This window comes from Rhamphochromis longiceps, linkage group LG6 (genome assembly GCF_057381845.1).
Source record: "Rhamphochromis longiceps isolate RC_006_pf linkage group LG6, R_longiceps_female_GT1.1, whole genome shotgun sequence".
Taxonomy (NCBI): domain Eukaryota; kingdom Metazoa; phylum Chordata; class Actinopteri; order Cichliformes; family Cichlidae; genus Rhamphochromis; species Rhamphochromis longiceps.
This window is the reverse complement of record NC_140562.1, coordinates 29293878-29356563: the sequence shown is the minus strand read 5'-3', so window position 1 is coordinate 29356563 and position 62686 is coordinate 29293878. Positions and strand designations below refer to the sequence as shown.

Sequence of the window (62686 nt, the reverse complement as noted above, 5' to 3'; positions counted from 1 at the left end):
GTGTCTCCCTGTGAGTTCTTAGTTTATGGTTTCCCAGTTTAGTCTAGTTTGTATGTTTGTTCTACCAGCAAATAAAGCTGTGTTTTGAGTTCACCTCCCCGAGTCTGTGAGTCCTGCATTTTGGGTCCAACTCCTGCCTGCCGCACAGCGATTCATGACAGTATCAGCAACCCGTCATCTGAGATAAACAGCTTTTTCCACTTGTGTAGTAGCTGTTTTCCTTTAGGGGTTTTGAGCGCTGATGTCTTGTCAAAACTCGCACCAGTACTCTTTAAGTTGAGAACATAAGCTATGGCAGGGTCCTGCTTTTGAGCTTGCAATAGCTCCTGCGTTGTGATCCTCACATCTGGCGGATTTTCTGTAAGTATTTTGTTTACTTCTGGATTGCATGTTATGGCTGATATCCAATCCAGTTGTTTGTCTTCCTGTGTTTCAATGGCATTCAGTACTGCGCTTAACACTTCAGGCGAACACAGCTCAGTACATTCTGACATGTATGAATCCATACTAGAAGGTGTTCTGGACAAAAAGTCTGCATCAACGTTACTTTTTCCGGGTCGGTATTTCAGTGTTATGTTAAAATCAGCCAGCTCGGAAACCCATCTGTGTCCTGTTGCATTCAGTTTAGCTGTGCCTAAAACATAGGTTAAAGGGTTGTTATCACTGTACACTGTCACTGAGGGAGCATAGAACAAATAGTCTCTAAAGCGCTCAGTCACAGCCCATTTTAGTGCCAAAAACTCAAGTTTCCCTGAGTGCCACCTGTAATTCCTCTCAGCTTGTGTTAATGTTCTTGACCCATATCCAATGACTCTTAATTTACTGTCCTGCCTCTGATACAAGACTGCACCAAGGCCTTCTTCTGAAGCATCGATGTGCAGAATGAAGGGTTCCTCAAACTTAGGATAAGCCATCACAGGTGGATTAGTCAAAACATCCACCAAATAGTCTAGAGTCTAGTGCTTTTTGGTGGCTGTCACTCCATATGATTTTTTGGGTGGGTGCAGCATGCCCCGCCTTGGCTGACCGCGTTGGTGTTTGCGTGTGGTCAACTGAGAGTAAATCATATAGGCACTTTGCATGTCTTGAAAAATCTTGTACATAGCTTCGGTAGTATCCTAAAAATCCTAAAAGCTTTCTCAGCTCTTTAATGTTTGTTGGTGGGTTGTCCTTCAAAGCTCGTACTGCTTGTACCTCTTTCTCATCCATTTTGTAGCCGTCTGCTGAAATGATTTTGCCCACATAGCGGACCTCATTTTTAAACAAGTCACATTTATCAGGTCTTAGTTTTACTCCCCAAGCCCGCTGACGTTTGAGAACTGATCTCAAATCTTCAATATGCTGTTCAAATGTTTGACTGTACACCAAAACATCATCTAAATATGGAGTGCATATTTTGTCCCTCAAGCCTTCCAAACTTTCCTCCATGCTCCGCTGGAAAGCTGCAGGTGCATTGGTGAGTCCAAATGGGATCCTATTCCATTCGTACAGCCCCCAGGGTGTTGTGAAGGCGGTATATTTTTTCGAGTCTTCGCTGATTTCACCTTGATAGTACGCTTTGCCTTGGTCATGCACACTAAACCACCTATTGCCGCCAAGTCCATCAAGGATTTCCTGTATTCGTGGAATAGGGTGTCTGTCTGGAATGGTCTTTTTATTGAGGCCCCTATAATCGACACACAGTCTCAGGCCTCCATCCTGCCTTCTCACACACACTATTGGAGAGGCATATGGTGAGGTTGATTTGTGAATAAAGTCTTTTTTTAACAAGTCCTGAATGTGACTTTTTACTTCATCGTAGAGAGCACGTAGGACCGCATTATAGGATTTGGCTACAGGAATCTGATCAGTGAGTTTGATATCCATTTTTAGATTTCTTATGTAACCAACTTCCTCTTTGTGTTTAGCAAATGCGCCTGACTCCTCCCTTAACATTTCCATGACGACCGCCTGTTGTTCTGTGTTAAGGTGGCCCAAATTGACAGGTGGTTCCCAAGGCTCTTCTGCCAAGCTAGGTGAGTTCTGATTGTCTTTTTCTACAATCGAGCCTATCTGAGCTTCTTTGAGATTTACAGGATAACTATGTGTTACCCTCTCTATGTTACCTAGAAGGGTTTTAGGTGGCAACACAATGTCATGTTTGGTAGCATTAGTAACATAGATATTGACTTTGCGGGTGCTGTCTGATATAGACAGCAACTGGCAGTTAGATTTCAGACCCTCATCTAAAGACAAGTTTTCATCTGGCTCGAAAAGCATTTCACTTTTTACCTTTAGGTCTGTTTTGATGGAACAACTAACGCCGTACATTTGCCCACCCGGTACGACAATAGCTTTGCGTCCTGATCTGATAGGATAAGTAACTATCTCGTTACTGGTGGTGTGGATAAGGTTCAACAGTGCTTCTGCTTTGCTTGATCCTACTCTTAGAGAGTTTCTGAGTAGAGACAAGCTTTCACTGGACTGAGTAGTGTCTTTTTTGATCAGTTCCTCAATAGCATTAAACCCTATTATTGGTTTTTGCATCACATCCTGACTTACTAGGATTGGAACCCGAACCTCATTCTGAGCTGCAGCTTTTCCTCTCGAATCACAAAGGCTAAGGCTAACTTCTACCCAACCCTGGAAAGGGACTTCAGATCCATTTACAGCTCTCAAGTCTAAAAGTTCATCCTTACTTAGTAAATCGCTGATGGGGTGAACTTCTAAGTGAGGTAAATTGTCTGATTTCCAGCATGCACTCATTATTGAAACTTGGGCTCCCGTGTCCCACAGTGCCTGTGTTTTGCAGTTATTCATTCTACACCATACTAGACACTTTCTGCCCACAAGCTGTGCTACTTTTCTTTTTTTGGTACTTAAATAGAACACGTTTGGGGGTTGGTTCCTTTTTTAGGATTTCCTGAGTCAGTTGGTGGTGCAAGGGATAAGCTTTGGGCCTTGGGAATGTTATCACATTGGGACATTGGTGCTGAAGCTGTGGCTTGTCCCACAGTCACAGCCCCGCCCAGTTTTCCTGCTTCTGAGCTCCCCTTACTTTACATCCCTTTGCCCAGTGAGAGTCACTGCCACATTTGAAACAATGGTCACAGTCCCTGTTTTCTTGTTGACATGCAGAGCATTGCCTTTTTGGTCTCTGAGCTGCCTTTCTGTATGCCCTGACTTGTCTATCACCATCACCACTTCTATGTCGTTGGACAGTTTGCACTAGTGAAGCTACCTGTCCTGTGAGTTCCCTGATTGCTGAGTTACTTTCCTCAATTTTTGCAAATAAGGAGTTATCTTTGAGGGTTTTAGCCGGTTTTGTGTCAGGCTGGCTTGTGCGGGGATCAGTAAGCGCTACATTCTGCTCAACTACATTTAGTCCTGTTCTAAATGACCTGTGGGCTTTTGCCTTTAACGCTCTCTCGCTTTCATTGTACTGGGCTGTTTGCATTTTCATTAATAAGAGTTCATCGCTACAGTTTTCATCCTGCAAATATGCTCTCATTTCTGCTCTGACATTGTCATTTAGAAGACCCGTTCTAATGGACTGAAAACATTGACTTTGAACAAGTTCTTTGTTATACTTTAGGCTAGACTGGGTGCGCTCAGATGCGAAAAGGATTTTTTGACGCAAATCCAGCACTCTAATCAGGAACTCAAGTGGTGTTTCATTTGCCCCCTGTGTAGCTTTGGTTAATTGCTGGTACAGTACTGTTGCATCCGTTTCTGCATAATGGGCTTTTAGAACTTGTCTCAGGCTGGTCAATGTGAGATCTTCTTTCCCTTCCGAATAGCTCCTTAGTTTTAACCCAGGAATGATGGCACGTATGACAGCCTCCACAATCTCAGCTTCAGAGTAGCCCGTTTTTAAGCCGCTTTCCATCTGGTGCTCTAAGCTACTGAAACTCAGCGTGTCTTTAGCTGTCGACTCACCCACATGTCCACTTATACTGAAGTCTTTTCTGAATCCACCTGATGAAACATTACAGCAGCTGTTGCCAATACAGTCTCTCCCCCTGCGCTGTGTTTCGCCGTCCAGCGACGTCCTCATGGCCACCTGCTGCTCCGCTGATGTCCCTTGAGCCGCCTGATGCTCCAGCGATGTCATCGGCCCTGTCCGCCGCTCCGGAGGTGCCTGCGCCGCTGCCAGTTGCTCCTCGTGCACAGCCTCCACCGTCATCTCCGCTCTGTCTGAAGATGAAGACCGGACCACCGCTCCTGCGCCGACAGCCGCTGACCGCGCCTCCACCAGCAAAACCAGCACATCATTTAGCTCCAGAAGCACCGACATGCCTTCATCCTCTCGCTGTAAAAACTCTTCTCGTTCACAAAACTGGCTAATAAGCTTAACGAGAGCTCTGCGGGATTTGCTTTGTATTTCTTCGCTGCCCTTTTCTGTAATATTACATAGTTCACATACTCTGAGCAGTTCTTCCAAAGAAAATCCACATAACTTCTGCTCCAATTCCAACAAAAAATCTTCACGGTTCACAGACATGCTTGAAAGATAACTAAGACGAATAAAACTCTCTCAGTGTATCCGACCGGAGAAAAAACAGTTTGCATGGCATTAGCTAGACTGTCGCAATCCGTTAGCATTAGCTCCTTTACCGTGTTCCTCTGTGTGAAGTAGTCCCAAAACTATCTCGGTGGAACCTCCAAAATGTTACACCACTCCAGGACAACTTGGTGTAAACAGCAGAACCGAGTTTATTTGGGGTACTTCAGAATTGTGGCTTTCACATACAGAGCCCAAGAATACACTCTTCTCTCTTTTCTTTTTTCTTTTTTTTTTTTTTTACATAGTTTTTCTTTTTCCGTGACTGCCCCCTACTGGTGGAAAAACATGTAGCAGCCAAAAATCCAAACATATAGTTGAATAACACAAATACCAACAGATTCGTGCAATGTTTTGGACATATTTTAGCTTTACACTTTACCAAGTGCTACATTCCTCCCCTGCTAAATAAATGTTGTCCCAACATTGAGAAAACATGACAATAAGAAACAGAAATAAATAAATATACTTCTCTCTTCCTTGTGACAATGTAGAGATGGCGTAAGTCGGCATAGGGTTTAGCAGTGCTCTAAGATCACTTTCACGATGCACTATTGGACCTCAGGTGACAGAATCACATGTTACTCTCTTACCAGATAAGCATCGGCTTACAACAGTGCTGAGTTGTTTCCGACAGTCCACATGCAAATTGAATAACACAAATACCAACAGATTCGTGGAATGTTTTGGACATATTTTAGCTTAACACTTTACCAAGTGCTACACTTGTCTGTGTTTATTGTGTTATGGTGTGTTGATACCTGTGCATTCCTGTATTATCCTTTTGTGTTGCACATTTCGATGTTTTTTTTCCTCGCTACCTAGCCTGACCTGTCTCCCCAATGTGATGTTTGTGTATTGTATGTACGGTTGGCAAGGTCTGTCATCTCAGTTGTGGGTAAAAGACCTGCAACTGACAAATAAAGGCTATCTCATCATCATGCACATCAGTAATTCCACCTCATAATGGCTTAAGAGTACGAAAGTGAGGACTGGAGCAGCCTCATCAATGTCCTGGTCTGAATCTGATTAACATGCTGTGGAATGACCTTAAAAAGGTGGTTCATGGTTGAAAACCTTCAACGTGGCTGAATTGCAACAATTATGCAATGATGAGTGGGCCAAAAAATCCTCCTCAGCACTGTGAAAGACTCATTGTTAATTATCAATAAAGTTTGATTGCAGTTGTTGCTGCTAAGGGTGGCCCAGGTTTAGAGGGCAATCACTTTTTTACACACAGCCATGTAGTTTGGATTTCTTTTCCCTTTATAATAAATACATTCATCCAGAGAATACATTTTATCTATATTTGTGTTATCTTTTTTTAATATTTAAATTTGTTTGATCAGAAACATTTAAGTGTGACAAATATGGAAATCAGGAAGGGGGCAAACATTGTTTTTTATACCGCTGTATGTACAAAATAATAAAATTCAGACATAACAGCTATTAAAGGTTTTCATTCTGGTTGTTTTCCTGACATGCATGATGAAAGACGGGTTTTGCCTATTTAATTTGTTAAGGGAATGAGGGGTGGAGTTCAATGAAATGTGAATCATTTCCTCAGAAATGACCATCGATCTGTGATAAAAACAAAGATCCCTCCCTCATCCACACTCTCTAAAAGCCAGCCTATAAAAGTCAAAGCAACATCAAATTCTAGGACCGCAGAGATAAACCCAGCAAGGCTTCTTTATAATTTAATATCCATTTTATACACAAGGAAAGCAAACATGGGCTGTGGATGTTCAACAACAGCTCAGCTGCAGAAACAACCTGTCTTTGAATCTAAGGAAGCTGCTCAATGTGTTTACAGGATCCCTGCTCTTCTGTATGAGGAAAAAAGTAAAACTTTACTTGCCTTTGCAGAGCAGAGGAAGACTTCAGATGATGCCAGCGGAGAAAAGCTGGTTATGAGAACAGGAAAGATCAAGCAGAAATGCTGTCAGAGGACGACTGAGGTAATAGTGATAATCAGCCATTTCAGTTCTAAATTACTTGTTAATTACAGTCCTGTTTTGAACTGTTCTGTTTTATTTACTCCTGAACAATCTCTCTTTTAGTGGTTAGAACTCAAAGAGGTGGAAAAGGCACTTATTGATGGACACCGTCCAATGAACCCCTGCCCGGTGTATGACAAGGTCAACAACAAACTTTTCCTGTTTTTCATCTGTGTTGAAGACGGCATCACTGAGCTTCACCAAATAAAAAAATGTGACAACCGGACCCGTCTCTGCTTCATCACAAGTGAGGATCTCGGAGAAACCTGGAGCGACGTGACCAATTTGACGGACGAACTGAGTGAAATAAAAAACTGGGCCACATTTGCTGTTGGGCCAGGCCATGGTATTCAAACAGAGAGTGGTAGACTGATTATCCCAGTTTATGCTTATACTGCGATCAAACCAAGTAAACTATGCAATCTCACTGTATAGTGATAGTCATGGTGAAAACTGGAAATTTGGGGATTTCATACGGAAATTTAATGAGGAATCAGTGGTATCAGTTGAGTGTGAAATGGCTGAACTTTCCAAAGACCACATCTACTGCAACGCCCGTAATGTGGGCGGCCATCGAGTGGAAGCAGTCAGTGATGATAATGGACTTAGCTTTACCATTCCTCAACCTGAAAACAAGCTTGTGGAAACAGGTTCAGGCTGTCACGGAAGCGTGATCTCCTTCCCAGCTCAACAAGAAAGTGAAAACACAGAAAGTGACCCAAGCCAGAACCTTGAAAAGTGGCTGCTGTTCACGCACCCAACCAGTCCGAAACACAGGGTCAAGTTAGGTGTGTATCTGAACAAATCCCCACGTGATCCAAAGGCATGGAGCGAACCCTGCATCATTAATGATGGACCCAGTGGTTACTCAGACCTGGCTTACATTGATGATGGCTGCTTTGCATGTCTGTTTGAGTGTGGGCAGCAGGAAATACATGAGCAGATAGCCTCTGTTGTCTTTAGCTATAAGGACATCACCAAGAAATAAACTGAAGAAAAGAAAAGAAAAATATAAAAAGAATAATTTTTATTCAGGTGTGTAGATGAAAAGATTCATATGTATATGTGCACGACTTAAAGCAGTAAGTGTTGCTTTGTATGTAAAAATCTTTATTTGCTTGTTGCATGAAAAATGAATAAGAAAACTGAGAAGCTTGTAGGATTAACACTTTAAAAAATACTTTAATAAATTGAAGGAAACAAAACAGTTTCTCCTGTTTTCAGTGAGTATTAAACATGGATGCTCAGTTTAAACAAAAGTTTTAATCTAGTTATTCACTCCTTGAAGAAAACATACCTAATGTTGCAAATATCATATTAATGGTTGTGAATGCATTTGATTTTATTGCAGAAAATAATAAAAATAGTTAACATATGCTGTTTTATTGTAAAACTATCTGTTCTTTTGCTCATTTATTTCCCACCAACTCCAAACTGTGAGTTCAACATCCACAATGAATATTTTAATAAACAAATAACTGTAGTGAATTTAAGGTTAAAACAATATAAAACAAGCAAAAGGTTTAAACGTGCTTTGCATAACACATTAAAGTAGATCACAGATAATAATATTATTGATATTATTTGTTGTTACAGTAACAACAACAACCTGGACACTGCAAATAAAATAAAACTGTGAATAATGAAAAAAAAATATAGGAGTCAATAAAGAAATTTATAAAAGAAAATCAGGGTTCACAGGATTCCCGCTCTAATCTGTGAAAAAGTCGGAGAGACTCCTGTAGCCTTTGCAGAGCCGAGCAGTAAACCCGATCATGGAGTACAGACCTGCAGGTTACGAAAGAGGGATTATGAAGGAGCGTCCACCGGGAGAATCAGATATTTTGTTACTGAAGTACTTAGGAATGTAGCTCACAGTCTTGCTTTTAAAAATCAAAGCTGTTTTATAACATGACCATAAATGCAAATTTTATATGCAAAAGTCTGAAATTGCTTGACATATGAGAAATGAACAGTGGAGAAGAAGAGAACCGGCTCATGAAAGATACTGCCGTATCTGTAAAACAAAGTGGAGCCACTACATGGTATGATCATATATGACTGAGTAATAGTAGCATTGTTTAATAATGTAACTGCTTATAGAAGTAGCAGGGTAAATTCTCAAATTTCCAGTGATATACCCTCTGCTTAGATTCAGTTAATGCTGGAAAACTGATTGGCAGGTGCTTCAGAGTGCTACTGTGCAGCTATATAGTTTTTCCCATTATCTCTGAACCTCTGAAAATGGAGGACTGCTTAGAAAAGGGTCAGAAGATTACTGCTACGAGAGAGAAACTCGTACAATTTTCGCAGTGCAAAGGAGTAATCCAGATCATACTAGTACAAAACGGTTATAAATAAGGAATGTTGAGGGAGGGAGCCTCCACTGGGAAAATCAGCTATTTTGTTACTCAAGTACTTGGGAATGTAGCAAAAAATATGTACAGTGGGGCAAAAAAGTATTTAGTCAGCCACCGATTGTGCAAGTTCCCCCACCTAAAATGATGACAGAGGTCAGTAATTTGCACCAGAGGTACACTTCAACTGTGAGAGACAGAATGTGAAAAAAAAAATCCATGAATCCACATGGTAGGATTTGTAAAGAACTTATTCGTAAATCAGGGTGGAAAATAAGTATTTGGTCAATAACAAAAATACAACTCAATACTTTGTAACATAACCTTTGTTGGCAATAACAGAGGTCAAACATTTACTATAGGTCTTTACCAGGTTTGCACACACAGTAGCTGGTATTTTGGCCCATTCCTCCATGCAGATCTTCTCGAGAGCAGTGATGTTTTGGGGCTGTCGCCGAGCAACACGGACTTTCAACTCCCGCCACAGATTTTCTATGGGGTTGAGGTCTGGAGACTGGCTAGGCCACTCCAGGACTTTCAAATGCTTCTTACGGAGCCACTCCTTTTGTTGCCCGGGCGGTGTGTTTTGGATCATTGTCATGTTGGAAGACCCAGCCTCGTTTCATCTTCAAAGTTCTCACTGATGGAAGGAGGTTTTGGCTCAAAATCTCACGATACATGGCCCCATTCATCCTGTCCTTAACATGGATCAGTCGTCCTGTCCCCTTGGCAGAAAAACAGCCCCATAGCATGATGTTTCCACCCCCATGCTTCACAGTAGGTATGGTGTTCTTGGGATGCAACTCAGTATTCTTCTTCCTCCAAACACGACGAGTTGAGTTTATACCAAAAAGTTCTACTTTGGTTTCATCTGACCACATGACATTCTCCCAATCCTCTGCTGTATCATCCATGTGCTCTCTGGCAAACTTCAGACGGGCCTGGACATGCACTGGCTTCAGCAGCGGAACACGTCTGGCACTGCGGGATTTGATTCCCTGCCGTTGTAGTGTGTTACTGATGGTGAGCTTTGTTACTTTGGTCCCAGCTCTCTGCAGGTCATTCACCAGGTCCCCCCGTGTGGTTCTGGGATCTTTGCTCACCGTTCTCATGATCATTTTGACCCCACGGGATGAGATCTTGCGTGGAGCCCCAGATCGAGGGAGATTATCAGTGGTCTTGTATGTCTTCCATTTTCTGATGATTGCTCCCACAGTTGATTTTTTCACACCAAGCTGCTTGCCTATTGTAGATTCACTCTTCCCAGTCTGGTGCAGGTCTACAATACTTTTCCTGGTGTCCTTCGAAAGCTCTTTGGTCTTGGCCATGGCGGAGTTTGGAGTCTGACTGTTTGAGGCTGTGGACAGGTGTCTTTTATACAGATGATGAGTTCAAACAGGTGCCATTCATACAGGTAACGAGTGGGGGACAGAAAAGCTTCTTACAGAAGACGTTACAGGTCTGTGAGAGCCAGAGATTTTCCTTGTTTGAGGTGACCAAATACTTATTTTCCACCCTAATTTACGAATAAATTCTTTACAAATCCTACCATGTGAATTCATGGATTTTTTTTTCACATTCTGTCTCTCACAGTTGAAGTGTACCTCTGGTGCAAATTACTGACCTCTGTCATCATTTTAAGTGGGGGAACTTGCACAATCGGTGGCTGACTAAATACTTTTTTGCCCCACTGTAATTATACACACATCCTAATCAGCTGACTTGTATTGTTGACTCATGACAAATGATAAATTTATGAGTGTGATCCATTGTGATCATATCTTAGATTACCATGACCTGGATGACTGAGAACCACACAGATGCTTGGCAATGATGATTTCCAGTTGAAAAACTGGGAAGGTGTAGTGGAGAGAATTAGTGCCTGACTGTCTTGATGGACATGAATCCAGCCACAGCTCTGCTATAGGAGGAGATACCTGGTTGAGAATAATCTGGTTACCTCGATGCTCTGGCATCATTTTCTGGTTGTTGAGTCTCCACATCCACTGGTGCAGGAAATACAGAAGAAACTGGTTAATTTTTTGGGTGGAGGATACCATCGGCTCAAATTTAAGACTGTTTAAAGGCAGACAGGGACTGACTGACCTACAGAGTCGCATTACAGCATTTCATATTCAGACTGCTCAGCATTTCTTATACTGCATTTACACTCAACAAAAATATAAACGCAACACTTTTGTTTTTGCTCCCATTCCCCATGGGATGGACGTAGAGACCTAAAATTCATTCCAGATACACAATATAACCATCCCTCCCAAACAGTGGTCACAAATCAGTCCAATTGTGTGGTAGTGGGCACATCTGCTATATTGAGATAATCCATCCCACCTCACAGGTGTGCCACATCAGGATGCTGATCTGACATCATGAGTAGTGCACAGGTGTACCTCAGACTGCCCACAACAAAAGGCCACCCTGGAATGTGCAGTTTTTTGCGCTATTGGGGGTCTGGGGACCCAGAACCGGTCAGTATCTGGTGTGACCACCATTTGCCTCATGCAGTGCAACACATCGTCGCATGGAGTCTATCAGATTGTCAATTGTGGCCTGTGGAATGTTGGTCCACTCCACTTCAATGGCTGTGCGAGGTTGTTGGATATTCGTGGGAACTGGTACACGCTGTTGTATACGCCGGTCAAGCACATCCCGAACATGCTCAATGGGTGACATGTCCGGTGAGTATGCTGGCCATGCAAGAACTGGGACATTCTCAGCTGCCATCTGCCCTGAACAATGTGAACCATGATTCATCCGTGAAGCGCACACCTCTCCAACGTGCCAGACGCCATCGAATGTGAGCATTTGCCCACACAAGTCTGTCACGGCGACGAGCTGGAGTCAGGTCAAGACCCCGATGAGGACGACGGGCATGCAGTTGAGCGTCCCTGAGACGGTTTCTGACAGTTTGTGCAGAAATTGTTTGGTTGTGCAAACCAATTGTTCCAGCAGCTGTCTGGGTGGCTGGTCTCAGACGATCTTGGAGGTGAACCTGCTGGATGTGGAGGTCCTGGGCTGGTGTGGTTACACGAGGTCTGCGGTTGTGAGGCCAGTTGGATGTGCTGCCATATTCTCTGAAACGCCTGTGGAGACGGCTTATGGTTGAGAAATGAACATTCAATGCACGGGCGACAGATCTGGTTGACATTCCTGTTGTCAGCATGCCAATTGCACGCTCCCTCATTGCTTGTGGCATCTGTGGCATTTTGCTGTGAGACAAAACTGCACATTCCAGGGTGGCCTTTTGTTGTGGGCAGTCTGAGGTACACCTGTGCACTACTCATGATGTCAGATCAGCATCCTGATGTGGCACACCTGTGAGGTGGGATGGATTATCTCAATATAGCAGATGTGCCCACTACCACACATTTGGACTGATTTGTGACCACTGTTTGGGAGGGATGGTTATATTGTGTATCTGGAATGAATTTTAGGTCTCTACGTCCATCCCATGGGGAATGGGAGCAGTAACAAAGGTGTTGCGTTTATATTTTTGTTGAGTGTATAAGAAATGATTTTTTTATTTTTCTGTCTGACAGAAACTTCCAGTTCTGTTCTTGAAAACTATAAAAAATGTACAATATGGTGCTAATCTTTTTTTGCCTGTGTTTGTGCCAAAAACAAACAAAGCAATGGTCCTGGCTCAGCTTCGGCGCCTAATAAGCTCATCACTGGACCCACTTCAGTTTGCCTACCAGCCTGGCATTGGAGCGGATGATGCCGTCATTCACCTCCTACATCGTTCCCTCGCTCACCTGGAGACCGCTGGAAGCACTGTGAGAATCATGTTCTTTGATTTCTCCAGTGCCTTCAACACCATTCTTCCCTCGGTTCTAAAGGACAAGCTGGTGAACTCTGGAGTGGACCATCACCTCACTACCTGGATCCTGGACTACCTCACCGACCGACCACAGTATGTGAGGACTCAGGGCTGTGTGTCGGACAGGGTCGTCTGCAGTACGGGGGCCCCACAGGGAACGGTTCTGGCTCCGTTCCTCTTCACCATCTACACTGCAGACTTCTCCCACAATTCCACCCAGTGCTTCCTGCAGAAGTTCTCTGATGACTCTGCAATAGTCGGCCTCATCACTGATGGGGACGACAAGGAGTACAGAGGTCTGACCCAAGACTTTGTGGACTGGTGCCAGCTGAACTACCTCCAGATCAACGCCAGTAAAACCAAGGAACTGGTGGTAGACTTCCGCAGGCACAAGCATTCTCCACTGCAACCACTGAACATCCAAGGTATGGACATTGAGGCTGTGGACAGCTACAGGTACCTTGGTGTTCATCTGAACAATAGACTGGACTGGACTCATAACTCAGACGCCCTCTACAGGAAAGGGCAGAGCAGGCTGTACCTGCTGCGGAGACTCAGGTCGTTTGGAGTGGAGGGCCCACTCCTGAAGACCTTCTATGACTCTGTTGTGGCTTCTGCTATCTTTTATGGTGTGGTCTGCTGGGGCGGCAGCATCTCTGCTGGGGACAGGAAGAGACTGAACAGGGTGATCCGAAGGGCCAGCTCTGTTCTAGGATGCCCTCTGGACCCAGTGGAGGTGGTGAGTGACAGGAGAACGGCGGCTAAGCTGTCATCCCTGATGGACAACGTCTCCCACCCCATGCAGCAGACTGTGACAGCACTGAGCAGCTCCTTCAGTGGGAGACTGCGGCACCCACGGTGTGGGACGGAGAGATTTCGCAGGTCTTTCCTCCCCACTGCTGTCAGACTCCACAACAAAGACTTTAACTGAACAAACACACACATCCATACATATGCAATAATACTAAGTGCAATAATCCTTTCTGTCATCGTTGTATTTTTACTCAGTTGTATATAGTATTTGTATTTGTATTCTATTTTTATCTTATTGTATATTTATTTTATTTTATTCTACTGTATATAGTATTTTATTTTATTCTGTACAGCTGTGTACTGTATTTATTCTTATTGTATTCTAATTTTTGCCTCATAACTTTTGCACTGTCCACTTCCTGCTGTGACAAAACAAATTTCCCACGTGTGGGACTAATAAAGGTTATCTTATCTTATCTTAAAAAAACAACCAAACTTGGATTCAGAGATGTTTAGTCTGAACTTACTTTTGGGATATTTCTCCTGCATGGTGATTTAATTTCTGTTTCTCAGGAACAGGGAATGGTAAATGGACCTTTTCTTATTTAGCACTTTTCTACTCTGTCTGAGCACGCTTAACACAACCTGCCTCATTCACCCATTCACTGAAGCACATTTTGCTATGCTTTTTCTATGTAAGTGCATTACTAGAGCCACCCCTATAACAGGGGGGAAGGTTAGTTTACTGAGAAGGAAATGACTTTATCAGAAATGAACAATGACGTCTGGCTTCCAATGAAACCTGAAGACCAGCCAAGAGTCACATTCTCTAGCTCTCACTGTCATTAATCCCGCCCAGTTACCCATTAGATAAGATAAGATAAGATAACTCTTTATTGTCATTGCACAGTCATACATAGTACAGTAGTACAATGAAATTGGAAAAACTGTCCTACGTCGGCACTACATATAACACAACACGACACGATATGACACATCACAACGTAACAAACAACACAGTATATTAACTTAGTATAAAAAGAAGAATAAGTGTATGTGTATTGCACACTGTTATTATTGCACATTAATTATTATTGCACCTTGTTATAAATATAAATATTATTGTTATTGTTTTAAACATTGTTACCTCCCCCTAAAAAGTCCAGGGAGGTATCCAGTCAGGTCAGCTATTTACATTGATCAGGGCTATTGCCCTGTTGTAAAAGCTGTCCTTGAGTCTATTTGTTCGGGACCTCAGCAGCCTGAACCTCCTGCCAGACGGCAGCAGCTTAAACACCCGGTGTCCTGGGTGTGTGCAGTCCCGTAGGATGCTGCGTGCCCTCTTGAGACAGCGAGTGCTGTACAGGTCCTTCAGGGAGGGAAGAGGATGTCCAATGATTTTTTGGGCCATGTTGATGACCCTCTGGAGTGCCTTTCTGTGTGCTGTGGTGCAGCTGGAGAACCACACACCGATTTGTGAGAATTGTGAGAATACAGGATCACATCCATGAAAAACAACTTTAAATGCCTCCTTCTCCAGAACACATCTGCAGAATCCCTGATAAGGAAAGAGACTCCATCTTCAAGCTCCCTTAAATGCAAAGTGTGCACAGCTCTAATTTATTTATTTATTCTATTGGTATTATATTTTATAGGTGATTTATTTTTGGGGGTAAAAGACACCAAAGAGGTACTGCTTTAGTATTTAAATATTTACTACTTTGGTATCATAACTTAAGTAACTGAGGACTTTTCTGAGTTAGTGCACTTAGTGGTCTCTTCTCATTGGATTCCAGCTCAGTCTGAAGTCTGACCATCATTTTGACCTTCTATTAAATCTTCTATGCTTGATTTCTCTTTTCTATTCATCAAGACTTCAAAAACCATATAATATCAGGATTACTTTTTAATGTTTTGTGTTTGTGTTATGATGTTTTTTACTTCCTAAATCATGATTTTTATTGTAAATTTTCTGTGATATATGTTCTTCTTCTCCCATGCATGATGAAAGACGGATTTTGCCTATTTATTTTGTTAAGGGAACGGGGGTTGGAGCTCAGGGAAATGTGAATCATTTCCTCAGAAATGACCATCGATCTGTGATAAAAACAAAGATCCCTCCCTCATCCACACTCTCTAACAGCCAGCCTATAAAAGTCAAAGCAACATCAAATTCTAGGACCGCAGAGATAAACCCAGCAAGGCTTCTTTATAATTTAATATCCATTTTATACACAAGGACAGCAAACATGGGCTGTGGATGTTCAACAACAGCTCAGCTGCAGAAACAACCTGTCTTTGAATCTAAGGAAGCTGCTCAATGTGTTTACAGGATCCCTGCTCTTCTGTATGAGGAAAAAAGTAAAACTTTACTTGCCTTTGCAGAGCAGAGGAAGACTTCAGATGATGCCAGCGGAGAAAAGCTGGTTATGAGAACAGGAAAGATGAAGGAGGATTCTGAGAAGACGGTTGAGGTAATAGTGATAATCAGCCATTTCAGTTCTAAATTACTTGTTAGTTACAGTCCTGTTTTGAACTGTTCTGTTTTATTTACTCCTGAACAATCTCTCTTTTAGTGGTTAGAACTCAAAGAGGTGGAAAAGGCACTTATTGATGGACACCGTCCAATGAACCCCTGCCCGGTGTATGACAAGGTCAACAACAAACTTTTCCTGTTTTTCATCTGTGTTGAAGACGGCATCACTGAGCATGACCAAATAGAATACTATGACAACAGGACCCGTCTCTGCTACATCACAAGTGAGGATCTCGGAGAAACCTGGAGCGATGTGACCGATTTGACGGACAAACTGAGTGAAATAAAAAACTGGTCCACATTTGCTGTTGGGCCAGGCCATGGTATTCAAACAGAGAGTGGTAGACTGATTATCCCAGTTTATGCTTATTGCAGAAGTACTTGCCTCATGAATTGCTGTTGTAAACCAGTTGCATGTTCGTTCAGTTGCTGTTGTAAATCATATGCACTCTCACTGTATAGTGATGATCCTGATAAAAGTTGGAAATTTGGTCAAACGTTGCAATCAGAATCAGGCGAATGTCAAATGGCAGAGGTCTATGAAGACACCCGCTCCAGTTTCATTTATTGCAATGCTCGAAGTTTTTGCTCCTCTCGAGTGGAAGCTGTCAGTGTGAATAAAGGTTTTACCTTCAGAAAATTCAGATGCACTAAGCTTACAGAAACAAAGTGCTCAGGATGTCAGGGAAGTGTGGTCTCCTTTCCAGCTCAAGAACAAAGTGGAACTGCACAAAGTGAAACAAACCAAAACAAGTGGCTGCTGTTCACACACCCAACCAGTAAATCGCGCAGGATTGATCTTGGTGTGTATCTGAACAAATCCCCACGTGATCCAAAGGCATGGAGCGAACCCTGCATCATTAATGAGGGACCCAGTGGTTACTCAGACCTGGCTTACATTGATGATGGCTGCTTTGCATGTCTGTTTGAGTGTGGGCAGCAGGAAATACATGAGCAGATAGCCTCTGTTGTCTTTAGCTATAAAGACATCACCAAGAAATAAACTGAAGAAAAGAAAAGAAAAATATAAAAAGAATAATTTTTATTCAGGTGTGTAGATGAAAAGATTCATATGTATATGTGCACGACTTAAAGCGCTAAGTGTTGCTTTGTATGTAAAAATCTTTATTTGCTTGTTGCATGAAAAATGAATAAGAAAACTGAGAAGCTTGTAGGATTAACACTTTAAAAAATACTTTAATAAATTGAAGGAAACAAAACAGTTTCTCCTGTTTTCAGTGAGTATTAAACATGGATGCTCAGTTTAAACAAAAGTTTTAATCTAGTTATTCACTCCTTGAAGAAAACATACCTAATGTTGCAAATATCATATTACAGTTTTCGCCCGTTGCTTGAACACATTTTGCAAAACTTCGCTCATTGTGCCAAAACTCTAAACACAAGTGAACATGACACAACACTGGGAAATATACCATTCACATTTGTGCCAAATTGAAACTACTCTCAAAACCTAAACTCTGCTGTCAAAACCTAACATTTCTTTGTCAAAATGTAACTGTTGACAAAATGACACATACTTGCATCATATGCAAACACTTACAGATCAGGGGGAACACACTAGTCTACTTTATATAAAACACTGCAGTCTTTGATTTTCATCGTTTATTCAGAAGGCATATTTTCAGGAGACACATTTTCAAACAACCAAAAAAAAGCAAACAGGCCTACTCAATATTGTACATTGCAGCACCATGAATTCAGATAAAGCAAAAAAACAAAACCATAATACAGTAATAGCAAAAACACTATACTGTAAACGCAAAAAAATCATGACAATTGTGCATACGTGGGCTCATGGATCCCGCCGTCTGTTGGGGTCTAGCCACAGGACATGCGTCTGATGGTGGTGATGCTCACATGGTTTATGCTGTTGAACACTTGCCTGTCTGCAAGTTTGTTTGTTTTTTTCTTTTTTTACAGCTGCTAGGACACATTTCACAATACTTAGGTCACTTTTGCAAAACTCTTCACACAATCCTCCTAACTGACCGTCAGCTTGGCAAAGCAGTTCATTTCACATTCAAAATGCACTACAACTACCAAAACACTTTATCCAGGTCTCAAATAAACTCATTCTTCCAGAACACTAGCAAAGGTTGACAGCCGACAAACACACTTTGTCACCCACAAAACAATGACCTAAAAAACACTAACAACATGTAGCATTACAGTGTTTTCTTGTGTAAAACAAGGACACATCTCTGTTTATAATTTCAATGTATGTCACTGGAATGAATCAGACATCATGCAGAATTCGTTAATATTTGTTTATGTATTTTTATTTTTTTGCACCAAGTAATCCCAAAATACAAGAATTTGTATACACACCATCCACTGATGCACATACAATAGTAATGCTAATCTACTCTGTCTTCTCCATTTGGCCACAGGTTCTCATCCACATCACATCTTGTGTCATCTAGAGCAATACACCTAGGCATCCCTGGCAATCTTCTGCTGATATGTCCAGGCATCCAGCATTCATTGCATCCAGGAGGGACATTTGATCATGTGGATGATGGTCGTAAACCTTCCACCGCCATGAGGAAAAGAATTCCTCTATGGGGTTGAGGAATGGAGAGTAAGGTGGGAGGAAAAGAGACTCCATTCTGGGATGGGCTGCAAACCACTCTGACTGCACGGGAGTGATGAAATGCCACATTGTCCCATACAATCATAAATGTTGGCTGATTCCTTCTCTCCGCATCCCTTTCCTCACCTAGCACAACCCTTCCATAGAGATCATGCAGGAACGCAAGGAGCCGTTCAGTGTTGTATGGCCCAATTAGTGGTCTGTGTAGCAGCAGTCCATCAGTGGATATTGCTGCGCACATTGTGATGTTGGCACCCCTCTGGCCCGAGACATTCACTGTGGCTCTCTTCCCAATCACATTCCTCCCTCGTCGCCGTGCTTTGGCCAAGTTGAAACCTGCCTCATCCACAAAGATGAAAATGTGGTGTGTTTGCCTGCCTTCAATCTCCATGACTCTCTAACATAAATCCACATGGCAACATAAGCTGTTACAGTAGTAAATTTGTATAATTGTCTTTGTGTGTTTGGTTTTGTTCAAAAACAGATCTGTATTTTATTCTGATCTTACTTGGACATACTGGTTCCTGAGTTGCTTGACATGTTCAGAGTTCCTCTCAAAAGGCACAGTGTACAACTGTTTCATCCTGACCTGATGTTTTTTCAGGACTCTAGAAATTGTTGTTACGCTTACACTGTGAATATTTGCAAAAGTAACGTTGTCTGCCAAGACTCTGTCTAATTTCAGTGAGTTTTATCCCATTGTTTCTGATGACCATATCAACAATGGCAGTTTCCTGCACATCAGTGAACATCCGTCCTCTCCCTCCTGTGTGAGGTAACCGTTGAGTCCTAAGCAGAAATGCAACAACAATTACACAAAAGCTTATTTACTTCTGAAATGTGCAAATGCCCTTGCAGAATACAAGTTACCTGTTGGTTTGCCGGAAAACTCTAGCAATAGATGCCACTGTAGAGCATTGCAGATTTGGCTGCACTCTCTGACCAGCCTCTCTCATTGAGTGACCATGATTTACTACATGATCAATTACAGTAGCTCTGATTAGTGATGTGACGTTCTGTATTGAGGCTCCGAAGCTTGTGTCGAGTAATGGAGGGGGCGTTTCCGCGATGCACGTATCGAGGCTTGCTTCATTTATGGGAGGAGCTGAAAATGATGACGTCCGAAGCCTCGCTGCCCGGCTGTACCACGTGACTGGTTCATGAAGTGGTTCGAACTTTGCCGCGAGATGTGACAGCGATACAACCCCCCCAGACTTCAATCAAAATGTGGGTGTTTGATGGAGAGCTGCGGTTAGTGAGAGTTTGGAGGCAGTTTGGAGGTTTATGAGAGTGAGGAGAGAAAGTCAGGAGAGAATTGAGGCAGCTAAGAAGAGGAGGATGTCCTCCCCTGTGTGGGAACATTTTGATCTTATTCCTCCCAACAAGGTATTTCTACAGAAGATGTATTTTCATAATACTGATGGTGCAATACAATTTAAGTTAAGCTGTATTTACTTTTGTACAAGGTGAAGTGTTTGCTATGTGCCAGGGAGCTGGGATATAACAACAACACCTCATCCATGCTTAGGCACTACAGAGCTTTGCATGAGAATAAGGGGAACAGCGATTGTGGAGCAAGACCAGGTGAGCCATCAAATGCCATGATAATAATAGCATGCCGTAATGTTACTAAATGATATAACAATATTATACAACTGTAATAAGTTACGTGTGTGATATTTATATTTGTGCTTTGTTTTTGTTGTCTTTCCTCAGGAGAACAATCTCAAATAGATGAAGACCTGGTTAGCATGGTGATTGAGGACTCCCAGCCATTTAGCATTGTGGAGGAAAGGATTCAAAAGATTTGTTAAATCATTAAATCCTAGCTATGTTCTCCCCACTAAAGGTCATAAAAGCAGTGAAAATTTAGTTTTTACTGAATAAAATATGGGCAGGACTGACGCCTCAGTGTGTAGCTGTCCATACCTCAACGTTACAAAAGCACAACCACTGTCCACACCCCAACCACACCTCACCTCACAGTAAATGATCATTTCCATTTTAAGCATTTCCAAATAATCATTTTCCATACTGCCACTATAAATATACACAGTATACTGCATCACTACAATATACATGTTTTACACACTCCTTTTGTTGTTGACATTTACAGGCTGTGTGCAAAAGGCCACACTCTTCAAATTCATGCCAACTAATATTTTTATGTCCAGTAGGTGTCCTACTAGAGCAAATGAAGCTTCAAGAAGCTTTGCGCTGGGGTGAACCAATTGGATGAAAAGCTTCAGTGCTTCATGAAGCTTCATCTGCCCATCACTAGTGCAAAGCAGTTTTTGTGCTTTTAGTTTTGCAAACTCAGTGAGTGGTTTTGCTATAAGTCTGAATAGTTTTAAAGATTGTGCTACAGGAATCACAGTTAGGGTTTAAGCATTCAGAAAAAACTGTAAGACTTGGTTCTGCAACCAGAGGAGCCCCTGCTGGCCATTAGACAGAAGGCACATCAGGAACTTGGAGTATGTTTCTCTCCTGAGAGCTGGAGATGACATCCATGTTTTATAAATACAGTGAAAGGGCAAAAAAAAAAAAAAAACAATGCTAAGGGAAATGTTAGATATTAAAAAAAGAAAAAGAAAAGGAAAGAAAATTTAAAGAACAAATTTAAAAGAAATGTCCTTCCTCACAGAATCTGTAACAGTACAGATATTTGGTGTCATCCTTCTGAAAGTGCTCCAAGGATCCTTTGTGCTGTTTATCGAGAAAGTGCAGCAGTTTGAAGGGAGATGTGCGAAACAAATAAAGCTATAAAAATCCTTCCTTGAACAGGATTCCCTGTTTCCTGTAATAAACGAGATGAAAGGTTAATCATATTCAAGACTGAATAAACAGTAAATTGAAATTATGAAATAAGTAAGATTTTGACTCACTAATTTCCACTCCTTCGATAAACTCTTCCACTTGCTGCACAGATGTATAAATGAAATATGAGTTTGTGGCCCTGCTGCTGTATATCATCTGTCTCTTGCAGGTTTTAATGGAAGGGGTCTCCTGCTTGAAATGCTGCAGCATATTTACTGTCACAGGACTCACATCTCAAAGGCTCCTCCTCAGACTTTACCAGCTGACTTTATTGGGCTACCATGAAATATACACACACTTTTTTTTTTACAAGGGCTGAGAGTGTGTGTGTGAGCTGTAGCCGAATAAAACTTAGTAGAACTGAGTATGAAAAGCAGACTGTACTCTGAGGGTCATTTCGGTTGAAGACGAATGGTAAAAGACCATTTATGAGTCACATCAAACTTCCTAGTAGAGATTACCTGTCATGGATCAATATAGAAACATGGTTCCTAAGAGAAACTTGTGTATTACATCTTTTCATCTTAAAGATATGTAAACGTGTAAACAAAGCTTCAGTATTTGTATATTCTGATATATTGAAATACCATAAATAATTTGTGTAGCTTTAGAATTAAAGAGTTTAACACTGGGTACAATTTTAGAATAGAAGAACAGACGATTGCTGAGATTTTGGTGCAAAGTTTGGGTTCATTTACTATTTATAAAGACTGTATGGATTGGGACAAATTTGTTAAAATGTCCCACTGATGCATGGTGCTGCTTCTTTTATTTACGAACTGATGCCATCTCTTTTAAACTGATACCCCTACCATAGCCTAATACACATGGGTGTACATGATGTGTATGAGAAGACAAGCAAAAGCCTTTTGGTCTGTGTAGAGAGCACTGTAATCACTGGTATTCAAACAGATCGTGCCACTTTATACTGATTACTTGATATTCGTTGTAGTTCCAGTGATGAAGAGGGCAGTACACGTCAAATAATGCAGTATGATCATTGCAAGATCAGGTAAATGTGAAATGACAGAGGTTCATGGTGAAAAAGACCTCAGTTCAAATTACTGCAATGCTCACAGTGACAAAGGCTCTTGACTGGAAGCTGTCAGTAATTATAATTAATTTTAGCACACTTTAATCTGCTGGGAAGCTTGTGTAAACAAATTCAGACTGGCAAGGAAGTGTGGTGTCCTTTCCAACTCAAAATGAAAGTGCAAATACAAAAAATGACCCAAGCCAGAACTTGAACAAGTGGCTGCTTTTCACACATCCAACCGGTAATGCTTAATTTATGCTACCTGGGTTGTGTCTGTTTGCTGAGGTAGTTGCCTACACAGACGGGTTATGTTAATTCTGATCTAAGCTTGTTTTCCGGAACCACCTCTTTCCTTGGACTTGGCTTTCTCAACAAGGGGAGACTTCAGCTCACTGAAATGTTAATAATTTCTTCAGAAAATGAAAAGTCACACTGTGTACAAACCAGCCTTATAAAATCCCCATCAGACAAACTTTGACAGTCATAGAGATATAACCAGCAAGACCTTTATTACATGGTCATTTTGCATGCAAGGACACCAACCATGTTCACCGTACCTTTACCAAAAGCTCAGCTGCAGAAGCAAACTCTTTTTACATCTAATGAAACTGCTGGAAACGTTTACAGGATCCCTGCTCTTCTGTATGAGAGAGAAAGTAAAACTTTATTTGCCTTTGCAGAGCAGAGGAAGACTTCAGATGATACCAGCGGAGAAAAGCTGGTTATGAGAACAGGAAAGATCAAGGAGGGATCCTCTAAGAAGACGGTTGGGGTAATAGTGATAATCAACCATTTCAGTTCTAAATTACTTGTTAATTACGCTCCTGCTTTAAACTGTTCTGTTTTGTTTACTCCTGAACAATCTCTCTTTTAGTGGTCAGAGCTCAAAGAGGTGGAAAAGGCACTTATCAAAGGATACCGTCCAATGAACCCCTGCTCGGTGTATGGCAAGGTCAACAACAAACTTTTCCTGTTTTTCATCTGTGTTGAAGACGCTATCACTGAAATGTACCAGAAAGAAAACTGTGACAACCGGACCCGTCTCTGCTTCATCACAAGTGAGGATCTCGGAGAAACCTGGAGCGATGTGATCGATTTGACGGACGAACTGAGTGAAATAAAAAACTGGTCCACATTTGCTGTTGGGCCAGGCCATGGTATTCCAGCAGAGAGTGGTCGACTGATTATCCCAGTTTATGCTTATACTTCCTTTTGCTGCAAACCTTGTTTCTTACCAAACAGTAAATCGTATGCACTCTCACTGTATAGTGGTAGTCATGGCAAAAACTGGAAATTTGGTGAACTGTTTAATACGGTATCAGTTGAGTGTGAAATAGTTGAAATTTCCAAAGACCACATCTACTGCAACGCCCGTAATGTGGGCGGCTATCAAGTGGAAGCAGTCAGTGATGATAATGGAGTTAAGTTCAACAATCTCCAACCTGGAAACAAGCTTGTCTTCTTTATGCAGCATCCAATAAGAGTCCTGCTCTGAAGGCATCGACATGCTGCCCGTGAAGTTTCTCTCATGCACAATATCAAAGATGCAAAGTCTTCATAATTGCTGCTTTCAGCTTTAATTTCTTGGTAATTGGAACAAAGATATACTGCCTCAGTACTGCGGTATGTACTACAGTACTTTGGTATCAACATATTTATTATATGAAACATAATTAGTTGACTGGAGACATTATCTTATAGGTGATGCAGAAGTTTATGTTTAATAATAGATAAGTGGAAGGGTTGCAACACAAAGGGCATCCAGAAAAAAATCTGTGCCAAATCAAACAAAAAAGTGGCTAACCTCCTCCTCATTTTCATTCTTATCCTCCTCCTCCTTCTTCTTCTTCTTCTTCTTCTTCTTCTTCTTCTTCTTCTTCTTCTTCTTCTTCTTCTTCTTCTTCTTCACATAGACTACATATACACTTATGCCAAAGGTGTGTGAAGTACTGTGTGAATCCTCAGGCTGAACATTCACGTCGTGTTACCATTGTAGTGTTTTGAACCACATTTGACTAAAGAAAAACTCATGATAAATAAATTCATACCTTCATTTACTCAAAAGAACTTAAATTGCAAAAGCAACACTTGGGTAAGACTGGAAACAGGAGACTGGGAGCATAAACTGATCGGGAAAGTGCAGTAAGGTCATGCTCTCTTAAGACTTTTTGCAACCAGAGGAGCCCCTGCTGGCCGTTAGACAGAATGCCAAGGAAAATGTGCATCAGATCTGGAAGGAAGGAAGGAAGGAAGAAAGAAAGAAAGAAAGAAAGAAAGAAAGAAAGAAAGAAAGAAAGAAAGAAAGAAAGAAAGAAAGAAAGAAAGAAAGAAAGAAAGAAAGAAAGAAAGAAAGAATTGAAACTAAATTTCCACTTATTGAAAGATGCCACAGAAGCTTTAGCAGTGCAGATATTTGCTGTCATCCTTCTGAAAGTGCCGGAAATATCCTCTCTGCTGTTTATCGAGAAAGTGCAGCAGTTTGAAAGGAGACGTGAAACAAATGGAGCCATAACAATCCTTCCTTGAACAGGGTTAGGAGTGACTGAGGGAGAGCAGCCAAAAACAGGACAACAAGGACTATTTCTGTGGTGTTCTCTCATCGCGTGCTGTTGCTGTGATCACATTTCATGTCCAAACCCACTTTGTCTCTTACTGGTAAAAAGAACTGAGGATTTATGGAGCATCACAAAGAGCCTAGATGATTATTCATTTATTTTTACTGCAAATATTAACATCACTTTCTTTGTCCTCAGCGAAAGCCTGTTGCAAGAAACAAAAGAGAAAAGGAGATGAAAGGTTAATCATATTCAAGAATGAATAAATAGTAAATTGAAATAAGTAAAATGTTGACTCATTAAATTCCACTCCTTCAATAAAGTCTTCCACTTGCTGCACAGCTGTAGCCGAAAAAAACTCAGTAGAACTGAGTATGAAAAGCAGACTGTACCCTGAGGGTGATTTTAGTTAAAGACAGATGTTAAAACATGGTAAAAGACCATTTATGGGACACATCAAACTTCTTAGTAGAGATTACCTGTCATGGATTCAGAAACATGGTTCCTAAGAGCAACTTGTCCAGTCCATGTTGATCACATTCTTTCATCTTCAAGAATTTAAAATCATGAGCAAAACTCCTGAAATTTGTAAAACTATTATTTTATTTCACAAATACTGTAAATTATCTGTGCACCTTTAGAATTAAAGTGTTCAACCATGAGTACAATTACAAAAATAGAACAATAGATGATTGTTATAGATCTGAGTGTAGAGGTTAGGTTTATGCACTCTTTATAGAGACTATGCATTACTAATATTGGCAGGATATGGAGGAAATTTGTTCTAATCTCTTACTGACGCATGGTGCTTTTTATATGTCAGTTTTATATGTCAGTTTAAGAACCAATGCCACCATTTTTCAAACACAGCATACACGCAAACATGCCTTTTCTTTTGATGAGTTGCACATTTGCAAATTAAATGGTTAACTCCTCTCAGACCTACAATAATGAAATGGTTTATACATATTTCTGCATTTCTCTAGAAAGAAAGTGCCAAAGGGCCTTTGATCTTGATAATTCTGCACATTTTAATCATAATTGTTCCTATTTTGCTGTGTGTGTGTGTGTGTGTGTGTGTGTGTGTGTGTGTGTGTGTGTGTGTGTGTGTGTGTGTGTGTGTGTGTGTGTGTGTGTGTGTGTGTGTTTGGATCCGAAGCTTTCTTCTGGGAAATCAGCCATCCTCCACAACTCATCTCTGCATATCAAACACCACGGAGAACTTCTAAATAAAGACGAGGCATAACTTGTAATAATACCCAGCAGCCCGTTGATTGAGTGAATCTAATATTCTTGCTGTGTACAGGCTGGAGTACACCACAAAGCAAAAACGTGACTATTAGCTCGCCTGACAGAAGTGTTTTGAAAAATGAAGACGTGGTTTTAATAAAGAAGGCCTGGTTTGCAGTAGGATGTGAGCGAATATATATGCACTCAAACCGGCCAAAGCTAAACAGAAAAGGGAAGGATAACACGTGTACATGCCCAGATGTCTTGTGTTCTTTCATTCTCTAGGTAGCAAACTAGTCACCCACCACAAAATAATCTAAATAATCAAAATAATCACGACACAACACCGGGAACTGATCATCCTGTTCTTCAGATAGATCGATAGTTGAACTGTGAACGCTGTAGGCGCAGACTGTGGGTGTTCAGAATAATCAGTGTATTTAAATTATTTAAACATACGTATTCTTTTATCTTAAAATGATACAAAATCAAATGGCCCATTTGCCACACAATGATGGATATTGTCATTAATATTTGTATAAGCCTAAACAGTCTCTTTATGATTTATCATCGTCAAGTAAAATTAAGAATATTAAACTTATTTTTTTTAATTTCTCGTTGTTTTCACAATTTTATTTAAAATCCTGCAAATTTGTCATTTAAGTCTAGACTTTAGTTGTATTCAGTCGTAAAAAAGATTTAAAATTAAGCAGTAATAATTAAAAACATAGCTGAATGCATTTATATGAACCGGGTTCATTTGATATGGTCTTTTTAATCTTATACACATTCCGGTGTAACAAATAATTGTAATAAAAAGTGCACACACGAAATTAAAATGATCCATTTTATTCCAAACACACTGAAAGATTTTAAAAACATCCGTGTTGAAAGCATTTACTTCAGGGAATCAGATTCAGTATTTGGTAGCCTTGTCGGTCTCAGTGCAGGCGCACATCATTAGATTAAATTAAACTAGACGAAATCTTAAAGATCCCGTCGGGAAAAGCAGGCAGCTGCGAAAGAGTGAAGTTGGGTATCATTCCGTGGAGTGAAACGGGATGCAGGAGGCAGGAGGTCGGAGGCAAAGATCGCACAGCGGCGCAGCATCCGGCGTCCAAATGTTCCAAGTTTTGACAAGAAGGGAAATTTTTGGAGAGGATCGAGGAAAGCGCAGGTGTGACGTTGCTTACAGGTGGTCTGTTGGGGATAACCCGGGACTCGAAACCACTTTCTAGATCCTGATCTCGGTACAAATCGGGACTCTGGAGACTAGAGACCACCCTGCGCACTCCGAGGAGAGGAAAAACGGGCATCAAAGTGAGCTCCTGCGCCCTGGAGCCTTTCATCGGTGCCAAATATAAACTTTGCCGCTTAAAGCGTTTCCTGCGACGAAGAAAACTCCCATTTTCAAACATATCCGCCGACATGGGATCCAGAGTCCAGTAATTCCCCTTGCCTGGGTTCCCGGGTTCCCGGGGCATTTTGACAAAGCAGTCATTCAAAGACAAGTTGTGACGGATTGAGTTTTGCCACGAAGGGAACTTCTCCCGATAATAAACAAAGCGCTGGCTGATAAAATCGCATATCTCACTGAGAGTGAGCCTCTTTTTGGGGCTTTGGAGGATGGCCATGGTGATGAGAGCGATATAAGAGTACGGAGGCTTCACCGAGGCAATTCTCCTTCCGGGACCCTCCTGCAGTCGGACTTCAAAGTCGTCCTCTCCCTGCACGCCAGGAGAAAAGGATGAAGGCCGTCGCTCCAAGTCTACATTACTCTCCCCGAACACTGATACATCTGTCCTCCTCACAACTTCTCTGCAGTCCGCCTGGCCCCCCACTTCAATGTCCGCCTCATCCATGGGCTTGTTGTCCAGCGTCATGATCCGGACTGTCCGGTAGGCCCCAGCGGGCGAGATTCAGTGCCTGTCTAGGACAGAAAGTGGAGACCCCCTCGTTTCCTTTCATTCACAAAAAAAAGTCGCGCATCTGACTGCATCCTGACTTTTGAGCCTCCCACTCCGAACTTCCCCCTCCTCCTCACGCAGTCTGTTTTAACACAGCTGCAGGTATCCACAAACCTGAAGCTGTGGGGGGAAACACTTTATTTAATCAAAGATAGAGAAATTAAACGATGATACTGAAGGCGTGGTTACACTAATTACACTAACTCGTGCATATTTTCTCCAGTGTATACACGCTTTAACTATAGTTGTTTGTTTTTTAAAAAAAAAAATAAAGGTCTTATTTTTATTCTTTTCTTCCTTCTTTATATGTTGTTTTTTTACTGTTGTGTGTTGCTTTCAAGTACATTTAAACTGCACGTCCATGATGCATATTATTTATTTATTAAACTTTTTGGGGATCTACACAGTTTTCTGACTCAGTAATCTTTGCGTGTGTACCGATTAAGTTGTTCTTTTTCTTGGCTATTATGCCACTTCGTGTTCTTATTTATTGTACCCTTTTTGTGTACAGAACTTTGCGACTATAAAAAAAAGACTTAATACATTTCATTTGCTAGATTTGATGAATGGTATACATCAAGCAGTAAAACAATGCCTTCTAATTAAAGTGAAACTGCAAAAGCAAAACAGAAAAAGTATTTCGGCCTTAACATTGTACAATAGGGTTGGAGAGCCAGGCTTAGCCATTTTATCTACTATCTGCTAATTGAACAATTAGCCTTATTTTATGTACCCATAATGTTTCAGCAACAATTAAAATGAATAAATCTCCACAGAGGCCTTTAAGCAAACGTAACTGAGTAAATGCATAAGGCTCGCCTTTGAACTGCACTCCAGTATCAGAAGTACAAAGCTGGACAGGCTGCCAAGTACCATAAAATTTGATTTGTGTACATTCATTCATTATTGATTATAGCTGATGTTTAAATGACCGCAGCAGGTGAGACGTTTTGGAGCATGTGTAATGTAAAATAAGAGCAGGCATATGAATTTCATTGAGCTTGAGCTCTCTTTTATGTCCTTGGCTTACATAGCGCTCATTTCCTTCAGTATTGCTCTTTGCTGGATGGTTTAGCACAGGCAAGAGAGCCAACTCAAGAAGACGTAATCCATTTTGAAATAATAGCTGCACTGTATCAATCCGTGCGAGGCCACCCACTTGGCCAGCAGGCCTGTAGTGCATGGTGGGCTGAAGGAACTGTGGGAAGCCTCATTACTGAACCTTTCTTCCCTCTCACTGTACTTTAATTTGATATGTGCACCCATTTGAAACCAATTTATCATTTTACAGTCACTGCAATACTAAGCTAAATTCTTAAATGAAGAACGGGGAGACACAGGTTTGTTCATGAATTTAATACAAACAAAAACCCATGCAAACACACACAAAACCCCTTTTCCCCATCTCACAGAAACCAGCAATACTAAGGAAATCTACACACCGATTTAACAAGCCAAATAAAATAATGCTCAGAAACAATGGCCCAAATAAATACCAAAGAAAAGTGACCACTTATTACAACCACAATTAGAAAAAACAACAAAGACAACAAAATAAATAGCTTGATTTAACTTGTTCAACTAAATGCATCTGATGAACTTAGTAACTGAACTGTCGCTGTCAGGATTAGGAGCAGTAGGAGTGTTTTACAGTTAATAACAGTGAAAAGCAGCACTGAGCTCAGGGCCTGTACAGAAATAACTTTCTATTACAGCTGTCGGGTACTACTGACCATTATATGTAAGCGACACTGAAGCTATTTCGATGAAAAATTTCACGACTAAACTTTCCACTGAATGCGTCACTTTCTGACAGTGGTCCTTCAGTATCCCATTTATTTGTATAAAGGATTCTCAGCTCTGCTACAAAGTCTGTGCGTCCTCAGTATATCCCTCTTGGTGAAAAAAAACAAAAAAAAAAACAAAAAGTAAACCTTCTAAGCTCCATCACACATGCTAAATACAAATTAAGGAGCAGAAATAGGATCAGTACAGAAAAGACTTTTTTCTCCATACAAATTTAAATGTTTTACAAGTTGTTTTATTATTACTTTTTTTGACGCACACAGTCATAGAGGTAAATGTGTACTATTGTCTGAGGTACAGTGCTATAACAGTAAAACGAATTTAAATACCTTGAGTCAGGTAAGAGGTAGTCATATCTGTAGTGAACTGTAAAGATTTACGAGAGCAGCGAGTATTGTTTCAAACTGTTGTGTGCGTCTGTGCAAAGCTCTGTCACATGTGGGCATAAAAACCTGTGATGTGTGCAAGTTCCCTAGTTGGTGTGTTTCCGCTGAGCTGAGGTCAGCCTCACAAAGTTTCCACACTTGAGGCAGCACGAGTTGGAGTTGCCCTCTTTCCGAGGGATATGCCAGCAGTTGACACAGCGCACCCTGTACTTCTTATACCTTCAAAAGTAAGAGAAAAAAAATGCAGTGGTGGTTCAACTATTTGCCCTTTAATGCTCAGGTGCATAAATGCTATTTAGTCAAATTATCATAGGCAGATGACTGATTTATAATAATACTACAAGGCATTTTACAAGCATGGACATTTAATACTTTTCCAAAGTAGATTAGCTGCACATTCTTTTGAGCCCAGCACTACTCCTTATTTCCAAAGCTAACCTGTGTTTATTTCTGAAAGAGAAATTATGAGCCAGTGAGTACTAACATACCGTTTCATGCAATCATGAGATTAATGCATTAGTCTGGGAAGTCATGCATGAAGTAAAGTTTCTGTAAGGTGCAGTCAGACTCTTGTGAGAATGGAAAAAATAAGTTGATCGTTTCTGTTGTTTGTGAGGCCTGAACTTGTTTAACTGCACAGTGTTGTGGCAACTGACTGCTCAAAACATGATGAAAAATGCTGGCAAAATAAGTAAACATCAACACAAACTGATTTGGAACAGGTTTCCACAAAATACAAGTTAGAATATATTAATTCCTTTAAGCTATAATTCAACATCATCAATGAGGACTCAAAGAAAATTTTAGACTCTGTTAAAAATCACAATAATCCAACTGATTATTGTGATCAGCCCTAATGCACAGCTTCAGTGTTTAAGACATTGAATATTGAATATCGAGCTACCTTATCCCACAGGCATTGCACAGTGGAGTCCCGTCCTCGGCATCTCTCCACATGGGGGTCTTCCTGGTGCAGCATGATGCACAAACTTTACCCTCTAGTGAAACAGAAATGAAAGATTAAGCAAATAGCAGTAAAACTGAACTGAGTGTGCTTAAATCACTTATTTCCAAGCATATTTTTTTAAAAATCTGAATTAAGGAAGTGTTTTAATGCAACCAAACATTGCGACTACATTTGCAATAATCATTTAACCTCCTAGGACCTGGTGTCCACATATGTGGACATCACATTTTGGGTTGTCTAGACCACAATACTAAATTTTGCTCTACAAGGTCCTGATATCCTCCTCTCGGAAACTACATCAGGTAAAAAGATGATTCTTTATTTTTACATTTATCAGCTCCCAATCAGCCCAAATAGCAAAGAGAAATAAAAAATGCATGCCATGAAAGAGTTCAGGTCTTAGGAGGTTAAAGATACATTTGTAATTTTACGCCTCAAAAACTTTATTGAATTATTAAACAATAACCGACTCCAGACAATAACCTCAATTGAGCGAAAGACATTTATATTTTTTAAAAATACAACTACAATCTAAAACTTCACTGGAACATTTATACTGCATTTTCTGTTAACTGACCAATATATGAGAACAAGGCTGCATATCTGTCGAGAAGATTGGCTCTTTGGTCTTTAAACGCTGGAAATACAGCGCACTGACATTCCCACTTTACCAAAAATGAAACATAAGCAAATGTCAAATAGTTATAGATTTGTAAAGAAACTTTGTATAGGAGAAGAAAAGATTTGAAAAATTATGAATGAAATTGAATGAAATTAAAGATATGAATGATGAAAAATTATTTAGAGTATTTTTTAATAGTGTTAGCACTCAGATCTTTACCTGATGATAAGTACATTTATTTAAAGTTGAGCTTATTTTTCTCTTGTCTTAGCTGACATTCACGTTCTGGTATTAAGTTATTTAAACCACAACTTTCCTAAACTTGTTTGAAACAGTCACACCTGTCTGACCCTGTTGAGTTACATATTTCTAAGGTGGTGGTGTCCTCTAGTGGAGATTATGGGTATCACACACACAGGCACTTCTATAACACTGTAATGCTGCAGATACTTTTATTTATAACTCATAATTAATTAAACATTAAAATATTACAATTACTTAATATACTGTATTTTACATATTTTATTTGTTCTTACAAAAAGTTATATATTTTTATTTCCAATATTAATATATTGGGATGTTTTGCTGAGTGTTTCACCATCTGGGGTTAGTTTAGTGTTGTATTCTGGATAAAGTCTCCTAAGACAAAATTTTCTAAGACACACTTTTGGCAAGCACAAAAAAAAAAAACTATTTCTTCCTCATATTAATTTAGTTAAAGTTGAAAAAATGCAGTGTGTCTGTATTAGATAACTAAATAAATTTTTTACAAATCCAGTCTCAAACTGTGTTAAGACTGAGATGCCAACATGACCTGTTACACTTGTTCAGAATGTCTTTAATTTAATGCACATTATTATATTTAAAAAAAACTAAATAACATTGAAATATGCTAAAAAAAAAAAAATTGTACTTTGAGCTTAATATTTAACATTGAAAAATCTAATTAAAACAAGCAAAATACTCTGTAAACTCTTCTCTGCATCTTCTGTTAGATGATCCAGGAAAAACAGTAAAATAAACGAGCAGCTTGCTTGAGGACATAGTTAGGGGGTACTCACTTAAAACACTGGTTGTGTGGCCGTTCTCCTCGTCTGAGCTGCTAGTTTTAAATGATTTCTGTGATGACCGTGTCCTCAGCCTGGGTTTTCTCACACTCCTGCAGAGTTCCTTGCTGTTGTGGGTACACACAGATAAAACACCAATAATGTGAGAGGATTTCATGTAAGCTCCTACCACGTTTTGTAATGCATGGCGTGTACCGAAGATGTGTTTGTCTACCTGTATCGTGAAGTTATGAGAAGCCGACACTGTTCCCTGCTTTCGTCTAGCTCCGTGTCCATCCTGAATGTCACTCCCTGGAAGTCTGGGTCTTGAATATCAACACTACGACTGGGATGAGGCTGTTTTCTAGGAGTCTTAGTTCTCCACTGGTGCGAAGATGAACCGTGATCCTCCTTTTGCATTGTCCAAAGTTCTGCTTTGGATGGTGCAGAAGATTTTATCGGGGCAGTTGGAGGGGTGTCTCCATCTATGGGGGCATCTGCACATTCATCTGGTTTTGAACCGAAGAGAGAATTCTCTGGAGCGCTGAATGTAAGTGATGGTGATTGTGAACAAAGTTGGATGGGGCTCAGAGGAGGCAGCCTGCCGTCACATTGGGCTTCCACAGATAAAGTAAGATTTGCATTAATATCTAGTGACAGTACTGGCTTTGATAGAGTAGTACAAGTCTCATCATCTGAATTACAAGTTAGCTTAGTATTAAGACATGCATTGTGTGCTTGTGATAAAGCATATTCAAAAAAGGGTGCATTTAAAATATCCTGTTTGCTAGAAGAACAACCCTGCTCACACTCCTGGCTGCACCCAATTTGTGTGTTGACAGTGAAGTTAACTTCTGTTTTGTTCTTGTGTTGAGGATGCAGAGATGCTGTTGTACTGTCTCCTGGCAAGTCTGCTCTGTCAGTGTCTGTTGTCTCAGCAGTTTCAAGCTGAACACCCATCTCGGAGTCTTTCACACAGCACTGTAGTTTAAATCCATCTCCTGTGGGTCTTCCTGTCACTTTTTCATCAGCACTGACAGAGGGTGTGATTTCTTGTCTCTCAAAGAGACGAGGAGATGGGCCTAACATGCATTCACCACTTAGAGTGTCACTTTCAATTGCAGCTTCTGTAACATCTGGTGCTGCAGTGGATAATGTGACTGTTGAATAGCCTAATTTTGTGGCAGATGAGGCTGAACTTGGGTCTAACACCTCAAGATTTTCCAAATGAAGCAGCTTTTCACACTGCAAGTTGATCAAGCTCAGCACTTTCCAGGGACTATTGCGTTCACACTGTGATGTAGTTGTGACATTGCTGCTTTGACACTCCTCATTTACCGTTTCCAGCTCATTACATGGCAGCGAACAAGACAAACTATGGTGGCAGGAACCATTACAGGTATGAAATGAATGTGCATCGCCTTCCTTTTTCATTTCTAAAGTATCCTGGACAGAACTAGCAGAGGCTTCAAATGAATGTGGACCCTCTTCTTTTTTAATTACTAAAGGATCCTGGCTATATGTCTTAATCTGTGATTCACTGGGTAGATCCGAGTCTGGGAAACTGTTGTGGATAGGGGATACAAGCTTGGAAACTTCTTGGAAAAGGTAGAAGAGTGCAGACTGGGGTGAATCGTGTTCCACTTTGCTCTGGTTTCCCTGGATAAAGTCAGCTTGCATCCTTGATTTCGTACTCATACTGAGGCAGAGTCTGCAACATGAATAGGAACAAATAGCTTTAGGACTAGCAGAGGTAAATCTGTGCATGTTTTCCCTGTACTTTCCCTCTAGTCTTCATCTTTTCTCTATTACAAAATATTGTACCTTCAGCCCTTTACACCTCTGACATGACAAATATGCTTCCTACCACAGGTCATTGAAAGATATTAGTTTCTATCAATAGTCCACAAGCAACAAGTTGACTGCAAGCAGCTAAATATTTTATATAACGTAAAATAATAGCATAGTGTCATTTGGCCTAAATATGTGGGTCATATAACTGGAAGACAATTTAGGGTTCAGAAATGGTTAAATTGGACGCTATGTAATTTTCTGTTGCGTATTTAAGGAAAAACAATTTATTTTTAATAAATTATTGACCATTAATAAATACTCAATAAATTTCAAATAAACAACAGGTTGAAATCTACCTTGCCCAGCTTTTCAATAGTCACACTTTTTTGTAGTAATTTCACTATTTAATTTCAAATTTTTATTTTTATTTATTAATTTTTCTTACATATTTTTAAATACACAATTCATATAATAATTAAGTCTATTACAAGGAAAACAGATTAAAAAGATTTCTTGCGAGCTAAGAAAGTAATTTATAAACATGTTATTAAAAATGATACAGTAACCGTATAATATTACACAAGATTAATTATCAAGATAATTATTTATTTCTTTTATTTATACATTATGTAATACAAATGACAAACAAATGACATAAATACTCATGATCACAGAAATGCTGTTTTTTTATACACACATTCTGCTCAGAAAAAGATACTAGGAGTCAATTGTAAGACTCAAAGTCAAGGAGGTTCTTTTGGTAACACTGGGTAACAGGGTTTTATTAGAGCGACACATTAAATTTGGTCAGAAAAAAATGTAATGTAAAAATTATATTAAGAGGTCTGACATTTGTCTACCTTTGGTGTTAGCACCGGAGTCAATCATTCATCACATCTTCTTTACTGTCACTAACTGTTTTTCTCTTCCTTTTCCAGACAAGATAGGCGCAACACTATTTTAACTGTTATATTTGGATCAATAATTTTTTTTATAAATTACATTTTGTCGCAGAAAAAAAATTGTAATTTACACAGCAAACGTATGTTTTGGTATTTTGTGCATAGATTAATGCACATAGGTGAAACAGAAAATGTCATGCCATTGCAGAATGGTCCATGCATGCTACTTAAGGCTATCCTAAAACTGAGCTAATGCGGCCAATTATATGCATGCAGTTACAGCAGATAAGCTAATGCTATGTTTGTTTTTGTATCAAAAAACAACTTTAAAAAAAATGTAACTAGTTCAACTCACCGGAAAGACTGTAACAAAACTTTTCTGTGGCGTTTAAACGTGTTTGGGAACGTCAAATGTTGCACTTCCTGCCTTCTAGAACGTCGAGTAGCCTAAATTTTTCGCGGTCGTCGGGCCGTCGCGAGCGCAGCAGCAAATCCCACTAATATTACGTTAATGCGTTAACATGAATGCTTTTAAAATTAGTGACTTTTTTCCTCTTACAGGCCATGGATTAACTAATGCCTAAAAGTTTCATCAAAAATACATAATTCTACAGCGCATGCAAGCAGATCTACAATTTAGCATTGTGATTATATTTAAATAAACTCTGTAGGCAATGACTCACTTCATGTAAACTCAGTATCAGATCTCAGTAAGCACCCGTCATTGCATATTCCGAACCATTATCTTTAATCGTGCATCACCTTCACCTCCTGCCATAATCGATCTTTGTCTTCTATGTTTTTGACCTGTGATGGCCTCTAGCTAACAGTGTCTTTATCATGAGGCATGAGATGAACACGTTTAAAACTCGTGGTGTAACTCTAACTACAAGCGTTCAGCCCACTTTACCTGACATTCATGTGGAGTACCAATCTCGACGCTCACCCGTGATCTTCAATCCGTTGTCAAATAAAAAATTAAGCGTGTCGATTTGCTGGGGAACTCGAACCACTGAAGCTGGTTGCTATGACTGGATCAGATTCTGGGGCCAGAAGAAGGTACGCGGGTGTTTTCCGTTTGCTAGATTACAGCCTGTCTGGGTATAAAAGCTTTGACACTCCTAACTCCTGTTCATTTTGTAGCTACTACTTGCCTGGATACGCGAGTGGAAAACCCTTTTTCTTTTCCCCGGCAATGACTGTTAGCTAGTCATGCAGCCAGTAATGATTATTTAACTGTTGGTGAGTCAGTGATAAGGTCAGTATCGTGGCCTTTGAGTTGTTATTGTAAGGTTGCTGGCTAAAGAGTTAAGGTCATCACCAGGTAACCAACTTTGACAGGGGGCTATCTGGTTGAAGTCGTCATTTCACTTTTAACAACCTATATTAAAACCTTTCACAGATGTGCATTTGCACTAGCAGTCACACACATGAGGTTATAAAATAAAATGTGCACAAAAGCAAGAGCCACATTTAAATTCACCACATGCGTGACGGTTGCGAGTTGAGTTTTTTTTTTTTTTTTGCACTTTGGTTCTTTTTAGCTCCAAATTCATAGGGATACTTCCTGAAGTCCGACTTGCATTTGGCTCAACCACTCCAACCTCACTATCCTTCCCAGTTATGCCATTTTCTGCAACTGCTGCAGAAGCACTGAGCTTTGGTTAACCAATTAACTTCAGCTTGGGCAGCAATGACCTGGGTGACTCAAGTGTTTCAAGTTGTTCATCAGTCGAATTCAGCTGAGGGGGCACAATGACCTTTTTGGGAAGGCCCAGGTAATGAGTGCACTACTCAAAATAGCTTTTTAAACTGATTTTATTGCACAACTTAAAACATTTGTATTTCATCAGACATAAAATACACAATTCACTTGTACGTAAGTTGGACAAGTACAGTAGACTTGAGTAAAAGGTAGATGTGGTAAACTTAAACTATGGTAACATGAAGATCACCAGCTTCCAAGCAGACATGCTTCCACTTCCACCATCCTGTTGTGGATCCAGCTGGACCAGATCCTCTAATCAAGCCTTAATCACTGACAGTTGCAAAGAAAACACTTTATCTGAAATGCAATTCACATGAATGTTTCTGAAATGTTTGGAGCAAATACAAAATACGTTTCAACAGTATAAATTCTGCTTTGATTTCTTAGGAGCCCGTGTTTAAGAATCAGGCAAACATGACTGTTTATGGCTTTTTTCTGTCTTGCAGAATAGGATGATTATGGCAGTGAGCATGTACTTCTACATCATAGACACAAAAATGTATAAATGAGCATGGTGCATACAAAAGTAAATGCTATGCATATATTGATAATAATGGACTAGCCAAAACAATAACAATCTTGTGATACTTGTGCGCATTTGAGCTGTAACAAGGAATGTTCCATTAATCAGCACAAAAGATTTAACTCTGTTAAATAAAGTCTCCCCCTGCAGTTCTCTTTTTTTCCAAAAAAAAAGAACAGTTTGATTGAATTGTGTCTTAAAGCTGGCCTGAGAAGACGCCACAAACCCCCCAAAACAAAAAAAACACAGGATTTGTTAAACATCTTTTCGTTTTTTAAAGTTTTTTTCCCCCCCGAAGTAACATCACCTGTGAGATATAGTGTCTGACTCTGCCTAGGACTGTCCTGTCAGTGGTTAACTGTAGAATTAGTCAGTTGTTAAGACATCTTGGGAGTTGCTACGGACTTTTCTATCCTTGTCATGCTTTTCTTCATGGTTGCACCCCCCTCCCAAACTCAACCAGTACATATGGTGCTTAGCGCAAAGCTAAAAGCTCCAATTTTTCTGAACACCCCATCTCACTTGTCAGTGAGGTTTGGGAACATGGCCATCCACGTAGAAGTTCCTGGTGACTTTGGGCAAGGTGATTTCAATCCCATCAAGCTCCGGAGTGAGAATGATCTGACATCCCAGCCTGGAGTTCTCCTGCAGCATCGGTGCCATGTCAAGCATGTCATCCTCCCTATGAATGGATATATGTGTCAGTAATAATGATTTTCTTTCGAACTGCATCACATAGATTTGTCAAACTTAATGTGACATGGTTAAATAAGATGGCACTGGTAGCAGTCCTACCTCTCTTCAGGTTCTCGCAGTTTGTCAAAATGAGCAGCACTCACATAAACATGACATGTTGAGCAAGCAAGAGACGCCTCACAGGCTCCTAAATATTACAAGACACAAATATCTCAATGACAATGGTGCAAGGATAATGGTGTTCATCTACAGTTCATCTGTAACGACCCTCACCTTCCAGTTCAATGCCATGCTTGTGAGCCAGGTAGAGGACATTGTCTCCCACTTTAGCTTTCACAGGGATCCTCTGGCCTGACCGATCTATATACACCACGTTGACACTGAACAGAAGACATCAAACTATTAAAAGCAACAAACAAACAGGTGACACAACATTTCATGTCTGTGATGCATTCAAGATTACATGAGCTATTAAAGTAAATTTGTTTTTCAAAGAAACGGACATTTATGTGTGTTTGGCCATAATTTAAGTGTTTATTCCACCATTCTCAACTTATAATATACAAAATATATATAAATAATGAAGTCTGAAAATCTATAAATGATTTTATCTATTAAGTATCAGAGGTCTATTTTTTAATCTTATCTGGCATTTTATTTATTTTTAAATAAGAATAACTTTAAATGCAACAAGAGGTCTGCTTATTTTTAAGTATGTGCTCTCAAATTAATAACTCACATAAGCACTCTTTAATGGTTTAGGGTGCTTTTAAACTGGATCCAGCCGCTGCCTTGGTTGTGAGTTTTAATTTTCCATTTACACTTACGTCTAACTTCGGCTTTAGTTTTTGACAGAAGTAGCTGTGATAACAATTCTTATTAAAAGTATTACGATGTATCCATTTATGTGCAGTTCGCCGTACCCTGTTGTTTCACAATAAAAGCCTCAGCTGACTTACACATCCTCAGGGTGCTCTGCATTGGAGCTCCCCTCCTCACTGTGGTAAAGACCTGGGGAAAGAGCAACACAGCCATCATTACTGTGAGAGTATTCAAAGGTGACATCAGCTCCTTCACTTTGATAATGGGACTGATTTACTTGTTGCACCCAAGTTTTACATCCCTAACTGGGATTGCCGAAACGAAGTTACGCAAGTGTTATTGAACCGATTTTCCAGGCAGATTACTGCTAATTTTACTGACCAAACTTGGCTGGCATCGCCGATGACTGAAACTTCATCAAGAAGAAAACTTATGAGCACTTATTCAGACTTATCGTAAACCAACAGTCCTGACAGGAAAGCCACCGGCTTTAGGCTAAATGCTAGCAGGCTGCATCACTCACCTATACTCGTCTGTAAGTGTCGGTTTATCGCCCGGAGACTATCAAAGGACCCCCTCCTTTGTAAATTAGCCACATTTTTCGCATTACACTTTAACCTGAACAGTGGACACGTGCTACAGTCCGGGATAACTCGAGAAAGCCTCAAAGTGAGTCCCATGCTCGACCGGACTGCAGCAGAGGCCGCCATGACTCTGTTTTGGTCACATGACTGCACGCAGCCAATAGGAAACGGAGCGGTGACATTTCTGCTGTGTAGAGCTGCTCTGACAGCAGAGGGTGCCCCCGCGTCACCAGCTGCACGTGAGAGAAGGCCGATTATGTCTGTGTTACAAACGTTTACACGTGGACCTAAATGAACTTATACGATAAAATTTACTGAAAGTGCTAAAAGTGGCAGAGCGCATTATGTTGAAAGCAGCCTGTGAGAGGGACTGTCTATGGTAGTCATTAGTGTTGTTGTATTAATATGTGAATGCTGCATTTTTGAACTTTCTTTTCACTGCTTATCTGTTTAACAGGTTGCACATATGAATAATTTTATGATACAGCTTACTATAAAAAGTCAGCACATAAAACTCTCATATATTTTAGAAATTGAAGTACGTATGTAATTAAGTATCACAGGAATTTGTACTGAAGTACAGCACCACGAAAAAGTCTCGAGCCATCCCTCATTTATTTATATTTTACTTTCACACAGGCAGATTTCCATGTAATTCCTTAAAATGAGGAAACTGCACAAGTGAATGACAAAAAAAAGTGGCAGGCCTAAAAGAAAACTACCCACAGCAGATGAACAGTATCGGAAAGTCATGTACTTAAGAAAGAGAAGAAGATCCAGCACAGTCCTGACACAGGACGTGAGAGGTGCATCTTGCCCCTCTGCATTTGCTGTTTGATTCAGCCTCAACAGAAATGGTCTCAGTGAAAGGGTGGATGTGAAGAAGGAACTGCTAAGGAAGGGAAACAGGGGGAAAAGGCTGAGACGGCAACAGGTCTTATGGAATGATGAATCTGAATTTGACATTTCTGGTTCAAATCGTCGTCATATATAGGATATAAAGTATCTACAGCCATCTGTAAACCACAGTGGAGACTGTCAGTTTGAGTCTAAATGATAGAATTCAGAATGCAAAAAAAAATAATAATAATTTGATCCACCATGCAAAACCGTCTGGGAAGGATCTGAGAGCCAATATAATATTTTTTTTTTAATATGAAAATGATTCCAAACATTCTGTCAGTCCAGTAAAAGCAAACTGGGACAGAAAGCAAAACACACACGCTCACACAATGGAACATGGGAGAACAGTGGTGTGGTGGTTAGCACTGAGTCATCATAGCGAGGTCCTGGGTTTAAATCCACTGACCTGGCATGTTCTCCACATGTGTGCGTGGGTTCTCTTTGGGTACTCTGGCTTTTTCCCACAGTCTCAAGACATGCAGTCAGTGGGATTAGTTTAATTAGTGAATGTGAGTGTGAATGGACTGGAGACCCATCCAAGGTGTACCCTGCTTCTTACCCTGCTTCTCCCCAGAGGCTGGACCTCAACATTATTAAAGCAGCGTGAGCTCATCTTAACAGAGAACAGAACAAAAGGCAGCCAACATCCAGAGAAGAGCGTTGAATTTAATACAAGAAGCCTGGAGAACTATTCCTGAAGACTACTTAAAGAAAGTATAAGAAAGCTTGCCTATGAAAGTACAGGCCATGTTGAGAAATAAAGGTGATTATACCTAAAGCTGACTTTCAAGCTCCCTAGACTTTTACTATCTATGTTTTTGCATATATACTCTATTTCCATTTATGTCTTCAAATGTTTCAGTAGATATTCAACAAGTATTGTCTTTCCACTGAGTCATTGCTAAAGACTTTTATACAGTTGTATAAACTAGCATTGAAAGACAATACTGAAGAACTAATACCTTAAAAAGAAAACTGACAACGTGTTTCAAATTACATTTAACCACAGGAGACTCAGTATAAACTGAAATCAACTAACGGTTTAAAAAAAGAATCGATTGAACTCAGTACAAACAGCAAGATTAGTTTGCCTCCATTAGGCACTGGCACATCTAAGTTATTATAGACTATATAGGTTTTTTATTTTACCTTCTATTTAAACAAAATGTCTTGTAGAAATACATTTTCATACACTTAGGCGCTATAAGCACATATGCAAAACATACTTCAGTGTTATAATATAAATAACGTCCTAATGTGAAAAAAAATATGGCAGTCAATTTCAATCTGTTTAAAAGAAGACATTTTATATAACATACTTATGCAACACAGCTGCAGCTTTGACTAGTCTAAGCCTATTAAAATTATATGGTTCTGATTAAGGAAGCAGGTTATATTTCAGAAGTATTAGACAGTTTTGCCCCAGTGCTTCCCTCTGTAAATGGCCTACAGTACACAACAATAAATTCATGTTTTGCCCTGTTCTGCATGTGCTGAAGGCAATCTTAGATAAGAAACGATGCAGGCTGGCAGCAGGACCCTGTATGACTGAGACCACTGCGTGTAAAGACAAAGACGTGATGTTATGACTAGAGGCAGGTTAAAGGCTCGGCCGCTCTGTTTCTCTCTTGCTCTGTCTCTTGTGCTCAACTTCCACTCGAGCAAAAAGTCAGCTGCTATTAAACATGTAACCCTTTTGCAGAAAAGCACTGCGTTGATACTTGAGGAGTAATTTATTGGCCTCAGGGACCCTATAATAAAAAACGATGAGCTCATTCTGCGTGATATCACTAGAAGTCTTGTTTCACTTCTTATCTTTCCTTCACTGTGTCATAATGAACTATGGTTTGGGGAAAAGCAGACACTTAAAGTGGGTTTAAGATGCACACTAAACCCCCCATCTGGTTCTGGCTGTGGAGGTTCCTCCCATGTGGATGGCAATAAAAAGTAAATGGGGACCTCTGTCTGCTTTTTTCCCTTTATTTTATAGTAAGCCCTTGCACTCAACTCACTGGCATATAGATTATAACTTTTAATGTACTCTAAATCCACATAATGAAACACTGTTACACTTTATGTGTGCACGCACGCACGCACACACACACACACACACACACACACACACACACACACACACACACACACACACACACCTGCACAGTACTATCTTCAAGGGACAGTTTAGCTGTGTGTCTGAGAAGTCTGTGAATTTAAATCCCCTACTACATCTTTTGTCCTGAGGTCCTGCAGGATCGCTGTGGTGTGTGTGTGTGTGTTTGAGTGTGTATTGACATGTATTGGGTGGAGTTTCTTAACGCTTGACTTGGTTAGCTAGGTGGCCTGTAGCTGTTCCTTAAGATTACATTTTCTTTGGTTCCTGATGACTATGCTGTGCAAAAACCCAAACACCCCCACATTCATACTTTTTTAATCTACTCACAACTGTAATATTTAAACAAGGCACTTCTTAGAAATGATGTGGTCACACAGCACACACCCTTGGATTAAAAAAAAAAACCCTCTCTTAACAAATGTTGCTAACACAGAGTTAAGCAGAGACATTATGAATAGTGCAGAGACATTTTGCAGTTATGCAGTGACCTGGTGAATCTCCAGGAACTACAGCATGCATATATGTGTGCTGCTTATGTTTCCAGGGACATGGAAAAACAAATTTTTTGTCTGCAGTACTTTGGGTGCTTTCAATTACTCCTATCAGCACTCCCCCTGTTCTTTTTCCTTGTTAATGACACCCCACCCTCCCACCTCTCTCCAATGCACCACAATGCAGCTTTTCCCTCCCTCTTTTTAACTTTAAACAAGTCCTATTATATAACATACACTCACTGGACACTTTGTTAAATACACACGAACAGCCTACTTATTTGTTAAATGCAAATTTCGAATCATCCAATCACCTGCAACTCAGTGCCTTTAGGCATTTTGACATGATGAAGGCGACTCACTGAAGTTCAAACTGAGCATCAGTTAAGCGATTCCGAATGTGGCATGGTTGTTGTTGGTGCCAGACCGGCTGGTCTGAATGTTAAAAAAAAAAAACTGGGATTTTCCCGCATAATCGCAGTCCCTCCTGCCTTGCAACAGTCGTTCAAGCTGGTGGTAGTGTAATGGTGTTTTTGTTGGCACACTTTGGGCCCTTTACTTGCTGACCATGTCCATCCCTGCATGATCACAGCATAACCATCTTCTGCTAGCTGCTTTTAGCAGGATAATCACAAAGCTCAAATCATGCCAAGAGAAGAAGAGAAGAGTCCCATCATGGATGTGCAGGTGACAAATATGCAGTAACTGTTTGATGCTGTCAAAATCTCGGGAATATTTCCAGTGCCTTGTTGAATCTATGCCATGAAGAATTAAAGACGTTTCAAAACCAAAAGGGAGTCCAACCCAGTACTAACAAGCTGTACCTAATAAAGTGGCCAGTGAATGTATATTTATGTATATTTATTCAGCCACTGCTAGAAAAAATAGCATAAAAGATTCACCCTTAACACAAAAATTTGGCGTGCAGGTAAATCCATACGGTATATCTTGCTTTCCACGTTGATCTCCAAGCTATTCAAAAGTGATCAATAACAGCCAAAGAGCTGGATGACGTCCCTTTATTTATTTATTTATTTATTTATTTATTTATTTATTTATTTATTTATTTCATAAGGGTCATGCATAAGTTACCCAATGAGTATTTAACCACAGGGGAAAATAGTCCCCTGAATTTCAGCACATAGGCTACTCATTTCCGAATAGCATTTGTAAAACTTAGTTTAGCCTTAATGAAAAAAAAAAATGGAGCTATACATGTGGGTGTTGTTATGGAAGCAGTAACAAATGGAGTCGAGGATGAGCGCCACCGACTGTGTAAGTCAGAAAGAATTTAGATCACTGACAATAGGAAGATTATAGAATAACAAATTGGATTGTTTGTTTCCATTAAGAATAAAAGAAAGTGTAAGTTCTTGAATGTTTGCGAGTGTTGGAGGATTTCGCTTGAAAATGTCTGCTTTCTGTTCACATTTCATTTCCTGCATTTAATGTCGTTTCTGGCTTTATTGTCAGTATCATCAGTTGTGGTGTTGTTTATTGGGCCACTAAGTTGAATGACAGCAGCAATTTTGTTTGATTTCAGATGTTTTATTGCACTCCTTTGGGACCAGTCTGCCTAGAGTTAGATGGATGTCAGATGTGCGATTTTAAGGAAGTGAACAGTTTTAATGCTTTATGGAACAGCACTGGCTTTGAAGCAGCTTTGAATGATGCAGCCAAAGAATGCGTTTATTTCCTTCAACTTTTAGTGCCCGGCTAAATGAGACCTTTAAGTTAAAATGAAATGTCGAGATTAGTTTCATCATCACTGCTGAATCGCTGCTGACTATGTTTTGTAATTGAGTTGCATTTAATCTTATCTTCATCTTAAAGCTTGAAACCAGTGTGTGTTTGCATACTTCGTTTCAAGTGCATGCCTGCATATGAGCAGCACGGTTATTGTCCCATCCTCTCCGATGAGTCACACACACTAATTAGAAGCAGGTTAAAAAAGAAAGAAAGTGCCCTTATGCCCTTTCATGCTTCACGAGTGTGGGAAAGCTTGTTTCTCAGCCAGGCAAAAAGGAAACTTACCATAATCTGAGTAAACACGGCAACAGCCTGGGACCTGGCATCACGGCATGATGAATGCTTTCTTACTCAGTGTCTGGGAGAGCTTAATGCTTCCGGGACTCTTTCTTTATGAACTGTATGTCAAACATTTAAATGTGAGAAAACTTCGAGAGTCTCCCTAGGGCCTGACGCTGTGTTGCATTGTTTTTGATTAATGACCTTTTACGCGCAACACACAAAAGTTGTGCAGAGGACAGCAAATGTAACGTTTGCTTTAGTTTGATGTCTAGACGCAGTTTAGTGTTTTCGAACTCTGTTCGACTTCTGTCTGGCCTCTGATAGACAGCATTGACCACTGGCTGTTGACCTTTGACACCAGATAAAGAAAGGCTGCAGAGTTAGGTCAGAAGCTTGAGGTGATGGAGGTGTAACAAAGTGTGTCACCAAATCTGAATACACAAAGAAATTAGATCTGCTCTAATTTGGCTTGAATGTTATGAACATAAAATGGAGATTTAAAGAGAGAACAGCTGTGTCAACAGCATGATCACATGATCATGATCACATGCTTATCCTTTGTCATTGTCAACGAATCCAATAAAAAGAGCGTCACCAGAAATCTTTTAGTCCACACAGAAAAGTTTCTGACTTGCTTTCCTTGCATGTGACACCCATCTCCTGGCCCAAGACATCTGTATTTTGTTTCATACTTTATCTGCTGTTACTGTCTAACATATTAACTTTTAGCAAACAATCAGAGTAGACGGTGGAGCTGCTGGGGATAGTTTGTTGTGGCTAATGAACACACATTTGGCACTCTTGCAACTGAAGAGTGGGAGGAGGTACATTTGACGTTCTTCTTTTGAGAAATAAAAGCACAGTTAATTTATACTGACAATGCAACTGGCAATGCAACATTCAGATTAAACATATTTTAGATTCCAGCTTTGGATAATGCAATTATGTGATTTTTCCAACATATTGTTTTCTCTGTCTGCTCCACTGCAAGGATGGCCGAGGCTCATGCCAACGTATTTTGCCAAAAATAATTTACATGGTCAAGGCTATCTTGATTCAAACTTTAGGCTTGTAGAGACACATTTCTGTGTAAACTCTCACAGAGAATATTGTTTAAAGAGAACTTTATGCCACACAGAACTGTGGAAAACAAAACAACCAGCACCCTGTTCCTCTTTTTCGGCCTATTTACAGAAGCAGGACCGTGCAAGAGTGCGGTCACTGATGTGCTTCTTGTCACTGATTTTGCCGATTAAAAGAAAAACATCTCACAGGATTGAGTGTACCATCTCGTTCAGCTTCTTCTTCTGTCAGAGCTGCTAAAGCAAATTGAGCTGTCAATCACACAGTGGTCATCGTACAATTGTCATCAATCTCCAACTTGGAACATCAGACTGTGAACCAACAGACTGCTTCCTGTTGTCATGTAAGGACAGACGTGCTTCTAAAAGCAAGTCTCTCCACTGAAAAGCCGTTTTGATAAAGCCTCCAGCCACATATTTGGGCAGTTAATATGAAGCATTATCTAAATTAGCTTAAATTTCAGTGGTTAGTGGGATATAAAACTGCATGTTTGACAGTTATGTTGCCCCATTTCAGGACATTTGAACGTTACATCTGTTTAAAGTCTCTAGTAGGGAGTGTTCATCTGCATGTTTATAGGACTGCCACTTAACAAACAGCGCTAAAAATTGCCAACTTGTATTCCATTGCATCGCACTCTGATTTGGAAATTGTTATCCATGCCTTCATGTCATCACATCTGGATTGTTGTAATTCATTGTTCATTGGTTTTAACAAAGCATCCTTGGAACGTCTGAGGTTATTCGGGATGCCATTGCGAGGAGTACTCACATGTCACATCCTTGCTAATTCAGTTGCACTCTCTCCCCGCTGACTTAAGAGTCCACTTTAAGATTCTGGTTTTGACTTTTTCACATACATCAGTGAACCTTTGCATCCATTCGTTCCCATCCCATCGTACAAGGTTGAGAACTAAAGGTGACAGAGCTTTTGTAAAAGTGGCACCCAGACTCTCTCCCTCTGAGCCTGAGATCTGTGGACTCCATAGTCTTGTTTAAAAGGCAGCTAAAAATTCATCTTTTTAAAACTTGCTTTGTGGCAATTTTTTGATTTCATGTTCCAGCATTTTTGTTGTGAAGCACTTTTGGATATTTATCTTGAAAGATGGCACCGGTGGCATGGTGGTTAGCACTGTTGCTGCACAGCAAGAAGGTCCTGAGTTCAATTCCACCATCAGGCCGGGGTCTTTCTGTGTGGAGTTTGCATGTTCTCCCCGTGTCTGCGTGGGTTCCCTCCGGGTACTCCGGCTTCCTCCCACCGTCCAAAGACATGCAGCTTGTGGGGATAGGTTAATTGGATAATCCAAATTGCCACTAGGTGTGAATGTGAGTATGAATGGTTGTCTATCCTTGTGTGTTGGCCCTGCGACAGACTGGCGACCTGTCCATGGTGTACCCCGCCTCTCGCCCTATGACAGCTGGGATTGGCTCCAGCACCCCCCGTGACCCTGAAAAGGATAAGCGGTAGCGAATGGATGGATGGATCTTGAAAGACTCTATATAAATAAAATTTAACTATACTAGGTGCATATGAAACTAATCAGATCAACTCGCACATAAAGACATGCAGATAATTAAGTCCAAATGACAAAGACTGGCTATTTGTGTGTGATGTGTGTGTATGTCCATGGTGTTTAGTGTGCTGCTGTTGAGATATGGTTGTAACTGACCATAATTGACCCACCTGGAGTTCCAGACCTGGCCTCTATTAAACACTTTGTCAGAGAACGACGTCTCCTCGGGGAGTGAGAGGCGCTAACTCTGTGACAAACTGGACTCTGTTTCACTCCACACGTTCCAAGAATCCATTTTTACTGCAGCTGTAAATGTTTCCTCATTTCAACAGTATATTTCAAAATGAAGGATCAGCCTGTATCAAATATCATTCTTACATGTCACATTATAAATTTAGCTTCAGTTTTTTATTTAATAATAATAGAAAAAAGAAGGATAAAGGGGTGCTTGCCAGCACGTGCTCACTCTGTCCAACCTAATGCACGATCTATATGTGGTGAGTGTTTGACTTTGTTGAACATTAACATTTCTCAAACTGTCATGTCACACTGAATTCAAGACAGATGTTTTTTTTATTGGCTCAACCAGCATGAACAGGCTTTTGCCTGTTTTGCCCAGGCAAACATCAATGCATTACTAAGCCTCTTATTTGCATTCATCTGCTTTTGTGCGTCTTTTTAGTTCACACTCTTTAATAGTTAAACTGCATGCGTCAGCTTCTGCCTTAGGCTCAAAGCACAGACAGGTAAACAAATGATTTGGTTGAAGTAACTAAGGCTCAAATTTTACTTTTGTGATGATTAAACCTGGAAGTTGACTACAACATTTTCCCAGTATATCACTAAGGTAAACATTGTTCTGACTGTCTAAATGTTATTTATATTCCATAGATTATTTGAACACTTTCTCTTTTTAATCTCAGCAAAATTTTTACAAAACGTGTCAGTGAACTATGGGCACAAACTCTAGACATTATTTCTGCATGACCCAGCATACCTCACTTATATGTCATTCGCTTTCAAACTCTACGTATCTCCTTTCACCCTTTCTCAAATAAACCCCCATCTCTCACCGGCTCACCAGCAATGACCAAAAACAAACATGAGCACAACTTTTCTTCACGTCAGACACACATATCTGCAGAATAACCAGTCTAAACAGAGTTATCAGTGCAGCTGGCAGACTGGAACGACTCAGAGAATCACGAGACAGGAAACTTATTTTGTGTGTGGCTCTGCTATTGTTTTATAGTTGCGTGACTTGATATCAGACTATTTATACAAACAATGTATTTCTTAATTTTTAAGATTACACAGCGGCCGCTTTGGGAGACTTGAATGTATTAATACTTTATTTCCTTTAAAGGCCACAAAGTCTGCAGGAACACATTTAAACCCCCATCGTGTCAGGCTGTTAATGAAATCTAGATTTGGTCAAGGTCAACAATGACTTGTTAAAAATTATTTGTAAGAAAGGATATTAAGTGATTGTTCTGATATGAAATAATAAGTTAAATCTTTTATGTCTGGAGTTTATCGTTGCACGTGTGAGGGTACGTGCCATTTGTGTGTGCAGTATACATCCTAACGTCAGCGTCTCCTGTCTGTGTGGTGTTGGTGTCTGGAGCTCGATGTGTTATCACTGCAGAGCAGGGATGATAAGAGATACACTGTGTAGGCCAAGCATGGATATGTCGCTGTCCTTACTATGACTGTTCATAGTGGCACTTGCTATCCCCAAGTAGCTGGTTTGAAGTAGGACCACATTTACTGATGAAAAGTTTTATATGATTTGCCACAAATTAAACTGCTATATTGGGGTTAAGCCAGAAAAAATAAATAAATAAAAGTGCTGCTGAGTTAAGTAAATGGGCGAATTCGAACAGAGTCTAAAGAAGTTGTGTTAAATCAAGTTAAATTCTTTCTGACAACTTTTTTAAATAGTCAAACGCTTGTTTTCTGTATGCAGGCCATGTCTAGTCTAGAAAACTTGAAAAACTACTAAAAGAGAATAAAAGCACCTCCTGCAAAGAGATCTGTTTTGCAATGGTTTCAAGGATCTCAACATGTGTGAAATCAGTCAAAGTTCTGCCATACGAACAGCTCCTCAGTAAATTTGTTTTGCAGTCATGTAAGGAAATCTGCAACCACTGAGGGTGAGCGAGATGCAGACAAGTTTTTTTTCCCTTCTTCTTCTTCTAGTGCACTTCAGATTTAATCTGGTCTTTCTCTTATGTTGGCGTTAGGGTCCAAAGCTCAACGGTGGTTGAAGACATGTGAGAAGATTATTCTCTCTGAGCTCTAAGAAAGCTGTGATGATTTAAGATTTAAGCTACGCTTAAGCAAACTTAAACAAAGCCTTCATTCTTTTTACATCTACATTGTTTGTGCAGCAGGCCGAAGGAAGATTATGAGGGGACAGATTTATGAGGAGATGGATCAAGGACTGTGCAAGAGAAACAACCCAGCTGCATCTAATCAAAATCAGGAAAAGTCATCTTGTTCAAATTGGCACCGAATTTTTATTATAATATGAATTCAGAAAAGACATATCCAATTACATGAAGTGTATTCCAAAGAAGAGTTGAGGGTTTATATCACATATTTTGTTAAGTAAATGAACTTCAGGTCACTTTTCATATTCTAAAAATTTGTCTACTGTGTGGAGATGTTATTATTTGCATGACTTTCGTTATGGAAATTAACACATATGCATATGAGCATATGTGTGGGTTTTTTTCTCACCACTTGCAATGTTGATGGTTTGATCTCCAGCCCACTCGTACACATTTAGTAGAACCTGTCGTTACAGTGAAGAGATGCTATGTTAGTCATGTCTTCACTTTCCCTTTACCAGTTGATACATTTCAGCACCCCTCACCCGGCATGTCCATCACACTCTCTCTGTCCCACACACAACAACACACGCACAATGTTACATGTAGGCCAGTGAGGCGATGATAAAGGCCTGGCAGGTGGCAGTTGAACGGTCCGGTCGGATTGTTCCTGGAAATGACGCAGCTGTTAACGGCACCCTCTCAGTCGAGATCGTGTATCTGCACTGGGCATTGCAGAGCTTCTGTCACCCACTGTGTGAATTATTAGTCTGTGGTTTCCTGTTGTCACGGTCAAAAGCACATACATCAAAGCACATATGCAGCCATGCTGCCACATGCATGATGTATGTATACACTGCAATGTAAATGCGGAGGAAAGGAGGGTTTTTTTTAGTCACCTCTTTTAACACTTTATAGTGTAGAATTCATGCAGACTTAGATAATAGCCGTCTTGTACCCTGATAAGAGACCAGACCAAAAAAATCAGACACTTCGTGAGGTGATGTGGTGTGAACAGGTGTGTCTGATGCTACTGTGTGTGTGTGTGTCACCGTGGCATCAAGCGATCGCATAATGCAGGTTTAGTCATACGCATTCCAGGACATGAACACTCATAGCTGACACTGTACACATCAAAACAAGCCATCAGAAGCAGACAGACAGAGAAATGATCATACAAACTCACACAAAGGGTGCTATAATTATCCTCATACACTTATCTCATCCATTTTCTCAAGTCTGTACCGAAGGCAGCGAGTCGTCATATCACTTCATAGAGACAAGAAGTAAATCTGCAAACACATTCAAACAACCAGTCAGACTCTTTGCCAGTGCAAGTTATCACTTTATAAAAAATGAAAAACAAGTTGCAGAGAATTTTGAAATACGATAACTACACAGGGAAAATGAGAAGATAAATACATAACTTTGACGCGTAAAGTTTGCAGTGCAAACCTACAAGCGTCAAAAAGTGAAAAAAATGTGTTGATAACAGTCTGGTGACGGCATCTTTACTGGAAGCCACAATGCCACAGAGAGCATCTGCCAAGTTTATGGTCACATAGTCATTTGCCCCTAATCCATTAGCATGTGATTTTTAATTACCATTGCTGCATAGCTGTGGATTTGTCATTGTCAAGACTGTAAGGAAGGGCAATTCAGATGTGTGTGTGTGTGTGTGTGTGTGTGTGTGTGTGTGTGTGTGTGTGTGTGTGTGTGTGTGTGTGTGTGTGTGTTGTGGTGGTGGGGGGGGGCGCTACTGACACAGAAGATATACAATTTAGACAAGTCTAATACTAACCTACATGCATGTGGAAATTCCCTCCATGGAAAGAATTCATTACATGCTGCTCATTCACTTTCCTCCAGGCATTTCCTCTCCTACTTTGGTAGAAGTTTCTTCTCTTAATCTTCTCGTGTGTCACTTACCAATTTCTTTGCCATTTGATCGTTATCTGTTTGTGTTATGATTGCACATAACCTTCTGTGCAGTTTTTATTTTTTTACTGCAATGTTTGTGTGCAGCGGCAGGAACGGGCAGAGCAAAGCCAATTTTAACCTATACTCCATATACTACTGTCATAGCACTGGGCCAACGCTGACATTTTGCTGAAAAAGTTTAGCAAACAGGATGAGACCCACAAAGTTAGTTGCTTTGTTGGTCTCAGGATTCCATAATAACATTGTCTTTATACATCTCAGACCACAGCTGGCCTGTTAAATAACATAATTATCAGCTGATGTGTTTGGTTCAACTTTTAAAATGGATTTAATACATTTTTGAGTGTCTCTGAGTGCAAATGTTTGCAGACTGTCACGATTGCTGGCAAAGTATTTGAAGGAGCCTGCTGCATGGCATCTGTTGGTGGTGGGCTCTCAATCAAAAGCCATCGAGCTTAGCATGAAGTGAAATAAACAGATGTTTCTTTAATGCTGCATTCACCGAATAAAACAAACAACTTTGTGCTCGTTGGCTTGACTTGGCTCAGTGCAAGAGGTCAGCATTGCCATATGTGCAAAATATGGAGCTATGGTTGATGAGAAGCCACAGTGCCAGGAATTAAAAGTCGAGGAGGAGACAGGAGGAAAAGCACAGTGTGCCGTTTTTGCAGGTTCGCTCTTTGTGACTGTACAGCAGCTACAATAAAAAAAAACTTGTTCTGCAAACTCTTCCTAATGATTCACATTAAACCGCAGAATGGGAGGATTTACACAGAGTGTACTCCCTGCTGACTCTGAGACTCCTTCGTGTTAATGATTACTCTTGTTCTCTTCCCAACTCCCATTTCCACAATTTGTTTCATGTTGCTATGTTGAAAGGCCTTTGGTGGAAAGCCCCATGTAAGGATCAGAACACACAGTAAATAGTTATGGTCAAACACTGGTATATCTCCCTTGCCTCCATGCTTCTTTCTTCTGTTCCTCGCTTTGATAAATGGAGTGTGGCCAGCTCCCCCCACACTCATTTTTAGATCTCTATAACCAGATACCATCAACAACTAAATGAGCTAAAGAGGATCATTCTCAAGTGGTATCTACAAAGGCTCAATTGACCCTCCTTTGTAGATGTCTGGATGAGTTAATCCACCCTCACACACCCCCACAAACACTGATTATAAAATGCATGTCTGATTCCCATACTTGTTTCTTTTCTGGATTTTTCTGCGTGGTATCCTGATCTGCCTCATGCTGAAGTTAAAGACGTTTGGAAAAAAACAGGAATTTTCTGGACCATTTATGATGAGCTGCTTTCTTGAAGTTCAGTTGGAAAATAAAAGGAAGTAGAGGATTTGGAATGCCAGTATGTGTGTATTATTGTTCTGGCAAGTGTCTGGGTGAACTTTACTGTGTGTGTTCAGTTCAGTGGGTTCTCCCTGTGTGAGGTAAATCACCCGCTGGGTCATACCAACAAACCGCACTCTGGCTGGCACAGGCCTGCTGGAGTCCATACATCTTGACTTCCTGTGTTTTCTCTCAAACCAACTCTCATTGTTTCAGTGTGACCTGAGCTTTGGCAAAGTCTCCGTTTCAAAAAATGTGAACGCCTAGTCCCGAGAAAGGGAAAGAGGGGAGGAAGTAAGGAGAGAAGATGGAGAAGAAGCAGAGGGAGTACTAAGAAAAGGAAAATTTGAGAGATGGGGGAGAAAGAGCTGGCTTCCATCTCTGTGACGCCAACCCCAAACCCACAAAGAATGAGGTTGGAGGGAGAAGGGAGGAAGGGACGGAGAGGAAGGGGTAGAGGGGCTTATGAAGCTGACTGTGGATTAAGGCAGTCTTTAATAAGCAGAGAGCCTTGGGTTTTTGCGGTGGCTGGTAACGGCTCCAGTTGTCTAGGAGCAGGACTGAACAACACAGTTTGTTTACACAAAGTAGTAAGACACGCTCACTTTGCAGCTTGCTTCACAAGAATCTCTGATGACAGCATGGATTGGCTCACTGGTCATTTAACTTCTGTTTTTTGATTGGATCCAAAATTACCAGCAAGACAAGCTGGAAGAAAGAAAGAAAAAAAAATCCAAGAATGTTGCTCAGTGAAGTTCTGGTGCTTTGAGCTTGGACTAAACAGAAGGAATTTGTCAGATTTCATCATGATTGCAAAAGCAGTGGGCAGAGTTTAAAAAAATAAATCCTGAGGTCGAAGCCATAAGTGGCACAAACAACTTGTTGCTTAATAATAAACTAAATATTAAATTTCTGAATTTATGAGAATTAATTAAGGACACTTGGAGATGCTTCAAGTTTGAATGCAGCAAATCTGTTTCCCTCTTCTTCTTCTTTTAACAAAATAAAAACATATGGCTTGAGGACTTTTGAACCACAGTACTGTACAATTCTAATCTCCTCATATTAGTTTCATAGATAAAAACATAAAATGTGATTGTCTGTGATCAGAATTATGTTATGCTCCTACCTGAGAGGTAAGGATGCAGCCTAGGATTCACAGGGATTTAAGGATTCTGGATCTAATGGTCCAATAATAAAGTGCAGTGAGATATGCAAATTAACCCTCAAAACAAGATCGAAGATCAGAAGATACTTCAGTAGCAAAGCTTGGAAAGCTCACCTCAGCCTGACAGCTGAAGCTTAACTTTACTAGTGAGAAGTTTTGTTTGCCTAACTAAGAAAATACAATAAAAATGCAAAAACTATGACAGGTGTGCATGCAAGCAAAAGAAAAAGTGCTGCTCAGCTGAAGGTCTGCTTGTCATGGACAAACCAAAACAATGAAACACAAGTGGAGTACAAGTACAGGTTGGCCAGGTAATTTTGAAAGAGCATGAGACAAGCGTGTGGCTGCTTCCTGGCTATGCATTACCTGAGCATATCATCACAAGGGTCGGGATAATGAGAGGAAAAAAGGGAGAATGGCTTGTCTGCAGGGGGCTCCGCTACAGATGGGTGAGATAACAGCAAGATAAAATACAAGTGGTTCCTCTTCCGGCCCAGAATTGAAAATAATTCAGTGGGTAACTCTACACACAAAAACAACAAAAAGTAACTTCATTACTTTGAAATGTGAACATACTCACAGCTGCTGCAGAATGTAAACAAGATGTATAATTACTCTACTCCACTGACGAGAATGCAAGGAATGCCTGTGCTGTGTCTCTAAAGGGCACATTAGCAGCAGGATGTGACATCACCTAAAGACCATGTAGTCCTTGTCTGTCGTCTAACATGTTACATTCCTGACATTAATTCCATGTTGTTAAAACATCATCACACAGATCTGGGTCACTTGAAGGGCTCTTAATCTAAACAGTAGACTCTTTGATGCAATCACAACCAGCGTCATTCCCTTGTTTAGTGTCAGTCACGGTCAAAGGTCTTCAGTGGCCAACTTTCACTCCCAGCATACACTCTGTCTTGAAAACGTCTGAACTGGTGCAGAGAGTAAGAAACGGGGATTTGAAGCAGTGATGGAGGCTTATCGTCAGTCTCACTCAGTTTCTGTCTGCACTTCTCTGGGCAACAAAGTCTCTGCCACCTAGTCTACTAGTATTCAGTTTTACCGTCTTTAAAGAAGTGTGTAATAGATGTTTCTAAGCAGATGAAAATGTGTTGAAGCAATTTTAGAAGTAGAAGGATGATTATCTTAGAAAGCTGCGCTGTTTTCCTGTTTCACTTCTTGTTTAAGGCAGCGCAGTTAGTTCCATTTAACCGGTGCTACGCTCTATGCAAACTGACGTCAACCACATTAGTATCATTAGGAGCATAAGCAACCTTAATGACTGTCTCATTAAAACTCTACAGACACCAATTACTCTTTGCTCAAGCCGTGATGTGGCAAAATTCTCCTCTAGATTCAAGATCCACTTAAAATGTGAGATTTATAGTTGAGTTGGCTGCTCAAGGAGCATTTAGCTGAAGAGATCAGAGCCACATAAACCAATACCACAGAAGAACACAACCAGCATTAACTAAGCGCAGATGAAGAGATGAGCTTGTAAAACCCACATTGTTTGACGCAGAAGAAACCACCGCACCAGCGCTCAGTAAAAAAAAGGCTCACTGGCCTACTTTAGGTTTAGATTTTAAATTTGTGTTAGGGCCTTCAGTATTTAAAGTTTAAGGGTTTAAATCTCAATTTTAAGCTGTTCTCACTCGTTTTTTGTTCTAAGCCTGACAAAATAATTATTTTGTGTTGAAATGCTATTTTCTACACATTTTCTTTTTATCTGCCATCAACAGGAAACTACTGACAATTAATCACACCACAGTTTTCAAAATTACTACAATAAAGTCCTACTTAAATATTGAAAAACCATATTCTTGTGTTCTGAGGGCCTCTGGATGTCTGGAGTTTTGATCTCCTCCATACCTGCTTCATGCCCTGGAGGACGGGGCTGTGGCCCCCCCACACCCTCTAGCACATGAAGGAACCTTCTAAATACAAGCGCGCTCATGCTCATGTGTACACACAGGGACTTACACACACAAACTACACCCTTATTGGCTCCTACCTCAAAGCACACAGTGCGCTGTCGATCTTACGTGCTGCACTATAATGTTTAATATTTAGTATTTACTGTTATATTCCCATAGATCATCGTGATGTTGTTTATTATGTTGCTCTTTTTTTTTTTTCTTCTGCTTGTTTTCTCTTTTTTCTTTCTCAACAGGCATAGCTGGACTGGCCATCGGGCATACCGGTGGGCCGCTGGCGATTTTTTGTTTTTATGGGCCAATCGATTTGTTTTTTTTTTTTTTGTTTGTTTTTTTTTGGAAGGGTATAAATAATGAAAGGTGTTGGATTGGCCAATTGGTCATGATCGACTCTGGGCTGGACCAATTACAGCCGAGGAGGTCGGATGCACCCTCCCTCTTGTTTAGCAATCTTAATAGATGAACTAAAGAAAATGGAGAACAAAAAAAGGAAAGGAGGTGCAGAAAAAATTAGGGCCAAAAAGAAACAAGCCCTTCAGGCAGACGCTGCCAAATGTGTAAAAATAACTGAATTGTTTGGCGGTAGCTATGGCATAGCTTCCACAGATTTAGCAACATCAGCAAGTGGTGGAGGCCAGCAGGTGGATAAGGGAAAGGGGAGGCAAGAGGAGTAGAGACCCGAGGCGGCCGCCGGTCATAGTGGCAGAGGAACTGAACTTCAGGTAAGAAGTTATGACCTGCTGTCTATCTGTGTCAGATATAAACCAAGTTTAGTTGGAGTTTGTTTTCGTTGTGCTGACTTTTTACAGTCGCTTAGAATAACTGGTACTGCGTACTAGCTAGCATGACGGAGTTTATATACTGCTGGGCGGGTGCTATGAAGTTACTGATAGTAAATTTTATTTTATGCTTAAGGTTAGTTTCTCAAACTCCTCAAAAATCTTAACAATTGTGCCAATCCTTACAGGTTGCACCAGGCTGATTTATCATCAAAAGTGGAGAAGTCTGTGACAGAGGAGACAGAAGAGCAGGAGAGAGAGATGGAGAGATGACTTTATGTCATCCATGAGGGATGCATTTGACATATGTTTCACATATTATAGTCCAACAAGTTACTTATAGCAATTTAAATACGAGCAATCAGTTTTTGGCAGACAATCGCTTTTTGGCACAACACCGGCTATTTTTTGTTTCTTTTTATCGCTGTGTAACTGAGTTCAATTGAAAGCCTGCATGCGCTAGTACCTCTTGCCACAAGTTCCCAGAATCCTTTGCGGTTTTACCCCTGAATGACATCACATTTTTGGTGGGCCGGTCTCTAGTCAAAATGCCCGGGCCGATTTTTTTGTCCCAGTCCAGCCCTGTCAACAGGTGATCCAGGTGATTGATAGATGTATTTTTTGTCTGCTTATTTTGTTGGTTTTTGTTTTTTGCCCTTTATCCCCGTCCCTCTTCTTTCTCCCCTTTCTTTTCCCCAGTCTGTCCCGTATTTAACAAGTAAAAATAAAATAAAATAAACAATAAAAGGTGAATCAAATAGACCATTACAGAGAGGCTGGGATGGTCCATTTGGTAAAGTAAATCCGTTGGGCATCTTTCTTCGCCTTTAGACAATAATTCTGATGGCAAAAGAGCCAAACGGGACAGGAAAAAAGAAAAGATAAACCATATTCTGTTTTATTTGATCCCAGCATGAAATAGTGCAGATAACCTTACTTCCTTTTTCCTGAGAAAAAGTATGAATACATGAGTTTTGCTTCCAATGAAGTTTCTCTGTAGGCAGGTACAAAAATAAGGGACTAAAGTTTTCATTCCCATACATGACTTCCAAACAGGCTCTTTTTTATGGGAATTTCCTCCTCCGTGTATCGATTGTATAATTAATATCAATAGATTATAGATGTAAAACTGAACTTTAACAAAGAAAAATGAACTCCCCCTTGTATATCTAACAATAGGTTGGTCCACTTTCTTTACTTCTTTACTTTGCAAAGGTGAACTTAAAACAAAATGAGCATTGTGACTGCTCATTTACACAAACAAAACCAGACTACATTTTGTCCTGAGCATTGAGTCAGGAGCTCTCGCCACAATTAAAATAACTGCAGAGGTTCCAACCCATTTTTAAGCGGTTTAGTATTTAGATCAAATTTTCAGATTTCCCGTGCCTCTTGGAGACCTACCGGAAAGCAATTACTGATGTAAGCAATTTACTGAAAATGCAGACCACTGAAAGCAATGACAAGAGTTTAAACGACATGAATTCAATCGCTATGGCTTTAAAATCGCGATGTTTCCGATAACCTGTGTTTCTTAAATCACAATCTCAGCTGCCATGATAAAGTGAGTAAAATAAGAGTTTAATTAATTGATCATATTTAATATGCATAAATTATCTTGGCTGGAGGCTTAGATTTAATGAGCTCGAATATGAAATGCTTGACAGACGAAAAGGCGAAATCCTGAATGATGACAGAAAAGTTAAAAAAAAAAAAAAGCTCCCAAACGTCTGTGTAAACTGACAGAGGAGAGCAACAACAATAATAACTTTCCCTTGAGAACGCAGCTGTCTGGTCTTGGGAAGGTTTCCTGGCAGCAAACCTTGAAACAGTAGTTTATATAGATGGTGCTAATAAAATGCCAATTTCTCTGCACGAAACAATAGAAATCTTTCTCACTGGCAGAAACAAACACCGTCATAAACACCTCAGGACACATCTGTGAAACAAGTACAAACAAAGATCCGCTTAACAATGAAGCAATAGAGAAACATAAGCAGAATTTTCCCAAATCTGCTCTGTTCTCGATATGTGACTCAATCGTTGCCTTTTTCCGAGCCAAAAATATGATAACAGAATCTCTGTGTCCTTATCATTTGGACAGCTAATGGGGCCACAATCTATTTTATGCCAAAGAAAGGCTGCATGATTAAATGAAGCCCTATAAGCTCAGAGCTGGTAAAAATAGATATCCTTTTAGGGTATTTAAAAATCAACAGGGAAGATTCTCATTTTTCTATTGCGACAGAAAACACATCTCCTCATCTCCTCTGTTGTGTCCTGGGAGGCTTTTTTCAGCACTCTGAGGAACATCTGGAGCCAGTCACTCCGCCGCTGGCTTGCAAGTGCAGCTCCTAATGGAACATGTGAATGTGTTATAAGATCCGGTTTGAACAGCTGCTATTAGCTCAATTACATATTTGGCTTGAGAGCAGCAACGTGCTAAGTCTTCACGCATTCTGGTTTAATTGGGTAAATTGATGTTATTGCCGCCCTTAAAGAGCCAAATCGGCCAGATACAGAGGAAAACAAAGGCGGCACGGCGAGTGGAACAGGAATGGGTGGGAATGTGATTAATGTACAAAGTGGGAACACATTGTCACAGAATACTGTTCAAAGGTGTAAGGTGAAAGCTGACAGACACTGTTGCTAAATTGTGAATTCCAGAGAATTTGCTAGGGTTTTTTGAGCCATTAACTCTAGCTGTCTCTCTAGCTCTAGGCAGTATTATAGCTACTCTCACTCAGAGAAAAACATGCCTTAACATATTCAAACACACATGCCCATAAGTGTGCCAAAGGTTTCAGTAAACCCCCAACTTCCCCCAGCTCCACAATGACTTGTAAGGTCAGCAGTGGTAAAGTATAGAACTTTAAAAACCAGTTAAGAGCCATCGGAAAATCGCATCTGTACTTAGGGAGTAGTTGAACCCGAACCAAAGCAAACAAGTAGTCCCAATTGGAAAAATATACAAACACTGCCTGGAGAAGTAATCTGCTTTAATCGCTTAATTGCCTTTCTATGTTCTTCTGGTATGATATTTATGTGCAGAATAAAAGTAAGTAGTAATGCCTCATTAATGCATGCTGAGTCTATGTTTTTAACACAGTATATTGCGTCTCTCAAAGTCAACGGCTGCATAATCCAGCGTTTGAAGTGAGAAAGAAGAATAAACAGAGAGGCCAAAAGAGAAGACCAGAAATGGGCATGAAATTTCCAGCTGCCCTGAAAGAACTGAAGTTTTGGGCAAAAGCCTGGAAGGAGATTTGGCCTTCGTCTGCTCTCTGTTTCCATAAGAGTCACATCCACCCATTCACCCAATGGCATTTTCAGCTGAACTGGACAGAGTAGCATTAATCATGGAAAACTGGAATCCCTTCCTTTGAAAATTAATGAAACAGATAGCTCATAATGTTACTGAATTTCCTTTCATAAGGCTTCAGTTCCACAGAACATATCCAGTCTAGCTTTATCCCTAAATCTATTTATTTTATTGATGCATCCAATTCATTATGAATGACAGCTAATCTAAACTCCTGCGTTATCTCTGTCTGCAAAATAACACACTGACATAAGAAAAACAGAGAGAAGTGGATACAGTGATAAGGTGAAGTGAAGATGTGGAGCAAAGGTTAAAGCTTAAAATCAACTAGTCTGTCTTATCATGTGTGACTGTATCTGTAAGCAAAGGTGATGTTGATATTATAAAGAGCCATGCAGACAGGGTGAAAATTTCCTTGTCATAAAGATAGGAAAGACAAAATAAACAGTCACCCTCCGATTAGAAGCACTGAAAGCAACATCCTTGTCGGTACACAACAAAATAAAAACAGTTAAAATCATGCACCCATCAATTCAGTAACTTCTAGAACCACCATGAGCAGTGGTAAAGCGACCCAATAGTTTTGTGTGTGACTTTATCAGTCTCTGTTTTTGTTGTGGAGTAATTTTTCCCACTCTTCTTTAGGATTCTGCTTCGGTTTGGAGGCATTTGTTTATGCACAGATCTAAATGTCCCATCACAACGTTTCAATCAGTTGTGGACTGTTCTTTGACTGGGCCATTGCAACAACTCAATTCTTTTTTCTTTTTTTCCAGTCATTCTGTTGTAGATTTGCTGGTGTGCTTGATCCATTTCACAATCAAGCTTTAGCTGTTGGCCACACAGTCTCATATTTGACTCTAGAATTATTTGATGTACAGAGGAATTCACGATCAAGTCAATGATTGCAAGGTGTCCTTGTCCTGTGGCTTCAAAACAAGGCTAGATCATCTGCCCTCCACCATGGATGCTTGATGGTTGGTATGAAGTGTTTGTGCTGATATGCTGTGCTTGGTTTTCCCCAGATTTGTGACTTTGCAAAACAAAGCCATGCAGCCATGTTATTGCTAGAGAGATGAGGCTTTTGACAGGCAAACCCTCCAAAGAAGTAATTTAATATGCTGACTGGGGCCTGTAGATTCTTGGATGTGGCTCTGGGGTTTTTTGCTATTTCTCTAACCTTGGAATAAATTTTCTGGGAACTCTTTTCATATCCTGCATCCATGCTGCAGACCAGTAAGCTTGTGCTTTTATTCTGCTTTCATAGAGGTGCTCACACTTGCTGACGATCAGTTAATCAAGTGCCTTTGATTAAAAGTATGTGGCTGCTAGTTACCCTCTACACTCCAATGGAAAAGTAAAGTGTTCTGCACACAGTCCTGTAAAAAAGGTATTTTTCACATGATCGCACCTGGTTAAACACTGCATGAGATGATCATGTAGTCCCCACACTCCTTTTTTGCTTTTGCAATGTACAATGTACAAAGTGCTGATGCTGGCATGAGAACTCGTGACTAAACTGATGAGAAAGAATTTGTAAAGGGAAAAGATGAGCCTGATCTGACA

General features: G+C 40.3%; 5 protein-coding genes and 1 pseudogene across 5 annotated transcripts; 3 read left to right on the top strand and 3 right to left on the bottom strand.

Moving 5' to 3' along the window:
* Window positions 1-6276: 6276 nt before the first annotated feature.
* On the top strand, window positions 6277-7531 carry LOC146668238 (sialidase-3-like; annotated as a pseudogene).
* Window positions 7532-15740: 8209 nt separating this feature from the next.
* On the top strand, window positions 15741-17030 carry LOC146668237 (sialidase-3-like). Its single transcript, XM_085408624.1, has 2 exons — window positions 15741-15965; window positions 16068-17030. Exons 1-2 carry the CDS (start codon window positions 15741-15743, stop codon window positions 17028-17030), a joined length of 1188 nt encoding a protein of 395 aa, XP_085264750.1.
* Window positions 17031-23218: 6188 nt separating this feature from the next.
* LOC146668236 (sialidase-3-like) lies at window positions 23219-23989 on the top strand. The gene is made up of 2 exons (XM_085408832.1): window positions 23219-23266; window positions 23369-23989. Exons 1-2 carry the CDS (start codon window positions 23219-23221, stop codon window positions 23987-23989), a joined length of 669 nt encoding a protein of 222 aa, XP_085264958.1.
* Window positions 23990-27120: 3131 nt separating this feature from the next.
* LOC146668235 (forkhead box protein D1-like) lies at window positions 27121-28236 on the bottom strand. The gene has a single exon (XM_085408622.1). The coding sequence runs from the start codon at window positions 28160-28162 to the stop codon at window positions 27245-27247; it is 918 nt and encodes a 305-aa protein (XP_085264748.1). The 5' UTR covers window positions 28163-28236; the 3' UTR covers window positions 27121-27244.
* A 1416-nt stretch (window positions 28237-29652) lies between these two features.
* Window positions 29653-36918, bottom strand: zglp1 (zinc finger GATA like protein 1). The gene is made up of 5 exons (XM_085408621.1): window positions 36680-36918; window positions 33309-34784; window positions 33089-33201; window positions 31343-31436; window positions 29653-30657 (listed from the first exon to the last, which is right to left on the bottom strand). The coding sequence occupies exons 1-5, from the start codon at window positions 36688-36690 to the stop codon at window positions 30525-30527; spliced, it is 1827 nt and encodes a 608-aa protein (XP_085264747.1). The 5' UTR covers window positions 36691-36918; the 3' UTR covers window positions 29653-30524.
* A 651-nt stretch (window positions 36919-37569) lies between these two features.
* fdx2 (ferredoxin 2) lies at window positions 37570-40297 on the bottom strand. Its single transcript, XM_085408620.1, has 5 exons — window positions 40102-40297; window positions 39716-39767; window positions 39030-39136; window positions 38856-38943; window positions 37570-38742 (listed from the first exon to the last, which is right to left on the bottom strand). The coding sequence occupies exons 1-5, from the start codon at window positions 40286-40288 to the stop codon at window positions 38586-38588; spliced, it is 591 nt and encodes a 196-aa protein (XP_085264746.1). The 5' UTR covers window positions 40289-40297; the 3' UTR covers window positions 37570-38585.
* Between the last annotated feature and the right edge of the window lie 22389 nt (window positions 40298-62686).

Excerpts from the sequence above, each read along its gene's own strand:
- LOC146668237 (XM_085408624.1), top strand. The coding sequence starts at position 15,741 with ATGGGCTGTGGATGTTCAACAACAGCTCAGCTGCAGAAACAACCTGTC. Across the intron at positions 15,966-16,067 it reads ATTCTGAGAAGACGGTTGAG|TGGTTAGAACTCAAAGAGGT; the intron begins GTAATAGTGATA and ends TCTCTCTTTTAG.
- LOC146668236 (XM_085408832.1), top strand. The coding sequence starts at position 23,219 with ATGAGAACAGGAAAGATCAAGGAGGGATCCTCTAAGAAGACGGTTGGG. Across the intron at positions 23,267-23,368 it reads CCTCTAAGAAGACGGTTGGG|TGGTCAGAGCTCAAAGAGGT; the intron begins GTAATAGTGATA and ends TCTCTCTTTTAG.
- LOC146668235 (XM_085408622.1), bottom strand. The coding sequence starts at position 28,162 with ATGACGCTGGACAACAAGCCCATGGATGAGGCGGACATTGAAGTGGGG.
- zglp1 (XM_085408621.1), bottom strand. Across the intron at positions 33,202-33,308 it reads CTCATAACTTCACGATACAG|CAAGGAACTCTGCAGGAGTG; the intron begins GTAGACAAACAC and ends TACCCACAACAG. Across the intron at positions 30,658-31,342 it reads TGCAATGCCTGTGGGATAAG|GTATAAGAAGTACAGGGTGC; the intron begins GTAGCTCGATAT and ends TTACTTTTGAAG.
- fdx2 (XM_085408620.1), bottom strand. The coding sequence starts at position 40,288 with ATGGCGGCCTCTGCTGCAGTCCGGTCGAGCATGGGACTCACTTTGAGG. Across the intron at positions 39,137-39,715 it reads GCAGAGCACCCTGAGGATGT|TGTCAACGTGGTGTATATAG; the intron begins GTAAGTCAGCTG and ends TCTTCTGTTCAG. Across the intron at positions 38,944-39,029 it reads GCATGGCATTGAACTGGAAG|GAGCCTGTGAGGCGTCTCTT; the intron begins GTGAGGGTCGTT and ends TGTAATATTTAG.